The 71,688-nt window shown below is 48.8% G+C and overlaps 2 protein-coding genes and 4 pseudogenes across 3 annotated transcripts; 4 read left to right on the forward strand and 2 right to left on the reverse strand.

Annotated features, from left to right (window-relative positions):
* Positions 1-2,508: 2,508 nt before the first annotated feature.
* On the reverse strand, positions 2,509-13,152 carry LOC136536015 (uncharacterized; annotated as a pseudogene).
* Positions 13,153-21,255: 8,103 nt separating this feature from the next.
* LOC136515922 (uncharacterized) lies at positions 21,256-27,914 on the forward strand. 2 transcript variants are annotated; one of them, XM_066509375.1, is made up of 12 exons: positions 21,259-22,061; positions 22,163-22,217; positions 22,297-22,399; positions 22,511-22,646; positions 22,725-22,796; positions 22,876-22,935; positions 23,261-23,382; positions 23,829-24,444; positions 24,690-24,807; positions 24,906-24,952; positions 26,811-26,951; positions 27,069-27,914. In XM_066509375.1, the coding sequence occupies exons 1-12, from the start codon at positions 21,390-21,392 to the stop codon at positions 27,309-27,311; spliced, it is 2,385 nt and encodes a 794-aa protein (XP_066365472.1). In that variant the 5' UTR covers positions 21,259-21,389; the 3' UTR covers positions 27,312-27,914. The 2 variants fall into 2 exon arrangements, with proteins under 2 accessions (XP_066365480.1, XP_066365472.1); XM_066509383.1 differs by lacking the exons at positions 26,811-26,951; positions 27,069-27,914 and adding an exon at positions 25,426-26,797 and having other exon boundaries at positions 21,256-22,061.
* Positions 27,915-29,548: 1,634 nt separating this feature from the next.
* On the forward strand, positions 29,549-33,893 carry LOC136515938 (probable protein phosphatase 2C 80). Its single transcript, XM_066509388.1, has 5 exons — positions 29,549-29,762; positions 29,940-30,623; positions 32,355-32,679; positions 33,007-33,156; positions 33,285-33,893. The coding sequence occupies exons 2-5, from the start codon at positions 29,986-29,988 to the stop codon at positions 33,570-33,572; spliced, it is 1,401 nt and encodes a 466-aa protein (XP_066365485.1). The 5' UTR covers positions 29,549-29,762; positions 29,940-29,985; the 3' UTR covers positions 33,573-33,893.
* A 26,662-nt stretch (positions 33,894-60,555) lies between these two features.
* LOC136515947 (uncharacterized) lies at positions 60,556-62,706 on the forward strand (annotated as a pseudogene).
* Positions 62,707-62,741: 35 nt separating this feature from the next.
* On the reverse strand, positions 62,742-67,981 carry LOC136515955 (uncharacterized; annotated as a pseudogene).
* A 1,038-nt stretch (positions 67,982-69,019) lies between these two features.
* On the forward strand, positions 69,020-69,818 carry LOC136513146 (uncharacterized; annotated as a pseudogene).
* The last annotated feature ends 1,870 nt before the right edge of the window (positions 69,819-71,688 follow it).

The raw sequence follows: 71,688 nt of genomic DNA on the forward strand, positions 1-71,688 counted from the left end.
ATAATGCATTTTAGACCTAAGGTGTAAAATGAGCATTTACGTGGGGTAAATATAGTACACCGCAGTATGTTAAAACCTGAGGGCTTAAACATAAATCTGGAATACATCAATAATCTATTAGGATTATCATGTAATTCATAGGAGAAAGAAGGATTTTTATGTAAAATGCACATTGGAAGATTACCTTTGAGCAGACGGTTCCCCATCCATCATGTCCCCCTGCCCGGACGAGATGCCGCCGGGGAAGGGGACTCGGACTGGGTCGGCCGTCGCCGCGTGCCACGGTCATAGCGGAGCCGCCATTGCCGATTTGGGCGAACGGGTCACAACCATCGACGCCGCATGCCAGGGCCCTGCCAGGAACCTCAGCCGGGGTACACGACGCCGCCGGCGCCAGCCACGAGCTCGGAGTCGCGCTAGGGTTGCCGGCCGCGACGCGAGGTCGGTGACATCGGCCGCAGGACGGTCGCGAGTGCGGGGCTTGCGTGCGTGCATGGCCATGGGGGCTAGTACCGTGAGGATGAGGATGCCTGCAACGAGCACAAGGCCGCGCGGGCGGTTCTGTTCGTGCCGCTGCGGTGGTCGCCACAGCGCGAAGGCTGCCTGGCCTTGGAGTTGCCAACCGCAGGCGGCACTGCTAGCCAGACGCGGGCTCGCCATCCTGAAGCATGGACGCTACTGGGGCTGATCTGAAGACGCCAACCGCCGCCAGGCTTGCCATGGGCGTGCAGTTGTGTGCTTCGAAGAGGGACGCCGTCGCTCCAAGCCACGACAACCTCCGTGCAACGCGGATCGGTTCGCTTGCGAAGGGCGGCGCAGAAAAGCAACCGCAATGATGAGTGCCGAGAGGTAAACGATGATGGTTTTACCGTGATTCTTCTACCTCCGAAGATGTTCTTCATGCGAAGGAGACGTCTGGATCTTTTTTTTTCCAGAACGCTGATGATTGAGAACTGAGAACGCAGGCGATCTTGCAGCGAGGACCAGCGTGAACTTCTTCGTGCTTGTTCTCTATCTTCGGCGTTGAGTGGCACTGGAATGAAATTTCTCCAGGGATCTGCTTGTAGGCCCATCTCCGAAAGAACAACATCCTTCTCTGAGTAAATGCCAATTTGCGATCGTGATTCACTCGACGGAGAGCGAAAGTGCGTGATAACGTGTTAAAGCGTGAATGTAAATGAATAAGATTTGGGAGAACTATCTCTTTCATTGATCTCTGAAATATATTTATACAAGTGAAGGGGTGTCACGAAGGAACACGACTGTTCCCAAAGGACATGCACTTTGGAGTAAAACTAATTGTCTAATCATATCCACTAATCTTGTAATTGATGGATGAGATCACTTTGTGAACAGGTGTCTGTTGAGAGACACCGTTTCACAACAGTACTAAAGCATACCATATTATATATTCACTGTGTAGATCTACTCATGTGGAGTCCAACAAAATTGAATTTTTTATTTTATAATTTTTCTGTGATTTACTATGATTTTTTAAAGATCTAGACAAAATAAATAAATAAAACACAAAACTAACATAAACGGTTTAAAAATTAAGGGAGGTGTTTTGCCCAATTTTAAAGTTCAGGAAGGAAAAATAAACTTTTACGAAAATTGAGAGATGTAATACGGACTTTGGTGGCACATAAGTGAGCCTTGAAAGAGTTTGTTTCATATGGTCGCAAAGTAGTGGGCCCTAAAGCCCTTACTAGGGCCCAATTGTATTGGCCCCGTTCGACTTACCCTATAATCCGCACTATTCAGCCGGAACAGTGTTTTTCTCTCACAACGATTCAGCAACAACAGTGTTTTTCAGCCAAGTTTCAGCCGAACGAAGCCATTACCGTCAAACAAACTTAGGCTCCATGCACCAGTGTTCCTGATTCTCAAAAAAAAAGTGTTCCTGCTCTTTCTTTTGCGCGCTCGCACACACACATACATGTACATACATACAAAAAAAACTAAAAAAATGATGATGTAATTTGCCCAGCGGTGCACAAACCGTTTGGGATGATGTACCTCTTGAGCTTGACGCTCTAGTGTCCAGCAATTCAGCTATGACAGATGAGTAATGCAAAGTGATTTGCTTCAAAAAAAATGTTGCTGGTGTTTTTTTCCAGAGGAGCAATGTTCCAGATATAGAAGGGCAGGCCTGGTGCAAGTAGTAAAGTCTTACCGCCTGTGACCGAAAGGTTCCAGGTTCGAATCATGGTCCCCTCGCATTGCACAAACGAGGATAAGGCTTGTCATTGATACCCTTCCTCAAACCCCGCACAGAACAAGAGCTCTCTGCACTAAGTACGCCTTAGTGTTCCAGATATATTTGATACCCTGTTATTATACGACATGGTAACTTCGGGAGGCATCCATGTACAAAATGCATGCTTACAGGTAACGTTTGAGTCCCAACCATACATTTGGTTTTTGGTAAAAGCCAACATCTTCCTATCCTAAGAGTTAAGAGCCAATGCAGCAAGAATAAGCAAACATAACACTCAACTTTAAGCCTCAGGAAATTCAGCGTGCATTCTCAAGAGCATACGAGCACACATAGAACCAGATTTGGAATTCAAATCTGGTTTCAGCATTCTCAGTTCAGGAACATCCACGGTCCCCGGCCATGCAGAAGAACCCCTGGCGGTCATGGTGCAATCCAGAATCTCTTCCAAGGTCTTTATATTCAACAATTTGAAGCTCGAAATTAACTCAACGCCTTAACCCATAAGCTCCAACAGCACACCCTCACAACACTAACAGCACGAAGATGAATGGCAACTTAGGAGCCATTCTCATCTCCCTTTTTCATGAGCCTCACCTGAGGCCTTTTTCTAGACAGCTTTCGTCCTGCACTTCCAGGCCGGTGGTCAGAATTCAAAATCTACAACCATACAGGCACCAACTGTCTTGTGCCCTCCTAGAGTTTGTTAATTTTTTGCGCCCACCCTAGAAAACCTCCTTGATAATTTGAATGCCGAGAACTGATGCACAGCTTGACTCTCTGTGATTGTGTTACAGCTTTCCTGACTGCTTTGCTCTGAAGTCCTGCGCAGGATGTCAAAGAGGGAAACACTTGAATTCGTGTTACACTCTGTATTTGCCCTTGTCCCCACTGGTTTTGGCTGTGAACTGTCAAGCGCCTCAACGCCCAACGTCGCCGGACCGCGGCTACGTAACTCGTAGTCGCGCTCCAGGCCTTCACCATGAGAAGATCTCACCGGCGGCTTGAGAGAGGGTTTGGGAGAGAGGAGCAACTTTAGGGTAAATGATCTTGCTTAATTCTCTCCAAGTTTGTTACACAGCATATATGGCCAATGGCCCAACCAACTGTCCTATAATTAAGGCATGCAAAAGGAAACTAAATCCTATCTTTCTAAACTTAGCCACTGACGGTGGCACCAGCCTTGGCCGCGTGCTCCGCAGCCCTCCTGATGTCACGACGGCGCCTATAGGTGCGCCCGTACATGACATCTCTCCCCCCCTCGACGTTCAGCTCGTCCTCGAGCTGAAACTGGGGAAATTTGTCGCTGAAGTCGGCAACATCCTCCCAGGTCACACCAGCAGTGGACTGCCCTTTCCAGCGGATGAGCACCTGCCGAACACCCTTTGCCAGCCGGTACCGAACAGCCTGCTCCGGTTCTGGAGTCACCGCCCCATGATGAATGGGTGGGAGGGGAGGTGGCGTAGCCGGTGGTGCGCCGACGAACTTCTTGAGAAGGCCGACGTGGAAGACATCGTGCAGCTTGGCGCGCGGGGGCAGCACTAGACGAACAGCCACCTGGTTGATCCACTCGGTGACTTGGTAAGGCCCGACGAAGCGCGACTTCAGCTTGCCCTTGGGCGCCTGGGGAAGAGAGGAAGCTGCCCGTTGGCGAAGGCGCAGCAGGACCCAGTCACCCACGGCATAGGAGACCGGTCGATGCAGGCGGTCATAGAACTTCTTCTGGACAGCCTGGGCTTGTTCCAGGCGATAGCGGACATCCGCTAGGAGCTCCTCGCGTGCAGCCATTGTCTTGGCCACCGCCGCCACCCAGGTCTCTCCAGGCTCATAAGAGCGGATGGAGGGGGGTCTCTACCGTAGACCACCTTGAATGGAGTGTCCTTGAGCGACGATTGATACGCCGTGTTGTAGACGTACTCCGCCCATGGCAGCCATCGCATCCACTGCCGTGGCTGATCCCCAGTGAGACACCGGAGGTACATGACGATGACTTTGTTGGCCGCCTCCATTTGGCCATCGGACTGCGGGTGGAAGGCGGACGTCATGTGCAGCTTGGGCCCGGTGAGTCGCATCAGCTCCCGCCAGAACGTCGAGGTGAACACGGAGTCCCGGTCCAACACCATGGACTGAGGGATCCCGTGGAGGCGAACGATCTCGCTGAAGAACACCTGGGCGACGGACTCTGCACTGTAGGGGTGAGCCAGTGGAATAAAATGGTAGTATTTGCTAAACCGGTCGACCACTGTGAGGATCACCGATTTGCCCCCAACGCGAGGCAGCGCCTCGATGAAGTCCAAGCCGACGTCGGACCACACGGCCTGGGGAACGGGTAGGGGCAGCAGCAGGCCCGCCGGGTGTAGGTGTTCAGACTTGTTGCGCTAGCACGTGGCGCAGGCACGGACGAAGTCCTGGACCACACGGCGCATGGCGGGGAAGTAGAAGTCCCGGCGGAGGCGATGTAGAGTCCGCTGCACCCCTTCATGTCCGTCGTCGTGCGTAGCAGCCACCACTTCGAGCAGCAGGGGGGAGTCCGACGGGATGTAGAGTCGGTCAGCATACGCCACCATGCCGTCCAGCAGCGACCACGGCGCTCCCCTAGTGCCGGCTGCTAGTTCATCCCTGAGGGCGACCAGGGCTGGTTCTTGTCGTTGAGCATGACGAAGACGGTCGACGAAGTCAAAGCGAGGCGCGGACAGCGCCAATACCGAGCCCACCTCGGTGGTGTCGCGCCGGGACAGCACATCGGCGACGGTTTTCGTGGCACCCGGCTTGTATTCCACCGAGAAGTCGAAGCCGAGGAGCTTGCCCACCCAATGGTGCTGCGGGATCGTCGAGAGGCGCTGGTCGAGGAGGAACTTGAGGCTATAGTGGTCGGTGCGGATGAGGAACGTGCGGCCCCACAGGTACGGCCTCTAGTGGCGCACGGCATGCACCAGCCCAATGAGCTCCCTCTCATACGCTGCCAGAGCACGGTGGCGGGGGGCGATCGGCCTACTGAAATAGGCGATCGGATGGTGCTCCTATAGCAAGACCGCCCCGAAGCCATGCATGGACGCGTCACACTCAACGATGAAAGCCCTTGGTGAAGTCGGGCAGCGCCAACACCGGGGCCGACGTCACGGCTGCCTTGAGCGCCTGGAAAGCTGCCTGGGCCGCGTCGTTCCAGGAAAAACCCTCCTTCTTCAGCAACGAAGTTAGGGGTGCCGCAATCTTGCTGTAGTCGTGGATGAATTTGCGGTAGTATCCGGCGAGGCCCAAGAAGCCACGCACCGCGCGCGCCGAGCGAGGGGCCAGCCAGTCGTGAATGGCTTACACCTTGGCCAGGTCCATGGCCACGCCTTGGGCAGAGATGATGTGGCCCAGGTATGCCACGGAAGGTGACCCAAAGATGCACTTGGATCGCTTAACAAAGAGGACATGGCGGTGAAGTTCGGCGAGGACGGCGCGAATGTGCCTCAAGTGATCTGCCCACGTCTTGCTGTAAATCAATATGTCATCAAAAAAGATAAGGACGAACCGGCGAAGAAATGGACGGAGCACGTCGTTCATGAGCGCCTAGAATGTTGCCGGAGCGTTGCATAACCCGAACGGCATCACCAGGAACTCATAGAAGCCATCGTGGGTTTGGAACGCCATCTTGTGTACATCAGCCAGCTGCATCCAGACTTGGTGATAGCCGGAGCGGAGGTCTAGCTTGGTGAAGAACTGCGCACCATGCAGCACATCAAGGAGTTCATCGACGACGGGGATGGGGAAAGCATCCTTTACGGTGAGGGCATTAAGAGCGCGGTAGTCCACGCAAAACCGCCAAGCCCCATCCTGCTTCTTGACTAGCAATACCGGTGATGAGAATGCCGAATCGCTGCGGCGTACGATGCCTTGGTCCAGCATGGCGGCGCATTGCCGTTCCAGCTCATCCTTGTGCACCGCCGGGTAGCGGTAGGGCCGAACCGCCACAGGTGTAGAGTCAGGCTTGAGGACGATGGCGTGATCCCGTGCTCGATGCGGTGGCAGCCCCGCCGGCTCGGCAAACACCCCCTCGAAGGAGTGCAGCAGCTCCTCAAGGAGGGCGTTCAGTGTCGTGGTGGCGGCGAGTAGGGGTGGCCGACGGTCGGCGACGTCCGACCAGGAGACCTATCGGCCTTGGTGCAGGAAGGAGACGGTGCGGGCGACGAAGTCCCACACTACCCGGCCAAGGGTGACCATCCATTGAGTCCCCAAGATGAGGTCATACCCTGCGAGCGGCATGACGAAGAGGTCGATGAAGAACGTCTCGCCCTCGATGAGGACCGGGGCGCGGCGGATGACGCCCGGGCAAGTGACGCGCTCGCCGTTGGCCACGGTGGCCGTGAGGCACGGGCGCGGCTGGATCGGCAGGCCGGTGCGGCGGGCGGCATCGTCGGCGATGAAATTATGTGTGGAGCCGGTGTCCAGGAGCGCGACGAGGGTGGTGGCGCCCAGGGAGACCCGCACCTACATGGAATCATAGAAGGGCATACCGGCCACTGCCCTGAGTGAGAAGACAGGGGCGCCGTCCTGCTGATCGTCCCCCGTTGGTTCCTCGTCGGCGGCCGTGATCTCGACGTCGTTGAGGTAGAAGATGCGGCGGCAGACACGATTGTGGCCGCGGGAGTACGGCTCATTGCAGTTGAAATAGAGGCCGAGACGGCGCTGTTCCGCCTGTTCCTCCGGAGACAACCGCTTCAAAGGCGGGCCATCCTGTCGCGGCTGAGGCGCGACTGCTGGTGGTGCAGGAAGGGCGAGCAGCGGCGGCTTAGGCGCCGGCGCTGGCAGCAGGGTGCGAGGGGCTCCCCGGGTGGCCGGTGGGGGTAGCCGCGATAACTCCATCTGCTCGACCTGACGGGCGAGACTCATGGCCCCGGCGAGCGTCTCCGGATTGTGGATGCGGACGGCATGGCTCAACAGGGGAAGAAGGCCGTCGGTGTAGAGTTGGACGCGCTGGCCCTCCTCGAGCCGACCCACGCACGGCAGCAGAGTCTGGAACCTATTGGAGTATTCCTCCATGGTCCCGTTGCGGCGACACTCCGACAACTCGAATAGGGGCGCCGAGCAGAGAGGTGGACCGAAACGAAGGTTGAGGAGGTCCTTGAATCGTCCCCATGGCGGCGTACCCTCATCGTCCTGCAACTGGATGTACCACAGCTGCGCGACGTCCTCCAGATTGTAGGAGGCCATCCACATGCGCTCCTCCGGCATGGTGCGCTGTTGGCGAAAATAGGATTCGCATTTGTTGATGAAGAGCATCGGATCGGTCTTGCCATCGAAGCGAGGGAAGTCGAGCTTCTGGAATCGTGGGGGCCAATCCAGATCACGAGGAGGCTCCTCGTGGCCACCGCCGCTGTTGTCCGACGACGATGCTGACTTGTCCTTCATGGTGGCCATGTCAGCCTTCACGAAAGACAATTCAGTCTGGAACGAATTCATCATCTCCATGAGGTCCTTGATGGTGGGTTCAGCCATGGTGGTGGAGTGGCCGGTGGAAGGAGTGGACGTGGAAGTGGTGGTGGAGGGCTGGAGCGGGTGGGAGAGGATGTACGTGATGCTGATACCAGGTTGCCAAGCGCCTCAACGCCCAACATCGCCGGACCGCGGCGACGTAACTCGTAGTCGCGCTCCAGGCCTTCACCGTGAGAAGATCTCACCGGCGACTTGAGAGAGGGTTTGGGAGAGAGGAGCAACTTTAGGGTAAATGATCTTGCTTAATTCTCTCCAAGTTTGTTACACAGCATATATGGCCAATGGCCCAACCAACTGTCCTATAATTAAGGCATGCAAAAGGAAACTAAATCCTATCTTTCTAAACTTAGCCACTGACGGTGGCACCAGCCTTGGCCGCGCGCTCCGTGGCCCTCCTGATGTCACGACGGCGCCTATAGGTGCGCCCGTACATGACAGAACTGAACTTGGCCTTCTTAGGTTGAGAAGAGTTGGTTTGGTCCTGCAGGATGGAAAGAAAAATAGCTAAGCACATTCTGGAAAATAAGAAATGAATGCCATGATAGAGCAGATTCAAACTCATGTATAAAGCAGAGTCAAGTTTCAAAAGAAAGCTTACCATATCTGAATTACTCTCTGAAGTAGAAATGCAACTCCTACTGCTGCTATTGCTGTCATCACGACCAAATACATAGGATCTATAGACTGATCTGTGAGAAGATGCCAGTGAACCACTGGCAGTTTGTCCAAGAAACGATGACTGCAAGGAGTACAGATGATGCCATTTTATGGTCACACATGCCAAAGCAAAACCATCCAAAATCTCTGATAATAATAGATGCAATGAATGAAGCTCATAAAATTATCAGCAGTGCAATAGTATGGAAACATTGTGGGTAGAAGTATAGTATATAGTTAATAGAGAACCAAAAGTTGAAATCACAAAGAACCAAAAGGCATGCTTATCAGAAGGTGATACAATAGTCTCATCCATCCTCCAGTTTGTGGTTGTAAGATTTCAAAGTCACTCTTGGAATTAGCTTCGGTGAACTGTAATGTTTCACCATAATAATCCAAACCCAACACCAAATGGTTGGTTGGTGGTTGTTTATAACCCATACAACAATACAAAAGTGAGTGCACAAGTATGAATGGTATGGTACAACTTGGAGACCATGAAAGCACTTATATTAATTCATGCTTCTGTAGGTTTGGTGGAAGTGGAGGTGCTTTCATCCCAGTGTCCTCTGATGGTTTTAATGGTGAACAGACAGTTATATTGGAGAACTTTGGATTAAATATGAGAAAGTGGTGGTGTTATGTAAATTAGTTTATTCAGCACCATGTATTGATAGCAAGAGCAATGAACAATGCTGCAATTGACCTGTGACCTATGAATATGATGCTTAGGGATCACATAAAGACGTATGGTGGTTCTAAAATAAACTACAACGTACATGCCAACAGTAGTTTTGTCGTTGCGAGGAGATAACATGATAGTCCCTTTTATGTGTCCATGGTTTATCAGGTACAGGAGAATGTTTTCACAGTCTAATACAGGGCCACAGGGTTAAAATGGAACAATCTAGTGAACTATCAGAGAGAGTAGTCATACATCATGCTATATTATACTTGAAGGTGTGTTTGGGACTGGTTTCTTATATACTTTTAGTGTTTGAGTCTTTGAGAAACAAACAAAACAAAAGATGCACTTAATAGCTCAAATGTGTCTCGTTACAACGAGCAAACAGTACAAGTACAGAGCAGAGGGATGTCATAATCATTAGATTTTTATTAGGCAGGAGAGTATTGTTGCAGGAATAGCATGACATTGTGTTTCCTTTACTTCTGAGCTGTGCTGGCATTTTTTTTGTATATTAACAATGTCATTTAATATATACTACAGATTGTGTTTCACAAAATGTACTGCTTGTTTACTTTGACATTTTTTAGATTGACTAATATATGTAGCCCAACATTTTTCTGCACCCAGGAACTTGTGGGCAACTCTTCCACGTAGTCTCTGGTGACATGCATACCAATTTACCCATACTTGGCTCATACTTATGGACTGGACTATGGTTGTTGTCTCTTTGTTGGTGCAGTAACAATGCATTTCGTTCATTCATCACTTTACCTCTTGTCCTAATAATTGAGAAGTTCATTAATTTATAGCTATCAAAAGATGTACAATCCTTGTCTGTGGAGTTAAAGAAGATACAGAAGTTGTTATGTACAATGTCTTCATTGAATTTCGTCATGTCAAGGGCTTGCATTTTAATATAGAACATCGCACTGGATATGCTAAGGTAGATTTGATAACTTTATTCTGATACTAAAGACAAATGACACTTGTTCTATTTGTTAAATGTTACACCAGCTTCTAGCACTATATTATTAATGTTAATTCCTAGCAATTTTCCATGATGCTAGACATGACATCAGAAACAAAGAATTGGTATTAAACATGATCTAGTATGTAAACATGATACAATGCTCTAGCAGTTACTGAATTCAATGTTATGGTGGAAAAGATCATGGCACGTTAGAAAAGTTCAACTACTAAATGATAATTTGTAACAAGTATAGCCACTGACAGTTTATCAATAATCACTAACCTTTGAAGCACTGCTGTTCCTTCCAGCCATAAGCATTTCATGATTTGCTAAAAGAAGTTAGGAACAATTGTTGGTAAATCAACTATGAGGATCGTTCAAAAGAACAGCAATGCAAAGACAGAGCTTGGAAGGAGGGCACCCTTACATGTTGATTGCTTTCCTCTCCGCTTAGGCTGAGGAGCAATATTGAGCTTCTTTATTAGACTAAATACTTCCCTTGAGCTGTCATCTTCTAATGGGGATATGAATGTATTACTATCAACCTATGTAAGAAAAGGTTGTCTCATTCAGTTATTCTCAAATTAGTTTACTGAAGTACATAAAATGAACAAAAGTTAGGCACCATTACCATGGTAAGGAAATAGCAACATTGGATAAAATAGGTAAATCCTTATACCATATCAAGCATCTATCAGGAATTGAACATGAGTATAACCATAACTATGAAACCATCAATAGTACCACAGATGAGTCACATTCAAATATATATTTACGGAGTAGTACTTACTTCTCGCTTTGAAATGCGTTGACGAGCCAAATGCTCCTCTATTTCCTCATCATCCGAGTGCTCGTAAGTATCATTATCATCTTCGAACATCTTTGCAATCATCTGTTTTGCCTTCTCTGAATTTTGTCGCACAACATTTGTTGGAGTTAAATCTTCATTCTGTGATCCTTCCTCACAGTCTTCTACATCTTCGTCTTTGTCTTCGTCTCCATCTTCATATGCTGATGCTTTTTGCTCCTGATGACCAAACTTAAGCCTTTGCATAGCATTATTTGTTTCAGCAGCATCCTGTTGCTCAAGCCACTTTTGGTGGAGTTCATTACGCTTCTCATGATCTACTTCTTTTTCTTCATAGCCAGCTGCTATTAGATCATTGAATACCTCGTTTTCATCACTTCCATCATCTTCTTCATTGTCCTTAAATCTCATCATGTCATTGTCACTATCATCCTCTTTCTCAGCTTCATCATCTAGAAAATCCTTTATGATGGCATCACCTGGGCATGAGTCTCCTCCAATGGCTCGTTGGAGGTGTTCATAGGTATGTACATCATTATTCTAAGTGCTTGGGTCCGTGTTCTCTTTATCATTATTTTCTTCTTCGTCTTCTGATGAACTGAGGCATAAAATGCATGACACCATGAATATTGTATGTGCATACCATACATTAATCAGAAATGAGCTAACAAAAGATAATAATAGTACATAACTATCCTCTGGATAAGTGTGCAAGTTTGTTGAAGAATTCAAAACATAGTAAGAAGTCACTGCATGTTTTATGTATGGAGCTAACAGGGCTTCAGAACTGGTTTGTGGAGGCAAAATTAATAATATTAATATAATGGTTTCATTTATCCACTTGAATTCGATGCCCCTAACAGGGATACTGGCCCTGTTTTAGATCAATGAAAGGCGGGGGCTTTTCATCCCTCTGCTAATCATAAAAAAGTTAATGGCTAGGGGGGGATTCTGGTGCTGAAACCAAGACATATATGCAATAACTATAATGGTTGTTGTGGAAAATTGAGAATGGATGATAGAAGAAGAGTATACACACTTACGTTTCATCTGTACTCTCGGTAGGGCTTGAAGAATGGGGCAGTTGAGTTTGATCTACCGAATCGTTATGGTTATCACTTGGCTGGGTGTTCTCATGATTCTCTTGCAATCGATCAGAAATTTCCTGGTAGAATCAAATCAAATAATAAATTGTTATTTGTTAAACAAACTGTTGAATATAGATAAGTATTTCGAGCTTAATATAGTAGTTGCAGATGTAGTGTGTTTAAAAATCATTATTCTATTCAATAAGACTTCTCAATCACATAATTTATATCATCTCAGATCCCTGATTACAAATTACTGGATAGTGGTTTTGGCCATGCATGAGATAGCTTGGAGTAGTGAAATAAAGTAGAAGGCTAATGCTATAGATGAATCATCCTCCTATTATGCTCTGACAATTTATTTGCTGCAGATGGCAGCAGAATTGGATAAGGGGACAATACCTCATATGAAGCTTTGGTATTACAATTATGGATATCCTTCTCCTTCCAACTCAAGCCATCCTGCAAGCCAGACCACTTTATCACAACAATTTCTATAAGTTTATATTTTTACAATATTAAGTACTTTAAATTAATTATATAGCTCCTAAGAATATTATCTAACTATGTGAACAAATTATACTAGTAGGTAGATCATGATTTTAGGAGCCTAACAAAATTGGTTCCACCATTTTTGGATCCCTATACTATTTTATATTGATTTTACAAGTTAAACTAGAAACTTATATTAGAAAAGCATTTCAAAAATGGAAAGGACCTGCAGCCACCAAAACGGCCGACGCGGATGCATGGCCCAGCTGCATAGCGCGCGCCCCAGGCGCCGGTAGCGGCCCAGCCAGGCGGCACGAGGCCGGCCCAAGCAGGCGAACACGGCCCAACGCGGCACGGCGGTGGCCCAGCAGGCCAGCCCACGCGTGGCCTGCCCAAAGAGGGCGCGCAACTATGCAAAAAGAACCCTGAGCTTACCTGAAATTAGCTAAGCCCTTTCTTGAAAAGTTATGAGTCTAGCACTTTTATGAAATGAACATGATAAAGACTTGTATTTGCTCTTCCTCACCTTCTTCTCCTCAAAATAGAGCGCAGCAGGGGAAAAACCGACCGGTGGCCGATGGCTGCTGCGTGCTCCCCTCCGTGGACACCGAGAAGCCAGCGTACATGGCCTCCTAGGTACGACGAGAGGTCCACGGCGACGGAGAGGACCAGCCGCTATGGCTTGGCGTGCGTGGCGTAGCTCAGGAACACCTCCAAGCGGTGGTCCACGCTGCGGTAGTCGATCCACGTCATGGTGAGGTTGCCGCTCTCGAGGTCTATCCTAGTGCGGTGAGGTCGCCCGTGGTGACGGACAGCGGCAAACCGAGGTCCAGGCCGACGTGGTTGTCGCTGGGGTTCGGTGAACTCTAGGTTTGCCATAGTGTCGAACTTGACGGCGACGATGGCGGTGGACACGGACCCGTTCTAAGCTACGGTGGAGTTTGAGGATTTGAAGAGGCCGAGGTATCCGTCGGTGGCACCGAGTGTGGTGCGGCTGGCGTAGACGAAGAATGCGATGCCGTCGTGAGATAAGCAGAGGAGGAGCGATGCTGCGGCACGACACCAGCACGGCATGGCCCTAGCGAGCATTGAGGGGAGGGCGAGCCAGAGGTGGAGCGGTCTAGCGCGGGCCATGGGAACTCACGCACGCCATGCACACGACAGCCGGCGGCGATGGGCGCTGCCACCATGGGTGCATGGCTCGGTGGCAAGACAAGCAGACAAGGCAGGGAAGAGCGGGAGAGCGAGCTAGGAGGGCGAGCAGGAGTTGGGACGCCTCCCTTCAGCAGTAGAGAAGAAAAGGAGGAAGAGAAGCAGCGCGAGACTTGGCCAGCTAGGAGCGCCATGGCGGCAGCGGGCCACGATGTACGCGACAAGATGAGATGCGTTGCTTTGCTCTATGGTAAAGACTCTACGCTGCTTGTCTAGTAGAAGGAAAAAGGGAGCCGAGATAAGCAGAGGCAGACAGAGGCAGCAGAGTGATGTGACGACACTAGCAGTTGGATAGAGGCAGTGCAGAGCAGGCGCGACAGGGAAAACGAGAAGCCGTGCGATACGCCACCAACCTCATAAACGCGGTGTGGGGGTAGGGCAGCCTGGCATAGCATGGTCGCCAGGGGCAACACGACGCGATGCAATAAATCGAATGACTGATTCAGAGCAGGGGGTATGCACTATCGTCGTCACACTAGCGCATAGACAAGATGACTCGAACCTAGCGGGACGCGAAGGCAGCGAGCAAGCAGCAGCGTGAAAGCTCTAGTTTGGTTTTGATTAATTGATGAAACCTTAAGTGCTAACCTAGTTTATCAACATGATCATGAGATAGGTAGCACTATTCCAAGTGATGAAGCAATGACGAAGATCATGACAATGGTGATGGCATGGTTATGATCAAAGGCTTGAACTTGGAAAAGAAGAAAGAGAAAAACAAAAGGCTCAAGGCAAAGGTATAAAATGAAGGAGCCATTTTGTTTTAGTGATCAAGACACTTAGTGAGTATGATCACATTTAGGATAGATAGCCATACTATTAAGAGGAGTGAAACTCGTATCGAAATGCGGTTATCAAAGTGTCACTAGATGCTCTAACTCATTGCATATGCATTTAGGATCTAGTGGAATGCTAACACCCTTAAAAATGTTTATGAAAATATGCTAACACATGTGCACAAGGTGATACACTTGGTGGTTGGTACATTTGAGCAAAGGTGAAGAAGTTAGAGGTGAAATGGAGTTGGTCACAAAGATGCTGGCGTCGGTCAACTGACCGAACACTAGGTCGCTCAGTGACCGGACGCTGAAGGGCTACGTCTGGTCGTATTGTTGGTCAGCACAGTAAGAAGTCACAAGTGTGACCGGACGTTGGCAGGGTCCGGTCGAGCATGACCGGACGCATCTGGTCGGTAAAAGTCGGTTTTGAAACCTTACTATAAACGACCGGACACTGGTGTTCAGCGTCCGGTCAACTCAAGCGCAGTGTCCGGTCAAGACTGATGATCATTGTAGTCAGGACACGTGGCTGACTACGAGCGACCGGACGCTGGGGGATCAGCGTCCGGTCAACTGACCAGAGCGTCCGGTCAGCCCGCATTATGCCCAATGAAGGGGTATAACGGCTCTATTTCGTAGGGACGTCTATTTAAGCCCCATGGCCGGTTGAAGCTCACAGACTTGCACATTTTCATTGACATAGCAATCTTGTGAGCTTAGTTAAAGCACTCCCACTCATCTCCATCATTGATCCATCATCTTTGTGAGATTAGGAGAGAATCCAAGTGCATTGCTTGAGTGATTACATCTAGAGGCACTTGGTATTCGTGTTGCGCTGTGAATTTTGTTTGTTACTCTTGGTGGTTGCCACCACCTAGACGGCTTGGTGCAGCGGTGGAGGATCGGCATGAGTTGGTGATTGTTCGTGGCCATCTCTAGTGATTGTGAGGGGAGTTGTACCTTCCCTGGCGGAGTGCCGAAAGGTAACTCTAGTAAATTGCTCATGTCACTGAGTTACCTCACTTATGGGGAGGTTCTTGTGGTGTCCAGTCATGTGGACGAGGTTTGTAAAACACCTCTTAGCCGCCGAACCACCAAGTGTTGGTCGACACAACGGGGACGTAGCGTGTTGACAAGCACATGAACCTCTAAAGAAAATCGGTTGTCTCTTGTCATTTGCATTCTCCCGGTGATTGGCTTTATCTTCATCTTGTGATTGGTTTATTCCTCTATACGGCGGTATAATCATCCTACTCACTCATTTATATTCTTGCAAATTAGTTGTGGCAAGCTCTTTAGTGTAATTAGAATTGAGCTTGCTTTGTTGTTTCAAGTTCATCTAGTGGAGCTCGTTAGAGTAGAAAGTTTGAGAGCTCTTAGTGAGTAGTAACATTGTAAGTTGTGTGCCTAGTAATCATAGCAACTAGAATTGTTGGATAGGTGGCTTGCAACCCTCATAGAGGTAGAGCAAGTTTGCATTTCGCTATTTGTTATACTAATCAAATTGCTCTAGTTGATTTGTAGAATTTTAAATAGGCTATTCACCCCCTCTAGCCATATTATGACCTTTCACAGCGACCGGCAAGCAAGCTCACTCCAATCACATAACGCGCGCGTCGTACCGACGAGGTAGGCGAGCTAAATGGCCAGTGGTACTTTTGTTATTATTTTTAAACTAACAAACATCACATTGACACTCGAACAAGTACGCCAACATATTCATGATGTTCATATCCTACTGATGATATGATTTTTCTACCCATATTATATATCATTTTATCTCTCAAATATTCCTTTTCCAAGCCGACTATATATATTTTCAAACACGATTAAAGCATTAAAGTTTGTTACTCGATATTTTAAATGCAACAAAAATCATGCTCTGAATTTTACTTTAAGTACTATATATACCCGTCGTATCGTATTTTTGTTTATAAACTTTGTTTTTCATGCTTAATCAAATAAACAAGCCATTCACCCTTTTAATTGTTATCAGATATTTTAAGCGCTAGTCCATACGTCATACTGACTCATAGAAACAAAACATCTAGAAACTAATTAACCCGTTGTTTAATATAATTCGTCAAAATGACACTTTTAAACATAAGTTAAATTTTAAAATATGAGAAAATCATTTCGAAAATTTTCTTAGGCCTAAATCTCGGCGCTAAACAAGATCGTAACACCAGGGGTGTTACAGACCGCTCCCCACCGTCTTCACTACCAAGCTTCTGGCCAAAGCGCTGCGGGCCTTGTTTCTTTCGGTACACGGTGGCGGCTACACCACAAACGTGGTTGGTGTGATCTCGCAACACTACAGGCCTCTCAATGTACAACAATGGTGCGCGCAAGCACCGAGTGGTAAGAGATATGCAAACCTCACTAAACACTAGGCATAAACGTAGAGCAAGTGCATAAGCGGTGGTCTAATCAACCTAAGCACTTCGCAAAGCATCTACGCTAATCACCTAATGAATCACTAAGCACTATGCAAGTGGAGATCACTAAAATAGTGTATCAACACCCTTGGTATGTTTACACAACTTCACTCTAATCAAATGGCCGGTTAGGGGGTCTATTTATAAGCCCCACTAAGAAAGTAGCCGTTGGAGACGATACCCACTTTTCTGCTACTGACCGGACGCTGATCACATCCTGACTGGATGCGTCCGGCCGTCTCGATCGTTGGAGCGCACACGTTGATCAGACTCGGCTCAGAGTCCAGTCATCATCGACCGGACGCGTTCGGTCACGCTGGCGTTGCTCTAGAACATCTCTAGACTCGATTGAACACTGCACTTCGTGCGTTCGGTCGTCTAGTCTGCTGTGTCCGGTCACGTTGAAAACACTGCCGCGATGATGAATAGTGGCACCGGTGCGTCTGGTCACTGCTTCGCTCAGCATCCGATCATTGCTGCTCAGCGTCCGATCAAAGCTGCCGACGCCAGCTGTTGCCTGGCACTTGATCAGAGCATTCAGTCACTCATAGGGCCGCGTCCGATCACCTCTGTCGGGCTCGTTTCTTCACGATCTTGTGTTCGGCTTGGTTCCAATCTTCGTGCTTGGACTTTGCTTGACCTTATATGTCTTCTATGCATCTTCACATGTCTTTCTTGAGGTGTAGATCATCGGATCATCACGTCGCCTTCATCCAAGTCATGTTTTGCATCCTATTGAACTATAAAACAATTACTTAAAAATTCATTAGTCCAATTTAGATGTGTTGGTCATCAAACACCAAAATCCAAAGTAAATGGGCCTAAGGTCTATTTTCCTTATAGTTCTCTCGCTCGAGCTCCGTGCATTCCTACTCGAGCTGGAGTCGTGCTTCTTCGAGCTCTTGGTGCCACGCCCACAGCTGCTCTACCTGTAGGTGAGGTGGGGCCCCTGCATCCCCCTCGACCTCATCGTCGAGGTTGTCTGTCGGGGTAGCCCCTTCCTCATGGATGCTTTCGATGTATCCCTCTGGGGTACCTGCCATAAAACATTCTCGCGAGGGATAATGGCTTCCCCTACTGGAGTCAAAGTTGGAGGGTGACTCTAATTCTCCCATGAGAAGGTCATGGAAAGATTCCACAACGTATTTGGTCATTCCCATGAACTCATTATTCGTAAGGGATGGGGGCGTGCGCTGTGCCACAAGGTGGCCAGCAGTCTCTACGGTGTTGCGCAAACCGAATAAGAGCGCTATCGGGGCACTCTGGATGAGGTATTCTAGGGAGAGTGGCTCTCCTTTGGCAAGTTGCGTCATGACATTGGTGAACGAGAAGGTGAGGCGATGTAGGTCCTTCCGGGACGGTTGGGGTCCCAGGAAGGCACCGAGCTAGCGCTCTAGCCTCCCATAATCGAAGCCAAGGAGCTGGTCGCTCCCAGGGGTGTCGGCTTCCGGTGCGTGCAGCTACAGCTCCTCAAGCGCCTCGGCGATCGTGTTAAGGCCAGTGGAGTAGAGAGGTTGGACGATAGTGGGAACCTGCGCCAACTCTCCCTCCGTCATAACGATGAAGTTCAGGTTCTCAAAGCGTACGTGCGCACCCGGGACCCAGCTGACGCCATGACTAGCCATCCGAGGCCTGATGTGGATGTCGAGACATGCAAAAGCACCTACCTGGTACGCCAACTGTCGGTATTTTTGGACCACCGACGAGTAATTTTTTATTTGCGCATCTGGCTCAAATGGTGTGCTCGGAGGATACAAGGGTTTATACTGGTTCGGGCGGAACGTCCCTACGTTCAGTTCACTACTACTTGTGTTACCGGCACTTGGTTTGCAATAGTGGTTACAAACAAGTGAGAGAGGGAGAGGATCCCAAGTCTCTGGTGGAAGGAGTGAACGGGTGCTGAGAGCTCGCTTGCCACTCAGCCGTGTGCTTGTGTCGTGCTCTCGTGTCTCGATCTCCCCCTTCATGGGGCGCCCTGCTTCCCCTTTTATGGGCAAAAGTAAAGCGCGAGTTACAGAGGAGGAAAATGAGAAGAACCAGAGAGAGAAGAAGGCTTCCAGGGTTGTTAGGTCCTTCTTCTCCTTCATACGGGTGCCGCCGATCCTGTAGATGTCAATCAGGGATGGCTCCATGTCATGATCCTGTTCATCACTGGCGCCATGCGCAGGCGTCATCTGTCGATCATGGCGTTCCACTCCGTCCCTGCGGACATCGTGGTGAACTGACGTGCCTGTCAGCGTCCATACGAGGATCAGGCAGAACAGCACCGACACGCTCGACACTGTTCTTGATGTGAATCCCTAGGCATGGCCCGTCATGGCCATGGGTTATAATGAGGCGTGTCAGCCTCTTCCCTAGCGTCAGAGTTTTGACCCAGGCCTATACGCTTGGACCTGAAGTAGTTGGCGGTAGTATGGGTCCTTGTTGAACGAGACGAAACCCGCGTCCTCGAGGTCATGCGAGACGAAGCCCGCGACCTTGGGGTCGGACAAGATGGAGCCCGTGGCCTTGGGCGAGATGGAACCCGTGTCCTTGGGGTCGGGCGAGATGGAGCCCGCACCCAAGGGGTCGGGCGAGACGGAGCCCGCGGCCTTAGGGTCGGGCGAGACCTTTTAATACATCTCGAGCCATCCGGGGAAGTCAGCGTGAGCGCTAACTTTCTTGCTTTGGGTATCCCTAATATCGATACCCGACACTGACCATATGTTATAATAATACGTTCAAGCATTGCAGACAATCTAGTGTGACACAATTTCTAATTTCTGAACATATGCAAGGATTGTACAATCAACAATCAACACAAAAAATTAACACAAGCAAATCAATACATGCTCGTCCTTCTTTGCTGGTGCTGCCCGCTTCCTTCCAGTGCCCACCATGGTGCTTGGGCGGCTCGCTACAACGCCCTGGCCTCCATTGCCCTGTCCGCCAATGGGTTGCACGCCACTGCAGGGGCCTGTGGGCACGCCGTAGGACACCGGCGGCAGGGCCGCACCATAGGAGACCAGAGGCAGGGGCGCGCCGTAGGACGCCGGACCTTGGGGTGCGCCGAAGGGGGGACGGAGCCGAGGGCGCGCCGTAGGGGGCTATCGCTACCATGGCTGGTGGAGGACGAGAGAACCCGACTCTGGGCGTCGGTGTAGGACGTGCGGCGTTGGGGAACATGTGCTGCCCAAACACGACCTCATCCGGAATATGGCCATCATCTTGTGGCTCCAAGGCATCCATGGCGCCGGCGCTGGAGCTCTGGAAGAGGAGCAGCAGGGGAGGGATGAAGGGGCGACGGCGATGGATCTGGAAGAGGAGTGGCAGGGGAGGGAAGGGGCGGCAACTTTGGAAGAAAGACCGACGCTGCGCACGTGTACGGGAGTCCGAGGAGTCGAATCGGTAGATGGGAATGTGAGTAATGGATGGCAATGTGGGGAATTATCCCCAACTCCATGTGGGGGATACAAAACTCTAAAAACTATAGTACCCCTTGAGGTACTTCAGAAAAAAAAGGTGGAGTTGGCCATCAACTCCACGTTTTTCTTGGAGCGGGGTTCCTGAAGCTGGAGGTGTTTAGCACCGCGGAGCTGAAAAAACAGGAGCAGAGCAGTCCCAAACACCCCCTTAGTGTAGCCTAAATGCCGAACTAGTCGATAGCTTCTCAGTTTTTATATCTCTCTCAAAAACATGTGATTAAATTTTAGTCGTCCAAACTTTAATCATCTAGATTTTCACCTAATTATTTTTTGAATCAAAATTTCGTCTAACTTTTAGTTGGACTAGCAATCAGTTTATGTTAGTTTCCAAAAAAAAACAATTAGTTTATGTTAGTCTATTGCCATCTAAACATATCATATACACGTATCTAGTAAGATTAATTAGTAGCATGGTGCTATACGTGATCACTGGACGAGAAATAGTCCATCCCGGGCCGGTCATATGGAAACAGTGTTTTTATCATGTTTATTTATCTTACGAGCCGTATTATTTCAGCGAACAAATATTGTTTTTCTCTCTTAATAAATCAGCGAATAGTACTTTCAGCCGTGACTTTTCAGCAAAACGAACACGGCCAAAATTCTAATCCGCGTCTGCTCAGCATATGACACGTCGACACCCAACGCATCAGACGGCAGAGGACCAGGAAGCCGCCGGCCGGATCGCGCGAAAACAGAAATGGTAACGCAGCGCACGGCGCGTGCACGGTGCGCCGTGGTCCGTGTCCGTGGAGGAGCACCCATTTCCATTTCGGTTTCACATTATCACTCCTCGTCTTGTCGAATCTCGGCGGTCAGACTCTTTCTAAAAATAAAAAAAAACTCGGCGGTCAGACTCAGCACGGACGGTGGCGGGGAAACCAACCAGGAAAGCCGAAAAACTCGCGCGTAACTCGAACCTGCTCCCGCGCCTTCGCTCGGGTCCCTCCCCAGTCCCATCTCAAAATCAAGTCTACTGTTCCAGCATCCAATCCAGTTCCAGGCCCCCTCTCCTTTCCCCTTCCCGTTCCCGTTCGCCTCGCCGCTCCCCCGACCCCGACTCGCCGATCCCGGGAGGAGAGGACGCGGGCGGCGCCATGGACACCCAGCCCTTCGACGAGGCGGAGCTCCTGGTGCTCCCAGCGTCCCCCGTCGCGTCCCCGCCTCGCTGCCTTAAGCGCCTCAAGAAATTCTCCTCCCAAACCACCGTCGCCACTACAACTGCCACTACCACCAGCCTTCCTGCCGGCTCCCCGCCTCCGCCTCTGTCGCCGCCGCCGCAGGCGGAGGCGACACCGGGCCAGGAAACCCTAGCGCCGAGCCCGTCCCCTCCCCGCGACCCGCCCCCGCGCCCGCCGACGCCGCCAGATGCGGACGCCCCGACCCCGCTACCGCATTCCTCTCCCGCCCCCGTGTCCTCGCCGCTGCCGCCGACCGACACCCCCGACGACGACAGCGACGAGTACGAGGACGACGGGCTCGACCCGCTGTTCTCGGAGACCGTCGTCGCCGGGGTGTGGGACCCGCTGGGCGCGCCGGCCGAAGGGGACGGTGAGGACGACGACGACTTGGGGCTGGGAGGCGGCGGCCTCATCGAGGAGCTGCGGAGGGAGCAGATGTCGGCGAAGAAGCGGCTCGACATGGACGAAGCTGACGGGGAGGTGGCTTCCGGGGCGGCGGCGGAAGGCAAGGGTAAGAGGAGCAAGAGGAAGAGGAAGGAGGCGCCGCCGCCCAAGGAGTCGGTCCGGGAGAAGAAGCGGTCTGAGAAGGTAACCGGCCGTTCTCTCCTGCGTTCTGGATCATGCCGTTGGTTAGTTGAATTGCTGGTAGGTTTTTGCTGATGTGTGGTGCTGTGGGTTCGTGTGTGTAGGAGAGGAGGGCGCAGCTTGATTCGATCCATGCTGAGTCACAGAGGCTGCTGCGAGGTATACATACACGTTAACTGCACATGGGGGTAGGATTTAGATGTTGAAATATCTTTGTTTTCATTTTTGTTCATTGTAGAGACGAGGAGGGCCTCGTTCAAGCCAATTGTGCAGCCAGTTCACAAGCCCATCTCATCTGTCCTGGAGAAGATCCGCCTGCGTAAGATGGAGGTTCTGAAGAAGTAAGTACTACATTGTTTCTTTTAGGTTTCCATAATTCAATCCTAATCCCCTTCCCCACACACAACTGAGAATCTTAAACAATGTTTGCTTTTCTTTACACTGGATTTCAGATCACATACATCTATTGAAGACAGTGATGACAGTGATGACAATGATGCTGCTCCAGAGCCAGTGATCGATTCTGCTGTGCATTTGGATGTGCCTCAGTCTAAAGAAGTGACACTTGATGATAGATATTTGAGGATTGTGAGTCTTCATTAAGGATGTTTGACTTGATTATGTTATGTAGTGCCCATGGAGTTTAAAGTGGTGCTGTAATTGCAGGATGGCGCTGAAAAGGAGCTTGGAACAAACAGCCATGGCCTTGATCAGTGTGATAGTGTTCAAGAGGATGAGGTGGGCATTGCTTTCTCTTGATTAGTGTACAATGTGGTGCCCATACAATACATTACTGATAAAGTGGTCTGGCTTGCAGGATGGTTTGAGTTGCAAGGAGAAGGATATCCATAATTGTGGTACCAAAGCTTCAGATGAGGTATTGTCCCCTTATCCAATTCTGCTGCCATCTGCAGCAAATAAATTGTCAGAGCATAATAGGAGGATGATTCATCTATAGCATTAGCCTTCTACTTTATTTCACTACTCCAAGCTATCTCATGCATGGCCAAAACCACTATCCAGTAATTTGTAATCAGGGATCTGAGATGATATAAATTATATGATTGAGAAGTCTTATTGAATAGAATAATGATTTTTAAACACACTACATCTGCAACTACTATATTAAGCTCGAAATACTTATCTATATTCAACAGTTTGTTTAACAAATAACAATTTATTGTTTGATTTGATTCTACCAGGAAATTTCTGATCGATTGCAAGAGAATCATGAGAACACCCAGCCAAGTGATAACCATAACGATTCGGTAGATCAAACTCAACTGCCCCATTCTTCAAGCCCTACCGAGAGTACAGATGAAACGTAAGTGTGTATACTCTTCTTCTATCATCCATTCTCAATTTTCCACAACAACCATTATAGTTATTGCATATATGTCTTGGTTTCAGCACCAGAATCCCCCCCTAGCCATTGACTTTTTTATGATTAGCAGAGGGATGAAAAGCCCCCCCCCTTTCATTGATCTGAAACAGGGCCAGTATCCCTGTTAGGGGCATCGAATTCGAGTGGATAAATCAAACCATTATATTAATATTATTAATTTTGCCTCCACAAACCAGTTCTGAAGCCCTGTTAGCTCCATACATAAAACATGCAGTGACTTCTTACTATGTTTTGAATTCTTCAACAAACTTGCACACTTATCCAGAGGATAGTTATGTACTATTATTATTTTTTGTTAGCTCATTTCTGCCTAATGTATGGTATGCACATACAATATTCATTGTGTCATGCATTTTATGCCTCAGTTCATCAGAAGATGAAGAAGAAGATAATGATAAAGAGAACATGGACCCAAGCACTCAGAATAATGATGTACATACTCGTGAACACCTCCAACGAGCCATTGGAGGAGACTCATGCACAGGTGATGCCATCATAAAGGATTTTCTAGATGATGAAGCTGAGGAAGAGGATGATAGTGACAATGACATGATGAGATTTAAGGACAATGAAGAAGATGATGGAAGTGATGAAAACGAGGTATTCAATGATCTAATAGCAGCTGGCTATGAAGAAAAAGAAGTAGATCATGAGAAGCGTAATGAACTCCACCAAAAGTGGCTTGAGCAACAGGATGCTGCTGAAACAAATAATGTTATGCAAAGGCTTAAGTTTGGTCATCAGGAGCAAAAAGCATCAGCATATGAAGATGGAGACGAAGACAAAGACGAAGATGTAGAAGACTGTGAGGAAGGATCACAGAATGAAGATTTAACTCCAACAAATGTTGTGCGACAAAATTCAGAGAAGGCAAAACAGATGATTGCAAAGATGTTCGAAGATGATAATGATACTTACGAGCACTCGGATGATGAGGAAATAGAGGAGCATTTGGCTCGTCAACGCATTTCAAAGCGAGAAGTAAGTACTACTCCGTAAATATATATTTGAATGTGACTCATCTGTGGTACTATTGATGGTTTCATAGTTATGGTTATACTCATGTTCAATTCCTGATAGATGCTTGATATGGTATAAGGATTTACCTATTTTATCCAATGTTGCTATTTCCTTACCATGGTAATGGTGCCTAACTTTTGTTCATTTTATGTACTTCAGTAAACTAATTTGAGAATAACTGAATGAGACAACCTTTTCTTACATAGGTTGATAGTAATACATTCATATCCCCATTAGAAGATGACAGCTCAAGGGAAGTATTTAGTCTAATAAAGAAGCTCAATATTGCTCCTCAGCCTAAGCGGAGAGGAAAGCAATCAACATGTAAGGGTGCCCTCCTTCCAAGCTCTGTCTTTGCATTGCTGTTCTTTTGAACGATCCTCATAGTTGATTTACCAACAATTGTTCCTAACTTCTTTTAGCAAATCATGAAATGCTTATGGCTGGAAGGAACAGCAGTGCTTCAAAGGTTAGTGATTATTGATAAACTGTCAGTGGCTATACTTGTTACAAATTATCATTTAGTAGTTGAACTTTTCTAACGTGCCATGATCTTTTCCACCATAACATTGAATTCAGTAACTGCTAGAGCATTGTATCATGTTTACATACTAGATCATGTTTAACACCAATTCTTTGTTTCTGATGTCATGTCTAGCATCATGGAAAATTGCTAGGAATTAACATTAATAATATAGTGCTAGAAGCTGGTGTAACATTTAACAAATAGAACAAGTGTCATTTGTCTTTAGTATCAGAATAAAGTTATCAAATCTACCTTAGCATATCCAGTGCGATGTTCTATATTAAAATGCAAGCCCTTGACATGACGAAATTCAATGAAGACATTGTACATAACAACTTCTGTATCTTCTTTAACTCCACAGACAAGGATTGTACATCTTTTGATAGCTATAAATTAATGAACTTCTCAATTATTAGGACAAGAGGTAAAGTGATGAATGAACGAAATGCATTGTTACTGCACCAACAAAGAGACAACAACCATAGTCCAGTCCATAAGTATGAGCCAAGTATGGGTAAATTGGTATGCATGTCACCAGAGACTACGTGGAAGAGTTGCCCACAAGTTCCTGGGTGCAGAAAAATGTTGGGCTACATATATTAGTCAATCTAAAAAATGTCAAAGTAAACAAGCAGTACATTTTGTGAAACACAATCTGTAGTATATATTAAATGACATTGTTAATATACAAAAAAAATGCCAGCACAGCTCAGAAGTAAAGGAAACACAATGTCATGCTATTCCTGCAACAATACTCTCCTGCCTAATAAAAATCTAATGATTATGACATCCCTCTGCTCTGTACTTGTACTGTTTGCTCGTTGTAACGAGACACATTTGAGCTATTAAGTGCATCTTTTGTTTTGTTTGTTTCTCAAAGACTCAAACACTAAAAGTATATAAGAAACCAGTCCCAAACACACCTTCAAGTATAATATAGCATGATGTATGACTACTCTCTCTGATAGTTCACTAGATTGTTCCATTTTAACCCTGTGGCCCTGTATTAGACTGTGAAAACATTCTCCTATACCTGATAAACCATGGACACATAAAAGGGACTATCATGTTATCTCCTCGCAACGACAAAACTACTGTTGGCATGTACGTTGTAGTTTATTTCAGAACCACCATACGTCTTTATGTGATCCCTAAGCATCATATTCATAGGTCACAGGTCAATTGCAGCATTGTTCATTGCTCTTGCTATCAATACATGGTGCTGAATAAACTAATTTACATAACACCACCACTTTCTCATATTTAATCCAAAGTTCTCCAATATAACTGTCTGTTCACCATTAAAACCATCAGAGGACACTGGGATGAAAGCACCTCCACTTCCACCAAACCTACAGAAGCATGAATTAATATAAGTGCTTTCATGGTCTCCAAGTTGTACCATACCATTCATACTTGTGCACTCACTTTTGTATTGTTGTATGGGTTATAAACAACCACCAACCAACCATTTGGTGTTGGGTTTGGATTATTATGGTGAAACATTACAGTTCACCGAAGCTAATTCCAAGAGTGACTTTGAAATCTTACAACCACAAACTGGAGGACGGATGAGACTATTGTATCACCTTCTGATAAGCACACCTTTTGGTTCTTTGTGATTGCAACTTTTGGTTCTCTATTAACTATATACTGTACGTCTGCCCACAATGTTTCCATACTATTGGACTGCTGATAATTTTATGAGCTTCATTCATTGCATCTATTATTATCAGAGATTTTGGATGGTTTTGCTTTGGCATGTGTGACCATAAAATGGCATCATCTGTATTCCTTGCAGTCATCGTTTCTTGGACGAACTGCCAGTGGTTCACTGGCATCTTCTCACAGATCAGTCTATAGATCCTATGTATTTGGTCGTGATGACAGCAATAGCAGCAGTAGGAGTTGCATTTCTACTTCAGAGAGTAATTCAGATATGGTAAGCTTTCTTTTGAAACTTGACTCTGCTTTATACATGAGTTTGAATCTGCTCTATCATGGCATTCATTTCTTATTTTCCAGAATGTGCTTAGCTATTTTTCTTTCCATCCTGCAGGACCAAACCAACTCTTCTCAACCCAAGAAGGCCAAGTTCAGTTCTCAGCCAAAACCAGTGGGGACAAGGGCAAATACAGAGTGTAACACGAATTCAGGTGTTTCCCTCTTTGACATCCTGCGCAGGACTTCAGAGCAAAGCAGTCAGGAAAGCTGTAACACAATCACAGAGAGTCAAGCTGTGCATCAGTTCTCGGCATTCAAATTATCAAGGAGGTTTTCTAGGGTGGGCGCAAAAAATTAACAAACTCCAGGAGGGCACAAGACAGTTGGTGCCTGTATGGTTGTAGATTTTGAATTCTGACCACCGGCCTGGAAGTGCAGGACGAAAGCTGTCTAGAAAAAGGCCTCAGGTGAGGCTCATGAAAAAGGGAGATGAGAATGGCTCCTAAGTTGCCATTCATCTTCGTGCTGTTAGTGTTGTGAGGGTGTGCTGTTGGAGCTTATGGGTTAAGGCGTTGAGTTAATTTCGAGCTTCAAATTGTTGAATATAAAGACCTTGAAGAGATTCTGGATTGCACCATGACCGCCAGGGGTTCTTCTGCATGGCCGGGGACCGTGGATGTTCCTGAACTGAGAATGCTGAAACCAGATTTGAATTCCAAATCTGGTTCTATGTGTGCTCGTATGCTCTTGAGAATGCACGCTGAATTTCCTGAGGCTTAAAGTTGAGTGTTATGTTTGCTTATTCTTGCTGCATTGGCTCTTAACTCTTAGGATAGGAAGATGTTGGCTTTTACCAAAAACCAAATGTATGGTTGGGACTCAAACGTTACCTGTAAGCATGCATTTTGTACATGGATGCCTCCCGAAGTTACCATGTCGAATAATAACAGGGTATCAAATATATATGGCACGCTAAGGCGTACCTAGTGCAGAGAGCTCTTGTTCTGTACGGAGTTTGGGGAAGGGTATCAGTGGCAAGCATTATCCTCGTCTGTGCAATGCGAGGGGACCGTGATTCGAACCTGGGATCTTTCGGTCACATGCGGTAAGACTTTACTACTTGCACCAGGCCTGCCTTTCTATATCTGAAACATTGCTCCTCTGGAAAAAAACACCAGCGACATTTGTTTTTGAAGCAAATCACTTTGCATTACTCATCTGTCAAGCTCAAGAGGTACATCATCCCAAACGGTTTGTGCACCGCTGCGCAAATTACATCATCACTTTTTTAGTTTTTTTTTGTATGTATGCACATATATGTGTGTGCGAGCGCGCAAAAGAAAGAGCAGGAACACTTTTTTTTTTGAGAATCAGGAACACTGGTGCGTGGTGCCTGAGTTTGTTTGACGGTAATGGCTTGGTTCGGTTTGCTGAAAAACACCGTTTTGGTTGAATTGTTGTGAGAGAAAAACACGGTTTTGGCTGAATAATGCGGATTATAAGGTAAGCCGAACGAGACTAATATAATTGGGCCCTAGTCCGGGCTTTAGGGCCTACTACTGTGCGACCATACGAAAGAAACTCTTTCAGGGCTCACTTATGTGCCACCAAAGTTCGTATTACATTTCTCAATTTTCGTGAAAGTCTGTTTTTCCTTCCTGAACTTTAAAATCGGACAAAACATCTCCCTCAACTTTTAAAACCGTTTATCTTACCTCCCTGGCCCGATTATAATCAGTTTTGAAGGCGGTTTTGTGTTTTCCTTTTTTATTTATTTTGTCTGGATCTTTGAAAAATCATAGTAAATCACAGAAAAATCATAAAATAAAAATCCAATTTTGTTGGACTCCACATGAGTAGATCTACACAGTGAACATATAATATGGTATGCTTTAGTACAAAGTTTTTGTTTATGGCTTTAGATCTATGTTTTTCTGTAATTATTTAAAATAATTCATAGCTGCAGTTTCTATGGTCCAATTGTGATGAAATTTTTATGATGGGTTAATTATTGTATGAATAAACTGTAGTAAAAATTTAATACTTATTGGATCATGTATAACTTAGTTATAGATTTATTTATATTTAACAAGCACAAACCTAACTAAGTTATACATGATCTAATGAGTATGAAATTTTTACTACAGTTTAAGCATACAATAATTAGCCCATCATAAAATTTTCACTATAATTGGACCATAGAAAGTGCAGCTATGAATTATTTCAATTAATTATAGAAAATCATAGATCTAAAGCTACAACAAAAATTTTGTACTAAAAGCATACCATATTATATGTTTACTGTGTAGATATACTCATGTGGAGTCCAACAAAATTAGATTTTCTATTTTATGATTTTTCTATGATTTACTATGATTTTTCAAATATTCAACCAAAATAAATAAAAAAAGAAAAGACAAAACCGCCTTCAAAACCGTTTATAACCGGGGCAGGGAGGTAAGATGAACGATTTTAAAAGTTGATGAGGTGTTTTGTCCGATTTTAGAGTTTAGGAAGAAAAAACGAACTTCCGCAAAAATTGAGGAGGTAATGTCGATTTTTTTTTCTACGTGGAAGAAAAAACTCTCTAGGGCCCAGATAATAGTAATCACATTTGTCCTCGTCGTCGTCCTATCTTCTCTTGAGTCTTCCCCTCCACTCCCCCCAACAAGCAACCCTAATCCGTGGCGCGGACCCGCCGCAAGCTCCATCGCGCGAATAGGTTGGGGATTCAATCGAGGCTACGCGGGAATTGGTCGCGCTCAAGATCTCAGCCTCCCGCACCTGAAATCTTGCTATTGCTGTCGTGGTAAGAAGATTGAGCCCTGTCCCTGCAAGAGTCCATTTCAGTTTTTGTAGCCGAATCGATGGCGCAGGCGGCAGGCTCCGACTTGCCGCCGTTTCTTCTCTCGTCGAGCTCTTGATTTGATTTTGGAATGGCCGGAGTTGTAATCTCGTCTCATGGAATTTCCCCCCCTGGTGGCAGGTTCAGGTGATGAGATCTTGGGGAGCGCGCGTCGCTCGGTCCTAAGATGCTGGCGGGCTACGGCGGTGGTGGCCGCGGCGTCCATCTCTCCTCCCACAAGGACCTCCTCCTGGGCCGCGGCGGCCGGAGCTTCCTCTTCGGCAACACGTGGTTTCTCCTCTCCACATACCCGGCGCGCCTCCTGCACACCACGGACCGCCGCGCGCCCGCTGCGTTCTTCGCCGCGATCAACCGGGCCCCCTGTGTGCGCTCGCACTGCGTTGGGCAGGGCCTGCTGCAGAGGGGCGGCATTGTCATGGCTGCCTGCGGCTATGCTCTTCGGCGAGCTGAGCTGGGTGCCGCCAAGCACCAGCAGCCGGATAAGGATCCATCAGCAGGGGCACGCGCCTCGCGTATTGCAGCCATGGGATCACTGGGCAGTGCTGCGCGACCAGACGTCTCTTTTAGGTACAGAGGGGTGGAGTCTTGTAAGAAGATTGGTGTAAGCTTGAAGTGCCGTGAGCCATGGGGGAATAGGGCATTCTGGACAAACGCCGCTGGGCCAGGTTGGAAGTTGAGCTTTGCAGTTGAGCCATGGACTAAGGACTTTAGCACGTCGTGTGCTGCACCATATTCTGCTGGAGCCACAGAGCATCAATTGTCGCTCGATGAGAAGATGGATAACTCCACCGTTGCATCTGATGGGTATGTACCATATTACTATTGCCTCTAATTTCTGTTTATAGTGCTAGTTTACTCTAGAATGTGTCCACATTGTGCATCAATACCACCATTGTTCACAAATGTTTTACTTCTGCATGGTTAATTGGTTACAATTGCCTATACCCCAAAAATGTTTTACTTCTGCATGGTTAATTGGTTACAGTTGCCTATACCCAAACAGAAGCATGCACATGAACATGCCAAGCAAGACAACTTGAGTGGAACTTAATAGGGTGTTTGGTTTGAGGGATGGGCTAGTCCATTTACTCACTCGTCATTTTTGTTTGGTTTGTGGAATGGAATGGGTTGATGCATCATCACCTCATTCCTCACAAGCTAACAATTAGTACTAGTTTGAGGAATGGCGTCATTCCACCAAATTTGAGGAATGGACTCATGATGCACCATCTCATCTTGAATGGTTTGATTCCTCAAACCAAACACCGTATAAGTAATTGAGGTCCATTAGCAACACCACCACCACCACCACCACCACCACCAACAAAGCCTTTCAGTCCCAAGCAAGTTGGGGTAGGCTAGAGTTGAAACCCTGCATGAGCCCCTAATCACGCTAATTGAGGTCCATTGCAATTTAAAAAACTTGTTATACTGAACCTCCTCGTTTTGTCTTAAAAGAGGGGGGATACCGAACCCCTTAGGGCTTGTTTGGCTACACGCATCTATCTTAATCCTTGTGTGTGTTGGAGTGGATTGGGGTGGAAATTAGTTTAATTTTTACCCCAGCCCTCCTCAACACACATGGATTGAGTTTGATACAAGTGCTGCCAAACAAGACCAACAAGACCTTAGGGAGGTATCCACATGACTTTTGAGCGCCTGGGTTTGAGACGAGGTAGGTGCCCTCTCAACTGGAGGCTCTACCAACCAAGCTATTGCTTTTCTCAGTGAGCACTGAATAACAGATGTACATGGTCTCCTTAATCTTTCATTTGATGCTGTTCAGCTCTGCAAGTGCTGGCAACTACTACTTGGGTCCCAAAAACCTTGACGTTTTAGTGTTGTCCTAGGTCAAACTATCTGAACTTCGAACAAATTTATAGAGAAGATTGTTACTCCCTCCAGTCCAGTTTACGGTCTCCCCAATTGCTCTTTGAGCATTCATTTATTTTATATCATATTGTTTATAAACTTATGATTATTGGATGGATAGTACATTGGATTTCAAATCAAGTAGTATTAAGCTTGTATTACAATAATTAAAACTTGCTAGCCAAATTATTGGTCAAAGCTTATAAAGTTTGACTCTTGAAATAAGCACAATTCCTTATAAACTGGACCGGGGGGAGTTAACATTTATGACACCAAATAGGTACACTATGAAAATATGTTCCACGATAAGTCTAATTATTCTTGTTTGGCTATATAAATATTTGTATTTTACTAGAATGTAAGTTTTTTGGGACGGTGGTAGTATGTCAGATGCTATGAAGTGGACTATGGTACATTGCCACAAGTTTCACAAAATTAAACATAGGACAAAATTACACTGGTTCTGCATTCATTTCCCACACATAAGTTTGTTTGCTTGGAACACAAATATGGTTTATTACAGTATGCTTTTGCATATGCATGTAAATTTTTTTTCTAGGTTACTTTATGATGAGTTGTGCCCATTCTATCTGTTATGTCTAGTATTATCAACTAATATTGGCTTGCATCTGCTGGTGTTCGTTTGTTTCATTTTCTTTACAGGAAGTCACCAGTTTCTGAAAAATTGAAGTTGCTATCTGGTTCATGTTACTTGCCTCACCCTGCTAAGGAGGCAACTGGTGGTGAGGATGCACATTTCATTAGCATTGATGAGCATGTGATTGGCGTAGCAGATGGTGTTGGTGGTTGGGCAGATCTCGGTGTCGATGCTGGATTATATGCTAAGGAGCTAATGAGAAATTCATTGAGTGCTATAAAAGATGAGCCAGAAGGGACAATTGATCCAACCAGAGTTTTGGAAAAGGCTTATGTGAGCACCAAAGCAAGGGGATCATCTACCGCGTGTATCATCACTCTTAAAGATCAGGTGAAGGACCCATCCTTGTTTGATGTTTAGTGTCGTCCTGTTTTATTGGCTTATTTGATGTATCATAGTGAACAGTAAAACACACCATAAAGACACGATTGAAGATTGGTTGCTACAATACACAAATGATTCTTCAAATCATTTATTGAATACATGCATTGCAAACTGAGTTATCGAGATTAGTAAATTCTTTACCCATCTGTTTCATGATGTCAGTTCCAGATTCCTACTTTGGAAAAGTTTGTGTATTTGGTCCCTTCTGCTTTTGCAATTGATATGCTAGTTCACTGGTGACTTCCACTAATATCACAACGTTTAAACTTGCAGGGTATCCATGCTGTAAATCTTGGGGATAGTGGCTTCGTAGTAGTCCGAGATGGCCGCACTGTTCTCAGGTCACCCTCACAGCAGCATGATTTCAATTTTACTTATCAGCTTGAGAGTGGAGGTGGCAGTGATCTTCCTAGTTCCGCACAAGTGAGTAAATCACGGCCCTTTTGCTTTGAATATTTTGTATAGAATTTCTGATAACACAGATGAATTCAGATGCCTATCTTCAAACTAATATGATATAATAGTTGTGCTTCATATTTGATTTATTTTAGGTATTTCACTTTCCGGTTGCCCCGGGTGATGTTATTGTTGCTGGCACGGATGGACTTTTTGACAATTTATACAGCAATGAGATAAGTGGTGTTATTGTTGAAGCTCTCAGGGTTGGACTTGAGCCTCAGATTGCAGCACAAAAAATTGCTGCCCTAGCTCGACAAAGAGCTACAGACAAAAATAGGCAGTCACCATTCGCATCAGCTGCTCAAGAAGCTGGGTACCGGTACTACGGTGGGAAGCTTGATGACATAACAGTTGTGGTGTCGTATGTGAAAAGTGCCTGAGCCCTATGATTCGAGTCTTTCTTTTATTAGAATGTACATAAATCTTTGTCCTGAACTTAATGGCGCATGTATGCCGGGGCATAGAAGCGTATTCTCAAGGTGTGAAATCCCCTGATCCTAGAAGCACTTGTGCTGCGTTTGGTATGGTTGTGCTTTAGCCCTGGAAATATGTCAGCAAACCATGACACCATTTTACTTGTTTGCCACTGTGAGAAATCCCTTTTTTATAACTCTGAAACCAGGGCGTCGTTTCCCTGGAACCAAATTTTGTTGTAAACGGTGTCGATTGTCGAATGATAGTTATAGACATATTGGACTAAATGGTGAATCGGTGATGCTGTTTGAAGGGCTTCTCTTGGTCTCAGGGTCTTTTTTTCTCCAGCTGTGAGCTTTGGAAATTGTTGAGTTGTGTGCTGTAAAAAAAACCCTGTTGTCTGGTTGAGATAACTATAAAACCTATCCCACTTCTATATACTTAAAATAGTTGTGAAACATTACTCTATTTTCATCCATTTAGAATAGCAGGAAACCAAAATCAGGCTTCAAAGTGTTGTGAAAATTATACTATGCGAAAGTAGCTTTGTTGGTGTTCTGTTTTTTGGCAGCAGATATGCAAAAGCAGCTTGGTTGGCCGAATCCTCGAGCAATTTGGTGGTGGTGCTTTGCTTCATGATCTGGAGAGTTGGCGGCGGCCTATTACTTTAGTCTGAGGCATCTGAGGCCTATGTTTGTATTAGCCTGCAATGTGGAAGCCTTTTATGCTCTTTGGCAGCAGAAACACTTTTCAGAAGAACACAACCGTAGTTGTGCGAAAGTGGAAAAAAAACATCAAAATACCTCTCTTAATAGTCTAGGTTGTCCGGAACAGAAAATCTGAGGGAACATAATGTGCTTTAAAGTGTATATTCTGACTCTGTTTGGCAGGACTTATTGCTGCTGCGGCTGATTTGTTTTGAGAGAAAAACATTGTTCCATGACTGAAAAGTAGAGTTGATTCTGGCTTATAAGCTCAAGCGAACAGAGCCTCTAACTGTGAAGTTTTCTTTGTGCCGTTGTTTTGTGTATTACACCGGCAACAAACGAGGTAAGTGCAAGCCTCTCTTCCCTCTCTCCTACGTTGCAAATGTATGTTCCACATGTTTTAGACGTTCCAGAAATATGTTGCAATTGTTTCATGGATGTTAAAAATAGATCGGGAGATGTTGCACATGTTGCATATGTTATAAGTGTTTCATAGGCATGTTGTAAGCGTTTATTCGAAATGTTTCATCTATTTCAGACGCATGTTGTAAGTGTGTTTATCGGGATGTTTGCATATGTTTCAGTGGTTATACACACTATTTAAAATGTTTCGTCTGTTTCAGACGTATGTTGCAAATGTTATCTGGATGTTGCATAATGCAAATACGCATATGGTGCAAGCGTATATTGCAAATGTTTCGCTTGTTTTCAAATGTATGTTGCAGAAGTGCTTCATGTCGCAACATTATCACCAGTCGGTTCCCGCGAACGCAGGCCCTCATGCACGCGTGAAGCGAAGTAGGCGTGTGTGATCCCCACCTACATGCGCAGGAGCAGGCACAGGACGCACAGCGGCATGCGGGGCCAGGTATGCAGGTACAGTCGTGCAGTTGCATGTGGGGTAGACGCAAGCGGGGTGGGCGAAGTAGGAGCGAGAGGCGCGGCTATCCAGAGCAACGTGGGTAAGTGTGCGGGCATGCGTCCGATGGAATCCATGCCTAATCGGACGTCCATGCGCTAGCACGTCCGACAATCAACGATAATTAAGATCACAATCACTCAACCAACTGGTGGATCAATATATCACCGGAAAGGATCTGTTTGGCTTTGCCCTGATCTATGTGCTGCTAGTCCTCATACAGTCATACCCGAACAATTCCTACCTGAATGATTAATACTCTAACTGTCACAAGAGAATGTAAATATAAGATTCATACTCGAATCCATGTCCCTCCTCCTCAAAAACAAGTCAAATTAGCTTACCCAACTAGTTGTACTATAAATATATATTTATTACGTAATTAAATGACACTTATTTTATATCATAAACGTCAGGAGTTTTTTTATATAACTTTGAACAAATCTCAAATTGTTTGACTCCCGGACGGATGGATTATATACATATATATAGGCAAGGTCAATTTACACCGTTTCTTCTTTTTTTTTAAAAAAAAAGAATGGCGACTTCTTAGGCTGAGGCAAGGCTGGGCCACATGCATATGTTTCAACTATATGGCCAAGTATTCGGCTTACTAAAATTAACAAGTTGAGGTCAAGCTTTGTTGAGCTTATTTGTCAGGACCAATACTAGGGTACCTAAAGAGGATGAGCTAATGGTCATCAACATTGATTCATCCAAATAGTCAAGAGCGTGACTATGGCTCCAACCGACTCCTCGGCGCGCAAGCTCTGCCTCGCCCGACACCAAGGCCGCGGGCTCCGCCTTGCCTGACACCGTGGCCGGGGGCTCCGCCTCGCCCGATCTCTGAGGGCTGGCTCCGCCTCGCATGACCTCTGAGGGCTGGCTCCGCCTCGCCCGACCCCAAGGCCACGGGCTCCGCCTCGCCCGACACCGTGCCCGTGGGCTCTGCCTCGTCCGACCTCTGAGGGCTAGCTCCGCCTCACCCGACCTCTAAGGGCTGGCTCCGCCTCTCCCGACCTCTGAGGGCTGGCTCTGCCTCGCTCGACCTCTGGCCACAGGCTCTGCCTCACCCGACCCTGAGGCTGTGGGCTCCGCCTCGCCCTACCCCGAGGCTGCGGACTTTGCCTCGCCTGACCCTTGGGTTTGCGCTCCGTCTTGCCTGGCCTCTAGCCATGGGCTCCGCCTCGCCCGACCCCGAGGTTGTGGAGTCCGCATTGCCTGACCTCTGAGGGCTGTCTCCGCCTCGCCCGACCTCTAAGGTCACGGGCTGCGCCTTGCTCGACCCATGGGTTTGTGCTCCGCCTCGCTCGGCCTCTGGCCGCGGGCTGCACGTCACCCGACCCTGAGGCCACGGGCTCCGCCTCGCCCGACCCCAAGGTCACGGACTCCATCTCGCCCGACGGAGACCCATGTCGCCGCTAACCACTCTAGGTCCAAGTGTATGGGCCTGGGTCAAAGCTCTGATACCAGGGAAGAGACCGACACGCCCCGATATAAACCGTGGCCACGATGGGCCATACCCGAGGGTTCACATCAGGAATAGCATCGGGCGTACCAGAGTTATTCTACCTAACCCTCATACGAACACTGACAGGAGCGTCAGTTCACCACGATGTCCGCCAGGACGGAGTGGAGCGCCATGACCGGCAGATGACGCCTACGCATGGCGCCAGTGATGGATAGGGCCGCGACGTGGAGCCATCCCTGTTGACATCTACAGGGTCAGCGGGACCTACATGAAGGATAAGGACCCGGAGATCCTGAAGGACATTCTCTCTCTCGCTCGCTCTCCTCCTTTCCTTCGCTATAACTCATGCTTTCTCTTGGCCTATAAAAGGGAAAGCAGGGTGCCCCATGAGAGGCATCTCACCATCAAACAATCGAACTATCGATCGATTGAGGCGAGACCCGATCGAACCACCACAAACCCATCGAACCTAGAACCGACCAGAACACAACACAAGCACACGACTGAGCAGCAACCGATCTCTCGGCACCCGTTCATTCCTTCCATTAGAGACTTCGAACATGTCCCTCTCTCGCCCGTTTGTAACCCCTACTACAAACTTTCAGTGCTAGTAACACAAGCAGCAGCGACAAACTGGATGTAGGGACATTCTGCCTGAACTAGTATTATCGGGTTCATAAACCCGGGGTCTCTCATTGTCCGGCTTCCCAATAAAGGCTCGGCCCAGCAGATGACGTTGCGAACGACGCGCAACTCGTGGGCCGGCCCAAATACCTAAACGACAGGCTAGAAGGGTGATCCAATCTTCGACTAGAAGGCCTCGCTAAGGCGGAACAAACACTCGCTTCCGACTCTGGCACGCCTCTCTGACCGAAAGGCCTGGCCAAAGAGGAACATCACTCGCTTTTGGCTCTAGCCCGCCTCTCCGACCAGAAGGCCTGGCCAAATACCACTTCCAACTCCGACCCGTGTCTTTGACCGGGGATGCGCGGAACCCCTGCTCATAGCTCTTCTCCAACTGGCACAATCAGAGCCAACTGGGACCAACCGATCGGGGACGCCCGCTCGGTAAGGACTAGGAAACAGACGAAGAAAGTAAGACAGGGCACTCAAGTCATCCGTAATACCAAGGACTGTACCCTGTACACCTACAGGACAATACCCTATGACCTTCCTGGCATGACAAACCTAAGCAGTGTTGTAGGCGCTGACATTTTCCCTATAGTGTTGTGTGCGCCATCAACTCCCATACCAGAAAACATGGTAAGGCTCCCCCACATGCCTCTGGGCATCAACAGTGATGTGGACGCCAGCATTTACCGTACTAGGCGAACATGGTAAAACCCCCTACATGCCTCTAGGCATCAATAGTATGGCAGCGCCGATGTCTGCCACACCAGAAGAAGAAGACGCAACCTCCCACGCGCATCTGACATTAAACAGTATTGTGAACGCCTACCATTATCTGGTACCCGCTGGTGTGAGCAACAAGACTTAGTAGCATACGTACTCTCTTTCTCACACTTGTAAGGTCGTCCCCTTTATCTATAAAAGGGGATGCGCCCCTTCCCAATAGATAGATCTCTCAGTTCACTTACATCGATTCATCCGTTGTAGCTTTAGACACTCTAAAGCTACATAGAGTGCACGCTTGAACACTTAGCACATAGCGGAGCTCCCGTCACTCTCGGCCCTTCAGACCATAGTCCGACCGGACCTCTTGTACCCCCCATCTTTCTCCCTTTCGTTTGTAACCCCACAGCAAACTTCGAGCACCTGAGCTCAGGAATAAAGTCACCAACCGACTCAAACTAGACGTAGGGCACGTTGCCTGAACCAGTATAAACCCTATGTCATTGAGTGCTAGGCCACTTTTGATCATAATGTACAACAAAACTACAAATATTTACGTGTTGGTCACTTTTTGCACCGACAGTTGGCGCCGTCCGTGGGGAAGATGCTGTACGTTCACACTTTTTGGTCATCGGATGGCTCACTTTTCCGCCACCTTCGCCATGGCGGGCTCAAGCGATACGACTCGCTTTGGCTCGCTGGAGTTTCCCACACTCCCACCTGTTGGGATGCGGGTTCCACCCATCTTTGAGCAGTCCCAGGCCTTCCTCTTTGAAAGCCTAGACTTCATCGTCGACCGGCTCGGCATACTACACCTCCGTGAGGAGGCACTTGTTCCGGCGCCCGTCGGAGGGGCGCCCTCCATCGGCTCTAGAACACTTGATGACTTCAACGATGAGGCATCTATGCTTCAATCCGAGCAAACTCTCTGCTCAAACCCCATCGTGAGTAATGTACATACTGACATTTACTCGCTATTTACTATCTCCCGCTGATTATCTGGAGGGACCATGTTGTCTGCACTGCAACCACCGTACCACGTGCACACCTCGTGCGCGTGACCCGGTGAGCGATGCTCGGGGTCACGCCTTCTAGGTCCAGCGCAACATCATGGACGGGGGGAACGACCCCCCATAGTTCGCTCGGGCCAACCAGAACATCATCGTCGCGGCAATGCTTCTGCGTGGCCTTCTCGAGCCGAATGACCCCCAGGAACAGGTGATCCACCAGAACCTCCGGGTGCTGGTGGAAACCGCCGCCATTCAATAGGCGAAGAGCTCCGCATCATGACGTTGACTCGAGGCCTCTCTCCCCAGCAGGGGAGTGGGGACGCACCAGACGAATCACTCCACTCGCTCACCGCTACAGCCACCGAGCGTGGCATAGGAGGCCGCATCTGCGCCTCGGCCTGACTTGGCGCCCGCTCTGCACCGACCACTTGTACGCGAGCGGCTCGGGCTGAACCGAGATGCTCGTAGCATCATCAGCAACCGACGTCGATCCCAGCATGATGATGACGTCCATCGAGCGGCGGTAATGGCAGGCGACACAGACCTCGGCCGGACCATCACGAGGAGTGCTGAGACGCACCTCAGGCGTGGTCGTCGACCGAACGACCAGAGTCCCAGGGCGGATGGCCCAGGACCATGGGCCTTTGGCCGATGCATCTAGAGAGCACCATTCCCGCAGCGCTTCAATGGAGGCTGAGACAAAGGCAAGGCCAAGCACGAGGATCAGGACAAGGGCCCCTCCACGCAGAGGGGCAAAAAGAACAAGAAAGAGCGTCTTCGACCGACCAACTTCGCGTTGGTCGCCGTGGCTGATCACACGGGCAAGCAGCCCCAGTAGGGCCTTCCAGACCACTTCAATGAGCTCATGGAGAGCCCGTGCACCAACCACGCCTACCCCATCAAACACCTCTACAAGGACTGCGAGCTCCTCAAGCGCCTTCTGTGACAGGACGGTGGGACAAAGGAAGGAAAAGGCAAAGAAGCAGCGGCCAAGAAAGGGGCGTAGCGGGCTGGGACTCAGACGGCTGAAGGTCGCTATACGACGACCGAGGTGATCCGACCGGACACCTACTGACTGAAGGACGACAATGGCAACTGTGGGGGTATTAACCCCTATACCCTTACGGCTAGGCCTAGGCCAGCCCAAACCAGAGGGCCTGGCCTGTTAGAAGACGACGCGCGGCCTAGCCAATCTGTTCAGAGTCCCGTGCAAGGAATCAAGGCAGATTTAGAGATCAAGCAAGATCCTGGTCGGTTAGAATAGGAATCCCTATCCGGCCACTTATGGCAATTGTAACTGGTTAGGATTAGTTTCCAGATCTATAACCCTACCCCCTGGATTATATAAGGCAGGCAGAGGACTCCTCTAAAAAACATCTCTCATTGACATACAGTAATACAATCAGACGCAGGACGTAGGTATTATGCCTTTACGGTGGCCGAACCTAGATAAAACCTCGTGTATGTCTTGTGTCACCATCTTGTTTGTAGCTTGCACATCTGTCTGCCGATAATCTACTACCTTGGGCATATTCCTAGGTAGACTGTCGACCATATTTCGTCGACAGTGGCACGCTAGGTAGGGGGTATGCGTACTGCTCTCCAGGCGAACAAGATGGTCATCATCCCCGGTTCCATGGCTATGCCGAACGACCTCACGTTCACCATCGGCCAGATCACCTAGACCACTGGCTCTGACGACTTCATCGCCATGACCCCAGAAGAGGTGTGGGTTCAATCTGTGCTGACCACTGCTTCACCTACATTGGCTACGGCTCCGACCACGGTGGATCTGGCTCCGACCATGGTGGATCTGGCTCCGACCACGCCAGCATCGTCTTCAGCCACGCCGACAACCCGTCGTCCGCTTCCTCGCTACAAAAGGAGGCAGATCGACAACACCGACTTGCTCGACTCCATCGATCGAGTCGGCACCAAACTTGCCGAAACCTTGGCTCTGGTAAGTTTGATTTAAAGTCAACCTAATGAGCAGGTAACTATGACCCACAACAGATCTACTCGACCAGCTTAGGCCAATCGTCCTGCACGACTCGGTACGGATCTCGTGGTCACATCTACTCCCGAAGGGCGCTCCGTTCGTTGCCGGCCAGCCCCTGTGATGGGTCTCCGGCTCTCCGAGTATAAAGCCTGGATGGAGAACCACCAGGCCCAGCCCTACGGCCTGCGCAACTTTGTCAACATGGTCCGAATTGAGGATTATCAAGAAGGATCGGTCCACACAGTTCAAGAGGGTGGCTCAAGCCCCTCGTTCGGCATCGCATCTAATCCCTCCATTCACACCGAGCTCCAGCATCATGATGATGAAGGCGTTGAATACGATCTGGATATCCCAGACCATGCCTCAGGATTCCTGCGATTCCCATCCTTCCCACCAAGGCGAGGAGACTTGATCAATTTTGTCAGTAATGACGAACCACCGACAGTCGGCGAAACAGAACAAGAAAGGCTAGCACGCGAAGCACGCAATATTGACCGGTTTGATCGCCGACAAATTGAAGCCGAGGCAGAAGAGGAGGCCCGACACATAAGGGTCCAGCCATGCGACCTTAACAATGCCTTTGATAGGGTGGGGGACAAGCAGGTCTTCAGAACTCCAAGCGCCAACGTAGCTGTTGCTATGGCGACAATGCAACGACTACCCAACACCCTAGAAACACAGGCAGTTCATGATGATATACAAGCTTACCTGATGGCTGCTATGGCCCAAACCGTAGAGATTGTAAATCAAGCCCGGGCTCCATCCGTCTCAGTCGAATCAAGTCACAGCCGCCAGTACTCAAGTCGTTCACAGCCACCCAACCAACGTGGCTCATGCAACAACGACCCATCAGACAACCGTCAAGGCAGAAATGGTGGCCATGATGGTGGTCGGGACGACAACCGCCGTCAGGATGACAACCGCCGTGACTTCTGGGACGACAACCGCTGGGACGACCACGATAATCGCCGTGATAACCACGGTCGCAGGGTTAATTAGGGTGGCTACCGAGATCGCCGTGATGGCAATAACGATCTCCGCCATTACCTCGGAGAACGCGGTCTACGTGATCGCATCAACCAAAGAGCCAACGATCGTGCATCCCATGAAAGTTATCGTTGTATGGAATATGATACTGCCCATGGCCCTCCGGGGTTGAAGCAGTTTACTCCGCACCTTCGCCAAGTCATATGGCCCAAGAACTTCAAGCTCAAAAAACTTCAGAAGTACGATGGCAAGGAGAACCCCAAATTATGGGTCATGCTCTACGAAACCGCATGTAGATCAGCCATGGCTGATGAGCACGTCATGTCTAACTACTTCCCAGTCGTTGTTGGCCATGTAGGTCACCAATGGCTGGTCAGCTTGCCGGCGAACTACTTTAATTCTTGGCAAGAGCTCAAGCAAGCTTTCATCGACAACTTCATTGCTACTTATGAGCAACCCAGCAACAAATATGATCTGCAGCGGATTCAAGACCAGAAAGATGAGCCACTATGCGAGTACGTCTGGCATTTCTCGAAGATGCGCATCAAGGTCCCGTCAATCTCCGACAACGAGGCAATCAAGGCTTTCATCACTGGTCTCCGCTTCCACGATGCCCTACGGGACAAGCTCCTCCGCAAGAGACCTGAATCAGTCACAGCGCTCCTAGCCACTATCAAGAAATATGCGGATGCCGACGATGCTAAAAAGATAATCATCGAAGAAGCAGACAGGGTTCCACGCTCCGACCACCCCCACACCACGACGACTACCACGACAACCGTGGTTGGAACGATAATTTTGATCGCCGCAACCAGCGCAACGACCCCCGCAACCACCGCGACCAGCATAATCAGCGGCGTAATCACCATGACGATTACAGGGGTAAGCGTGCTTAGGAAGACGATGGCGAGGTCAACACCGTTAAGAAAGGTGGCGGACATCGCAACTATGAAGAAGACTACGCCAAAGCATTGAAAGGACCCTGCCAGCTCCACCCCAAGTCAAACCATACCATGGAGAATTACCGCATTCTCAAGTCTATCTACACGCGTCAACAGGCTCCGGATACGTTCGACAAGCCTAACGACGTAGGGGAACAGCGCAACGAGGACAACGATGATGAAGACGCAGATCCCCGTCACAAGTACGTCAAGCCAACCGATCACATCCACACCATCATTGGAGGCAAAGTGTTCATCGAGACCAAACGAGAATGCAAGCTGCTCGCCCGTGCCTGCTTGAACGTGGCCAACACCGACAACCTCATCACCGATCCATGGCTCCCTCCTTGGTCTCATCGCGAGATCTCCTTCAGTAGAAAGGACCAATGGGCTGCAATACCTAAGCTAGGATGTTTTCCCCTAGTCCTCGATCCTTGTATCAACAAGGTTCAGTTCGATAGAGTGCTAATTGACGGCGGCAGTTCTATCGATATACTGTTCAAGAACAATCTGCCAGCCCTAAGGATAACCCAGGCGGATCTCAAACCATACGAGGCACAATTTTGGGGTGTCCTCCCCAGACAGAGCTCTACACCTCTCGGGCAGATCACGCTACCTGTGCAATTTGGCACCCCGGACCACTTCCGCACCGACTACGTCAACTTCGTGGTCGCTGACTTCAACGGCACCTACCATGCTATCCTTGGTCGACCATCGCTCACCAAATTCATGGACATACCTCACATAGGTATTTGGTGCTCAAGATGCCTACCGAGAAAGGGGTTCTAACTCTCAGGGGCAACGTTTACGCAGCTTATACCTATGAGGATGACAGCTTCAAAATAGCAGAGGCTCACGACCTCTCTATTCGCATGGCTAAGACCATGCTCAATGCCAAGAAGACCTCAGCCGACCACCTAGAGATCCCAAAGCTCGAGGCTCCACGCAAGAACATCAAGTCCAAAGAGCACAAGGCAATCTAGCTGGTCGACGGTGATCCCAGCAAAACGGCCCTTATCGGGGCCAACCTGGATCCTAAATAGGAAGACGCGCTCATTAGGTTCTTGAGGAGCAACGTGAGTGTGTTCGTATGGAAACCTGCTGACATGCCCGGTGTACCTTGGAACTTGATCGAGCACTCCTTAAATGTCGGCGGCAAGACCAAACCTATCAAGCAGAAGCTACGACGGTTCACTCACGACAAAAAGGAGGCGATTAGGGTAGAAGTTACATGGCTTTTGGCAGTCAGATTTATCAAAGAAGTGTATCATTTGGAGTAGTTAGCCAACCCGGTTCTTGTACGTAAAAAGAATAATGAATGGAGAATGTGCGTTGATTACACTGATCTCAACAAATACTGCCCTAAAGACCCCTTCGGCTTACCTCGCATAGACGAGGTCGTAGATTCAACTGCCGGTTGTGAGCTGCTTTCCTTTCTCGATTGCTACTCTAGTTATCACCAGATCGCTCTCAAAAAAGATGACCAGATCAAGACATCCTTCATCACGTCTTTTGGCACCTACTGCTACACGACCATGTCGTTCGGGCTCAAGAACGCCAGGGCTACCTACCAACGCGCCATACAGGCATGCCTCAAAGACGAGATAAAAGACGACCTCGTTGAGGCTTATGTTGATGATGTAGTTGTCAAAACCAAGGAAGCACATACCCTTGTTGACAACCTGGAATGCACCTTTGCGGCCCTTAATATATTCCAATGGAAATTAAACCCAAAGAAGTGCATCTTTGGTGTTCCTTCTGGTATACTGCTTGGCAACGTCGTCAGTCACGACGGCATACTCCCTAACCCAGAGAAAGTCAAAGCTGTCTTGGACATGAAGCCACCCAAAAAGGTGAAGGATGTTCAGAAGGTTACCGGATGCATGGCTGCCCTTAGTCGTTTTATATCAAGATTAGGTGAAAAAGGATTACCATTTTTTAAGCTGCTCAAAGCATCCGAGAAGTTTGAGTGGTCGGAGGAAGCAGACGCTGCCTTCACACAGCTGAAACAATTCCTTAAATCACCTCCGGTCCTCACTGCTCCCAGAGAAGACAAAACCCTCCTACTTTACATTGCGGCAACTAATCGAGTGATCTCCACTGCCATGGTGGTCGAGCGCGACGAGCCTGGCCATGTCTACAAGGTACAATGACCAATCTATTTCATCAGTGAGGTACTCAATGAATCCAAGACCAGGTACCCACAGATTCAGAAATTGATCTATGCCATACTGATAACATCCCAAAAGTTAAAACATTACTTCGACGGATATCGTGTGGTGGTCATGACCGAATACCCTCTGGGAGACATCATTCGCAACAAGGATGTGAACGGGCGCATCGTCAAATGGGCAATGGAGCTATGCCCTTTCTCCTTAGAATTTATAAGCCGTACTACAATCAAGTCTCAGGCACTTGTCAATTTCATCGTCGAGTGGACAGACTTAAGCACACCTGCCTCTTAGGGGTCCGATGAGTATTGGAAGATGTACTTTGACGGCTCTCTCAACATTGATGGTGCAGGAGCAGGAGTCCTTTTCGTGTCACCATCCAAGGAGCAGCTCCGATACGTCCTTAGGATTTATTTCCCGGCGTCTAATAACGCCGCCGAGTACGAAGCATGCCTGCATGGTCTGCGCATTGTGGTCGAGCTCGGTGTCAAACGTCTCTATGTCTATGGGGACTCAGCTCTGGTCATCAACCAACTCAACAAGGACTGAGATACGACCAACGAAAAGATGGATGCATACTGCAAATCGATCAGAAAGCTGGAAGGCAAGTTCTATGGCATCGAGTACACACATGTGGTCTGGGACAAAAATCAAGCAGCAGATGCGCTGTCAAAGTTAGGATCATCCCGAGCAAAAGTCCCACATGGCATATTTTTTCAAGACCTGCTCACGCCTTCCATCGAAGAGGAAGATCCCACGGTTGACAAGCCTCCAGACTAGCTTTTGGTGGCTATGGTTCCGGCGTCAAACACCATCAAACCACCTCTGACCATTAAGGAGCCTAACTGGAGAGTACCTTTCATCAAGTACCTGACAGATGGTAGCGGTTACACTGATCGGATAGAAAACGAACGCCTGATGCGTCGTAGTAAGCAGTATCTGCTCGTCGATGGCAAATTGTGGCGCAAGAACGCAAAGGGGGAAATCTTGATGAAGTGTATAACTCAGGAGGATGGCGAACATCTCCTGGACCAAATCCACTCTAGCTCCTACGGCAACCATGCAGCCTCGAGAATGCTGGTTGGCAAGGCTTTCCGAGCAGGGTTCTATTGGCCGTCAGCCATAGCCGATGCAGAGAAGCTAGTCCGCCATTGTGAGGGTTGTCAGTTCTTCACCAAGAGAATCCACGTACCAGCACACGAGATTCAGACAATACTAGCCTCTTGGCCCTTCGCATGCTGGGGACTGCATATGATTGGGCCCTTCAAACTGGCTCCTAGGAAATTTACGTGTCTTTGTGCTGATCGATAAATTTTCTAAGTGGATAGAGTACATGCCTCTGGTATAGGCATCTTCTGAAAAGGCTGTCACGTTCATCGACTAGGTCATCCACCGCTTCGGCATACCCAACAACATCATTACTGATCTGGGTACTCAGTTCACCGGGAACGCTTTTTGGGACTTCTGCGACGAAAGGAGCATAGTAGTAAAATATGTCTCGGTGGCGCACCCTAGAGCTAATGGACAGGTCGAATGGGCAAATGGTATGATCTTGGACGCACTTAAGAAGAGGATGTATAGAGAAAATGACAAAGCTCTAGGAAGATGGCTCAAAGAGTTACCAGCCGTGGTCTGGGGCCTCAGAACCCAGCTCAGTCGCAATACCGACGTATCACCATACTTTATGGTTTACGGTGCTGAGGTAGTGCTCCCAGCAGATATAGCTTTCAAATCAGCACGGGTAGAGAACTTCAACGAAGACAAGGCCAATGAAGTGCAGGAGCTAGAAGTGAATAGCGTAGAAGAGAAGCGGCTCGATTCTTGCGTACGTACAGCCAAATACCTTGCTGTTTTGCATAGGTACTACAACAAGAACGTTAAGGAGTGGTTTTTCGTGGTTGGGGACCTGGTCCTGAAGTGGAAGACGAATCAGGCTGGTGTCCACACACTCACAACTCCATGGGAAGGACCCTTCATGATCAAGGAGGTTACACGACCAACGTCTTACAGGTTAGCCCACCTAGATGGTACAGACGTACCCAATTCATGGCACATCGACAAGCTTAGGCATTTCTATGCTTAACTACTATGATATGTACTCCTCTTGTACTTTCAATTTAATTAAATAAAGCTATTATGATTTTTCCGACCACTCTAATGTGTCACTTCGAAGTCTATTGTTATTCTAACTCAACCAGTCAAAACCGACCACCATTCCTTCTCGGGTTTTCAGAGCAGGCCCTGTCTCCGGTTCCTCCAAACACATGCACGGGATCTGCTATCTACGCTACGGGTGACCGGCAGGTCCCCTCTGGTTTGACTTGTGTGCATCTACGTGTGCATAGGCTATGCACCTCACACTCTGACCACAGGACAAACCAGGTCCATACAAACCTTTCAGGATGACGTGTCGACTAAACTGGTACAACTAAACAGAACGCTAACATGTTCTCACTTAGTTACACCAACACGAGATCCAAGCTTAAATACGTTTTCTATAAAACAAACAAGCTTATACAGATATATAGTTACGTTATTACAAGCTTGCCTGAAAAGATCCAAGTTTACAATAACACAACTACATCTTCTTCTACAGCTATAGCCTATACTATTGGCTGGTCGGGTCACGCGGCACCTGCTGCTCGCTGGGCCTGACATCGTGCTCGAGTCTTGGGGACTCTTGTACTGGTTGAGCTAAAGAAGATGGCCCCTCCGATGCCTGGCTGGTCGAGACCACAGGCTTCGACGGTTGGCTTAAAAATGACGGCGCTTCTAGCTGACTTGTTGCTGCCGTACCCTGTACAGGTGCTGTCCCGTCTCCACATAGGTTAATGTCGCCAATTATTTTTGCTGACAAGTCTAGCTGGGTCATCCGAAGCTCCTCGGCCTTGTCTGGATCTACCTCCTTCGGGTATCCAGCTTCTAGGCGCTTGAGGTCGATCAAGGGGTAGTGAGCACGTACCATGCTTAGCACATGTGTGCCTGTGTACTCACCTGCCTCCTTCACGAACTCCTGGAACCACCCCCATGCCTTTCGGCATCTATCGACTAGTCCAAGCTGTGGCGTCCTTGGCACGTCCTCTGTAAGCGCTGGATCGATGAGGTTAAGGACCGGCAAAATGCCCGTTGCCACCTCCTGGCACTGGTTTTTCCATGTGTCTCGATCCTTGGTGATCTCTTGGCTCTGCACCTTCCAGCTGTCACGGTCTTTTATCATGACCTCTAGATGTTTCTTGGCATTGACTTTCAAAACTGGAAACCGCACAAGCTATTAAAACGTCATACCACGACAAGATAAGGCGGGCAACAAAAGTGAGCAAAGGGGTTTGGAAAACTTACTTTTCAGTTCCTCTTTCATCTTGGTCGTGTGGTCCCAGAGCTGCGACTGGGCGTGTGCCAGTTTTTTGTTGTCCTCCTTCAGGCGATCACACTCCACGACCGCATGACTGTTCTCCTCTCGGAGATGGACCACTTTGGCTTCTAAGCCAGCACTACAGTTGTTACTACCAACAAACGCAACAACACTTGTCATGCACTCGTTGTGATAAAGTGACTACTTACTTGTTCTTTCCTACTCTTTGTTACTGAGCTGGATGACCAGATTCTGGTTCTGGGACTCTTGCTCCGTCCTCTTATGGTTGGCGGCTTCAAGTTGGTGGCGCAAGCATTCCACTTCCGCCGTCAGCTCTTTATTGTTTGCAGTGATCCCCTTGATCTAGTCGAAGCATTTCTTACGGTACCTTGCGGTCTTCATTAAGTCCTGTGTGCAAAAAGATAAGTAAGAAAGTTTGACTATACAGCAAAATTAGGTGGTGAAGCAAAGCATACCTGGACCTCCATCACCAGTCGTTTCGCCGCTCGTTCAACTTTCTTGGTCTCTTCGACCTCTGGGATTTCCTCATGAACAACCCACTAGTCGTTCCGCCAACGCGACATATACACATGTTGTCGCTTGTCTTGTGGATGGCCTAGGACCTCCTCTACTTCGTCCTCTTCGGGCTCTTCTTCGGGTATCGGTGCTGGTCTGGAGTTAGCAGCTTCTGCGATCACTATGGCCTTTCCACGGGCTGCAGCATCGATAAACGTGCTCTATGCTCTCACCTCTGACTGCTGCTCCTTGGTCTGTTCCGTTACCCTTGGTGCTGAGGTGTTGCCCTTAGCAGGGTTAGTACTCGGAGCACTTGTGCTTGGCTCGGCTCTTCCCTCGACCCCCTGCTCGGGGACTGTTGTCTGATTACTTGTTTGCTGAGGCCCCGACAGACCTTCTGTCATGGGTTCCTCGATGGCCGGCTGCTGGGCAGTCTTCTCTAGAATTGCTGGCGGAGCCATGCCGCTCCCGGCTAGTTGGTCCGGATTTTTGATGGACGCCGAACTAGTACATCCGAGATAAGTTCAGAAGACAACCATATTCAATACAAATTGCTAGCTTATATCAAGGTTACAAATACTTACATGTTGGAAGCGTGGAATGATGTGGTGAAGGCGCGTCTCTTCGGCCGTGCTTGCTCCACGTGCTGTGCGGGTGGCACCTGGTCTCCCTCTACATCCAGCATCACCGCTGGGCCTTGGTGCTCGACCCCTCTGCCGCTTGTCTTTCGCGCTGCAGGGGTCAGTGATGTAGGCCCCACCGGCATGGAGGAGCCACCTTGCTCCATTGACTCCAGTTGCCTCCTCCTCTTTCGAGGGATGAGTCGAAAGATGTCTACATCCTCTCCCTCCTCTGTGTCATCGTCCGACAAAGTAAAGATTGCCTAACGATGCTTACTGGCCGCTGGCCGCTTACCAGCAGCTTTGGCCGCTGCCTCCTCTCCAACTCCAAGCACAGCCTAGTCGATGTCCTCGACCCCGACGCTGGTCTAGGTGGTCGGGTCAGCAACTTGCGACCAATCTACACCAGGCGGTGGCGACACAAACACTGTCACTCTATCTCGACCATTAATCTAGGAAACAAATAGGAGATAACACAGTAAGTTTCTACTACAATATGAGACTATGGGTAGAAGGCAAGATGAGTTACCTTTGGGGGAGGTCGGGCGAGCTTGAAAGCGTGCTCGATGTCGCTCAATCTAACATAATTTGGATCAGCTAAGTTAAATAGCTCTCCAATTCTGGCTCTGACTTCGATCTTGTCAAGCGCCTCCTGCCTCGTCCTCGTTGGGTCTGCGCTACCTTGGTACTCGTAGCCGGGATGTACCCTCCTCTGGTAGGGCAGGATCCTTCGGCTGATGAAGCTCCAGACCACGCTTGGACCGTCCAGTTTCTTCCACGGGATCATCCCAAATATTTCTGGAATCTATTCTAGGTGCTCAGGCTTCTCCGACCAGCTTGTCCTCTTCTCCGGAATGAACCCCACGTCGCACAGTGTGTCATGTTCGACTCTTTGTAGATGTAGAACCACTTCTTGTACCAGTCATCAAGCGACGTGTTCCATGGGCAGTGCAGGTACTGGGGCTTCATTCCATCACGGAGGTTGAGGTACACACCTCCGGCTATCTTCGAGCCTCCGCTTCCTTTCTTCCGCAGACAGAAAAGATGGCGAAAAAATCGAAATGGGGCTGGAAGCTGCCATATGCTTCGCAAAGATGAATGAAGGTGGTGACAAGGAGGATCGAGTTGGGATGCAGATTGCAAATCCCAATCTCATAATACAGACAGAGGCCCTGAAGGAAAGGATATACCGGAACCCCAAATCCCCACTTAAAGAAGTCTTCAAACACCACGATCTCACCTGGTTGTGGATCGGGGTACCCTTCGCCCCCCGGCGCATGCCATCCTACGAGCTCCTTGTTGTGGAGTACTCCCATGGCGACGAGGTCTTCAATGGTCTGCTCGTTGCTTCTCGATTTCCACCACTCCTTCGCCATGACTCCTGCTTTCTTCTGTGCGTCACTTTTTGCCATGAATCTGGCATTGCTGATGAACGAGGAAACTATGGAGGATTGATTGGTGGTGATTTCGGAGGTATTAGGGTTGGCAAGAGGAAGAAGAAGGCTGTGGCTGCGAATGGTAATGGGGTTCGGTAAAAAGTAACTTCCAATTCTATACTATATTTAACCAAGAGACCTCACCGTTTCGTCTGCCCGAGATTCTTGGGAGACGTGCGCACGCGCCGCAGACGGTTGTTTTCACAGCCTCAAGATCTACGCCAATATATGTGCCTCTTCGTTATCAGTGTATGCGCCTCTTTGTTACTAGTGTGAGAGGGCCCACGTTGACGCACCTACTTACCGGTGCCACGCAAATGTTTGTTTGAAAAGACAAGAAGGCAGTATGACGTGCTATACCCGTCTACTTTTTTTACCAAACATGTCAGATTGGACTTGACAGGGCAAGTAATTACATAAATACAAAAGATAATAGCACAAGTGGCATATGGTTTTTCGTCGCACTTCTTGTGGTTGGGGACTGTCCAAACAACATCGTGCTCGAGGACTATCCAGACCACCATCGTGCTCAGGGACTGTCCAGACCACCATCGTGCTCAGGGACTATCCAGACCACTATCGTGCTCGGGGATTGTTCGGACCACTATCGTGCTCGGGGACTACCCGACCACTCTCCGAACATTGCTTAGAGACCGCTCTCCTCGGCTACATGTGATTTATACTCACATACAGTTGAGATGCATTTATTTAGACCTTGCTACAAGGCTCATACCTCGCCTTTCAGCAAGCTCGGGGACTATATCGGTACGATGCACCTGCCGGTGCATCTCGTATCGCCTGTACGACGATTGGATTCTCAATTTAATTGAGAATTCTTTTTAGACCCTGGCACCACGTGCCTACGTCACCTACTACCAAACTCGGGGACTAAGTGGGCACACTTCACCTAGCGGTGAATGTGTTTATTTTATCGACCCCTACGCTCTGACTGTTGGCTAGAACTACTATTGTCCAAGGGTCACTTACATTTCTTTTCAGAAATACAAGTGGGCACACTTGATAAGGAAAGAAATCTTTTTCTTTTTTTTCTTTGGAGCACCATGCATTCTTCGGACAACCGAAATCTTCGGCTATAATCATGGTCTACTACTCTCTGTTCTGACCAGAGTACTGACACATTCGATTGGTCAATGTTTCAACCAGTTGGAGATGACATGAAGATGGATTGCATTAGCCGAAAGAGATCGAACGACGTGTCGCAGCATAATACATGGCGCTTGGGGACTAGCTGTAGGGGTATTAACCCCTATACCCTTACGGCTAGGCCTGGGCTAGCCCAGACCAAAGGGCCTGGCCCGTTAGAAGACGACACATGGCCCAGCCAATCTGTTCGGAGTCCCGCGCAAGGAATCAAGGCAGATTTGGAGATCAAGCAAGATCCTAGTCGGTTAGAATAGGAATCCTTATCCGGCCACCTATGGCAATTGTAACTAGTTAGGATTAGTTTCCAGATCTGTAACCCTACCCCCTAGATTATATAAGGCAGGCAGGGGACCCCTCTAAAAACATCTCTCATTGACATACAGCAATACAATCAGACGCAGGACGTAGGTATTACGCCTTTACGGCGGCCGATCCTGGATAAAACCTCATGTTTGTCTTGCGTCACCATCTTGTTTGTAGCTTGTGCGTCTGTCTGCCGACAATCTACTACCTTGGGCATACCCCTAGGTAGACTACCGACCATATTTCATCGACAGCAACGTTCTCACCAACCCTTGGAACAGCGAACAGCTATGTCATTTCTTCCCCTCAAATTCAGTCTTACCATTTTTTACTTAACGTTTGCTCCTATAAAGCACCCTGACCCGAACACTTTCTCCCCGGGTCGCTCGAGGGCTCCACGGGGGGTGCAATGTCACCCCTCTTTTTACTATCATATGATAAATACATTTTTTCCTGAGCAAAAGGTAGTTCGTTCCTTCAATTACTTTATGTAACTTTGCTTTAAATATTCTGACCAATCGCACCCGCCTCTATCTACGGTTACAAGCAGCTGAGCCTCGCGGGCCACGCCCGGGCTCTTAAGGTTGCAGCCTATGGTGTGAACAGGCAGGTACGAAAAAGAAAGAATAAAAAATAAAGTTATGCTAAGGTAAAAATAAGGAACGGACGAGACAAGCTTTCCCGAACGAAGTAGTTCCATCACAAAAACAAAGTTACTGTATTCATGAATACACAAAAACACTTTACACAGGTGGCTCCCCCACAACATTATCTTCTACATTTGCTAAAGTATTTCTACTCTAAAACTTCTACTATGGCTCCTCGGTGGCATCGACTACCGGCTCGATCGGTGAGGGAAGGGGCTGCTCATCCTCCGACTGGGCAACATTCGGCTCGGTTGGAGGTGGGGCGACGTCCACTTCTGACCAGGCTCCATGCCATCCGCAGGCTGGGCGACGTCCTCTTGACGCACGCTGGCGGCCATGTCCGCACGGCGAGCATCCATCACCCACTATGCGGAGACATGCTCGGCCACCAACTTTGCATGTGGCAGTAAGCTCTCCCCAAGCGACTAGATGTCCTTCGTGCTCTAGCCGTCGGCATACCCGCTACAGATGGTGTCGAAGTCCAAGTCCAGGTGGTACATCACCACCGAGGTCAACACCCTCAACGTCCCGTAGAACAGCCCATCGATGATGAGGGCCCGAACCTCATTCGGAACCTTCGCCAGCCGGATGGCGGGCACGCTAGTACTTGGCGCCGACACGAAGACCTCCAAGATGACGAGCTGGGCAACATTTGCGTATCTGGTCAAGTTCCCCCTCGAGAGCACATCGCTCTTCAAGGGACTTGGCGAGTGCCTCCGCATTTCAGCCAATTATCGCCTTGCCGTCTCCAGGTCCCGCTCCAATGACTCCACCTTTCCACCCAGCTCTGGAAGAAGGACGACAAGCTCAGAAGCAAGCTAAAGGAAGAAACCAACACGCCAAAAAGCAGAAAAGGTACATACCGAGGCAGGCGTTGTCGAGGATGGAGAGTCCCTCCTTCTACCGAGTCACTTGCTCGCACAGTCGGGCATTTGCCTCCTTCGTTCCCATCACCCGGCCCCGAAGCACGAGCACTTCCTGGTCTATCTCCGACCGAGCCTTTCGCTCTGACTCCAGGGCATTATGCTCTGTCATTAGGGTCTCCAGGGATCTTTGGAGCATCGCCTCGGTGTCCGCCAGGGACTTCTGCAATGCCACCTCAGTCTCCACCTAGCGGGCCTTCGCCGCCTCAAGCCCACGCTCGGCAGCGGTCGCCCACTCCATCGCTAGCAGCTCCACCGCCCGTGCCTCGTTCACCTCTGTCGTCCGGTCTTGGGACTCATGGTGGGCGAACTCCAGCTCGCCCTCAAACTCAGACATCTGGGCGTGCTCCTCCCAGAGGAAAAGGGACTTGCGACATGACATCCCCTCCAAGCCCTACAAAGCAAGGAGCTAACACACTGAAGCAACCAGTAAGGAACCAAGGAATCAAGGACAAATCACAGAAGACTTACCTCTACGAGGTGGGGCAGGTAAACCGTAACCATCCGATGGAAGGACTTGACCCGCTCTAAGACCTCCTCAAGCCTCGCCCTAGTTTGGGTAAGATCGGACTCGATCGACACTCCGCTTTCCGTCAGAAAGTGCCAGAGCGCCACCTCCTCATCGTCACGGAGGACGAACCGATCCTTCCTTGGGTCACCGGGGTAGGGCCACACAAGATTACGGCTCACCCCAAACCTGCTGGAAGGCCCAGCCAACGATACGACCACCGTCAGCTCCTACAACGGCGCCGGTGGTTCCACCTCGTCACCTGCTTCGTAGTCAGATGGTTTCTCCACCACTTCAACTTCACGGGCCACTGACAGATGTTCTGGTTCTAGTCCGGCCGCATCTCTTGGCACCTTTGGCTCCGACCAGGAGGGTGAGCTGTGCGGCCCTTTGCCCGGTGAGGCAGGAAGCCCGGTCTCCCACTCCTCTTTCGCCGTAGCCGATGGAGGGGCCGCAGGGTTACCTCTGACATGGCCTCCGCTGTCACCACCAGGATCACCGCCAATGCCGCCGCCGCCGTACTGGCGACCGACCCGAGGGGCACCGCCCTCAGAAGGGAAGGACCCACCGCTACCACCCTGCTCTCCCCGCCACTCACCACGGTGCACTGCAAGGTGGGCCTCCAATCCTCCCGCATGGGAGTTGGGGCGATGCTCAGCCCCATCAGCATCCGGTCAGTGTCAAAAAAGTACAGGTCAGTCATACTCCAAAAAACTCAATAGCAAGATAAAAAAACAAAGGAAGACATACCGGGATGTAAGTGGTACGACTCTAAAGCAACGACCCGACGTCAACGGGCCCACCGGGCGAGGACCGCTCCTGGGTCACAACCCACGCCCCCTCACTTCAACTGGGGGGACTTGACCCAACCGGCTCCTGCTCAGCCCGCGAGTCACCATGACCTTTGGCTCAGAGCACGCCGATTGGAGCAGCAGGCAGGGCATCCCCCCGTTGTGGGTCATGCGCTAGCGCCGGCGCTGGCTCCGACAACGTGTGGGTATGAGCCCGCTCCCCTGATCGCCTGGCCTGTCCTGTCGCACCCACGGCAAACGGGGATGAGGCCGGTGATGCCTCAAAAGGGCGTCGTGACCGCGTCCATGCTTCCTCGGCGTAGGAACATCACCATGCCTCTCTGCCTCTTGCTCGTTGCCAGCGGACGTGGCCGTAGGATCGCAACGCTCCATCGAGGTCACAACGACCTTCCGGTTTTCCTCCTCCTCGGAGAAGATCATGTCATCCGCGACCTCTGTGGAGTCCTCCAACTCAAGCTCTGACTCGACGTCGCTCCTATTTTTCTCGGCCCGCACACACTAGGCGATCTCCATCTTCGTCTCATGCTTCCACCGAGCTTCCTTGGCTTTCTTCCTCTTCCTCTCAACTGTCGCCTCCTTCTAGGGGGCTTGCCGCGCCACGCCCTTCGGCCCTTTTGAAAGGTGCGGTCGGGACTTGTAAACTCCAAGTCCCTACGAAACAGGCACCTCAAAATCAAAAAACATGGGAGCAGAGGGGAAAAGAACACGGAGTGAGGAGAGGGGAGCATACCAGTTTGGACACCGTCACAGCATTGAGGGCACCAGGCTTTCCATCGAGGGTTTCTTTAGGCCTCAGCTGTAGCACCCGGTCAACGCGACTCCAGACCTCGTCGTTTAGTAGCTCCTCCGATGACGCATGATCGGGGTTCGTCGGGCCATTGTACTTCTACATCGGTCGTGTCCTCTCCACCAGCGGAGCGACCCAACGACGAAAAAGGGTATAGAACACCCGTACCCCGTCAAGGCCGTGACGCACAAGCTTCTAGAGCTCCACCTCGATGATCTCCACCTTCTTCTGCCTGCCGGTGGGGCCCCATGACTAGCTCTCCTACTCTGGCCTCCTACTGGTGAAAGGCGGAAACGGCGCCTCCACCGGGTTCCTGATGTAGAACCACTCCCCATGCCACCCCGATTGGAGTCACAGGGGGTGTATAAGGGGTACGAGCCCGACGCGCTCGGTTTCTTCTACAGCACGAAGCCCCCCACCAGCGCAATCATGAGCGGCTTCCCCTCTGACAAAGCTCGCCTAGAAAACATCCGCTGGAAGAGGTCCGCGTGCGGATCCATCCCAAGGAAGGCCTCGCACACAATGACGAAGCCAGCGATATACAACACCCTAGTTGGATTGAGGTGCTACAACTCCAGGCCCCACTCATTGAGGAGCTCGCGCAACCCGTGCTCATGGAAGCCGAGGAAGGAAACAACCTCGCCGACCCGAGGTTGTGGGAAATCCTCCCTCTCAGGAGCCCTCTAGTGCGCCACCTCCTTCGGCAGCAGAAACCCCTTCTCGGCGAAGGTAACCAGCACTAACTCCCTCACGACGGACGACCTCCAGCTCGACATTTCACTCCAGGTTCGAAATGGATCTATGAGTTTTTCTCCTCTCCCTCGCTCTCTCCTTTTCTCTCCTAGGAACCGTCGCGGCACTCAGATGCTCTTGGCGAGAAGGAAGAAAGAGAAGAGATGATAGATGAGGAATAGGCAAAGGAACGGGACAAAAGCCCTCTCCCTTCTCCTACTTAAAGAAAGAGGCACAATAGTTGGGAAAGGCACATCGATCGAGGAATGGCGAAATGACGAGGGTGAAAACCCCTCTTCCTTCCCCCATTCAATATGGATGGGATACGATGGGATGCGCCCTGACCGATGGGACATACCCTGCCTGACGGAATGACGCCTGGTCAAACGGGATGTGGCCTGGGTATGGCCCACCACTACCGCATGTCGAGCACAAGAAACAAGGCACCACTACGCATAGGCGGCCCTCCGCCTTCCTAGGCGGGACTTGAAAAGGCCCAAACGATGGGATCTCCGCCAGGAGAGACCAACGGGCTTCCTGAGTCGATCAAACGGCTTAGGCGAACACCGAGAGATAGGTAAGGAGCAGAGGGACGCCCCATGTGGGTCATGTCGACTCTGTCACGAACGACGAGCGTGGATCCTGATCGGACATTTCCGATTGGAGCTCTTCAAACCCCGTCACTCGAGTCATCAAGGTAACATTACCAACCCCCACTATTTCTTTATATAATCATTCATTCATCTATAACACGCATTCATTCACTCCATACATCTGAGGCATCGCATATGCAGTTAAATGCATCGCAGCGCTCTGTGTTGCGTCATGAAGCGGCAGTTGCCTCATTCAACATGAGCAATAACCGACCGGAGTTCGAAGGCTGGCCCACGAAGGGCTCGAGGCCACCTCGTGTCAAACAGAGCCAGGGGAGAAAACGCAGATGAGCCCCGAGCGGCCCTCACCTAGTCTGCCCCAAAGCAGACAGGGTCATCTCAATCTTCTCGTTCGATCCTAACCTCTACCAAACCTATAGAATCTCCATCGAGGGAAGGCCAGCGGGCCACCTAGGTTGGTCTCCAGAACGACCCAGGCATCTATCAGGTTGCAGGTTAAAGAGCAGTGGAATATCACATGAGGGCTATGCCGACCCCATCACTAACGATAGACCTAGATTTCACTCGATCATACCCGTTAGCGAGCTCACCGAGCGCGTCACTCGAGTCATCGAGGCAAGCGACATTAGCTCAGCCCCTCTGGTTGCGAGAAACCACGGATGGGATAACGCACAAAACTCAACCGACCCCTACTAAGCCCAATGGGGCTCAGGGGCTCAAGACGCCTCCCTAAAACTGCCTCGGCTACGCACGATGGGTCCGTGAGTCCACCTCGCCCAATCCCTCAGCTGCGCTCGATATCAGGATCCACGAGCTCCGTCTCGCCCAATCCCTAAAACTACCTCGGTTGCGCACGACGGGTTCGTGGGTCCGTGAGTCCGCCTCGCCCGATCCCTCGGCTGCACCCGACGCCAGGATCCGCGAGTTCCATCTCGCCCGATCCCTAAAATTGCCTCGGCTGCACACGATGGGTCCACGAGTCTGCCTCGCCCGATCCCTCAGCTACGGCCGACGTCAGGATCCACGAGCTTTGTCTCGCCCGATCCCTAAACTGACCGCCGACAAACCCCCCAGGCGATTCTGCCCGAATCGCCTGGGGGCTACACCAACGGGTCACTATCGAAACGAAACTTCCCCAGCTGACAAACACAAAAAAAACCCCAGACGATTCTACCTGAATCGCCTGGGGGCTCGGGGGCTACACCCACGGGTGCGCTCACGCGCACCCACAGTCAAGAAAAAAAAAACCCAAACGATTCTACCCGAATCACCTGGGGGCTCGGGGGCTATACCCACGGGTGCGCTCACGCGCACCCACAGTCAAGACAAAAAAACCCCAAACGATTCTACCCGAATCGCCCGGGGGCTCCTATCGGCTTAATAAACCCGGGGTCCTTCATGGACCGGCTTCTCAACAAAGGCTCGGCCCAACAGATGACGTTGCGAACGACGCGCAACTCGTGGGCCGGCCCAAATACCTAAACGATAGGCTAGAAGGGCGATCTAATCTCCGACCGGAAGGCCTCGCTAAGGCGGAACAAACACTCGCTTCCGACTCCGACCCGCCTCTTCGACCGGAAGGCCTAGCCAAAGAGGAACAACGCTCGCTTCTGGCTCTGACCCGCCTCTCCGACTGGAAGGCCTGGCCAAATACCGCTTCTGACTTTGACCCACGTCTCTGAACTGGGATGCGCCGAACCCCTGCTCACAGCTCTTCGCCAACTGGCACAATCAGAGCCGACTAGGACCAACCGACCGGGGACGCCTGCTCGGTAAGGACCAGGATACGGACAAAGAAAGTAAGGCAGGGCACTCAAGTCAACCGCAATACCAAGGATCATACCCTGTACACCTACAGGACGATACCCTGCGACCTTCCTGACATGACAGAACCCAAGCAGTGTTGTAGGCGTTGATATTTTCCCTATAGTGTTATGGGCGCCATCAACTCCCATACCAGACAAACACGGTAAAGCTCCCCTCACATGCCTCTAGACATCAACAGTGTTATGGGCGCCATCATTTACAGTACCAGGCGAACATGGTAAAACCCCCTATATGCCTCTCGGCAACAACAGTATAGCAAGCACCGACGTCTGCCATACCAGAAGAAGACGACACAACCTCCCACGCGCATCTGACATTAAACAGTATTGTGGGCACCTACCATTATCTGGTATCCGTCGATGTGGGCAACAAGACTTAATAGCATACGTACTCTCTCTCTCTCTCTCACTTGTAAGGTCACCCCCTTCATCTATAAAAGGGGACGCGCCCCTTCTCAACAGATAAATCTCTCAATTCACTTACATCGATTCATCCGTTGTAGCTTTAGACACTCTAAAGCTACATAGAGCACACGCTCGAACACTTAGCACATAGCGGAGCTCCCGTCACTCTCGGCCCTTTAGACCAGAGTCCGACCGGACCTCTTGTACCCACATCTTTCTCCCTTCCGTTTGTAACCCCACAACAAACTTCGAGCAGCTGGGCTCAGGAATAAAGTCACCGATCGACTCAAACTAGAGGTAGGGCACGTTGCCTGAACCAGTATAAACCCTGTGTCATTGAGTGCTAGGCCACCTCCGATCACAACGTACATCAAAACTATAAATATTTACGTGTTGGTCACTTTCTGCACCGACAAGTATAAACCTCGTGTCCTCTAAGTACACCATCCGAACCAGACGCGCAATATTAGAAATTTACTTGTTGGTGGTGACTTGAAACACCGATATTATTATTAGTAAAATGAACACTCCTTGTGCAAAATAAAATAAGTAAGACTCTAAGTATTGTCTAATTATATTAATAAAAAAATGTCCCACTTTTCGAAAAGTCTTAATGGACAATCAACAGTAATTAAGATCACAATCACTCAACCAGCTGGTGGTGGAGGATCGATATATCACCAGTCAGATTTTTATAATCCAGCTTTTCCAAGCTAGCTTCCACAATTTGGAAGACTTTCCAAACAAGGAGTAGAGGTTGCCGAACCTTCCTAAACCAAACCCAAACCCTAGCATGCCGAATCTGCCAGTTGTCATGGCGCCGAAACGGCGCTGGGCTGGTATGCCGCCAGATCTCCTCTGCCGCATCGGAGACCGGCTCGACCTCAAGTGGTATGCCAGCGCGCGGGGCGCCTGCACGCCGTGGCGCCGCGCACTCATGTCACCATTGCCCGCGCTCCTCATGGTCGCCGATGGCGACCGCTGGCGCCCCTACGCTGCCTCCCTCCCCACGCGGAGGTCCTTCGAGCTCACCACCATCGTGTCGGGAAGCCGCTGCGTCGGATCGAGCAAACAGCTGGCTCGCGCTCTCCGTCGTCGGCTCCATCGACGAGACCGTGTTCGTGCTCCTGAACCCCATCGCCGCCGTGGAGATCATCCTCCCACCACTGATCTACGAACACGAGGATGAGAGCCGCCGCGACTGGGTTTCCAAGTTAGTCTTCACCCCATGCCCCGCCAAGGACGACTTCGCCGCAGCCGCGATCTACGACATCGACATGATTGCGTACGTCACCACCGGTGCCAAGAGGTGGGCCGTCATGGACCCCGTCCGCCTCACCAGCGAGGTCGGGGACCAGCTCACCGACGTCGTCTACACTGACAAAGGTAAGGTCTATTGCCTCTCCAAGTCCGAGGACGTGCATGTGCTCCGTCTCCCTAAGTGCTGGCGCCGTAAGCCTGCCAACGCCGATGAGGCAGGGCCCTCGGAGCCAGAGTTCTCCGTTCTCCAGTCGCCACCTCCTCCGCCGCCGCCTGCTGAACACACAATTATTGTCCCCCACCGTTTTGGCAATATCAGGAGCCATTGGGGATAATGCCACTCCCCCCATATGAATATGAGGAAGTTCCACCTGAATCGCAAGGACCACACCTGAATGCGCCAGCCACTGTTGAGCCCCTGCTGCCATTGTTCAACCCTGCCACTGTCTTTGCTCCACCCTTATTACACCGTGTCGGCGTTCACCAGCACCAAGAACTTGGTGTTCTGCAAGGGCAATCTGTACCAAGTTTGGAGGAACACAAGCTGCACCGTGACTCTGCAGCTGCCTGCAGGGGGTCAGCGCCGTGTCGCGGAAAATGAGATACTGGTGCTGAGGTACTATCCTCGACGGCGACGCTGGCCTTGCTGGGATGCGGTGAAGGACCTAGGAGGTTACTCACTCTTTGTGGAAAGTAACAATGCAGTGTCGATGTATGCAGAGGGTGTGCCGGGACTGAGGGGCAACTGACCCTCAGTCGGCCGTGGTAGGGATCAGGGCATGGTCTTTGACATGGAATCTGGGAGGTCCATGCCGTGCGGGGCTCCTCAGGCTGGCTTTTTACCTGGTGGTCATCCGTATAGCACAATCTACTGGTACTTCATGAACGATGTAATGAGCAGCAGCAGCAGTGGATGAAGAAAAGTTTATCAGACCTGAGCAAGCAGATCTTGCACAAGATGTGGAAGAATGATCGCATGGCCGAACTTCTAGGTGGCATATTGAGGACCAACAAGCACCTTGGTGTAAATTGAGTTTATCGTTTGTGGTCTTGAGAGTCAGAGCTTGATCTCAAGGCAAAGCAAAATCTTGCAGAGAAGGCTGAGGAACTGCCTCATGTGTAGCCTGTCTCCTAAATAATGCTCAGTTTGTTTACTTGCCTGGAGCCTCTATAATATTTGTATGTTTTGTCAATGTAACCGGATAATTGTTGTCTTTCTATACTTAATTTTCATGTTGTTGTGTTGAAATAATTCAATGGATTATGTATTGTGTTGAAACAATTCAGTGAATTATGTAATATTTTGGGTGCTGGTAATGTTCTGAATTTTACTACCAAAAAAGTATTATAAACTAGTAATGTGCACACGCGCTGGACGCACACGTGGGCATGCATACGGGAGGAATTAGAAAAAGATTTGAGAGAGGCCTTCATCAGTTGCCTATAAATAGGGCCAAAGCCCAAAGCGGAGCCCAGAACTGAACAAGAGAGAAGTTTATTGTACTCTGCATTCCCACTGTACACCATACAAGAGAAAGAAATAAGAAGCTCCACATTCCTCTCTATTTCTCTGCTATGAGTGTACATACACCGATCAATTTATCAAACGCTTTGCGCCATTATCCTTGCATCATTGGAAGCTTGAGCTCTCCAATGATAGATGATGTGAGGGGAATACATTCAGAAGGGTTAAAAGAATTGCCGTAGTAAATTCCCAATATTTTCAGACAACAGGGACCATATATATGTATACTCCATCCGTAAAAGAAAAACAATAACACTTTACCAAGTTAAAGTATCTTAAGTTTGATTAACTATGAATAAAAAAATATCAATATTTATTATATGAAATAAGGATTATTAGATTAATCATGAGATACATTTTTATAGTATATATATTGGTGGCATAAACATTAATATGTTTAAATGTATATTTGATCAAACTTTAGATACTTTAAGAAAGAATGCACCTAGCATTGTATGGTATATTACAATTACAAAGATGACTACAACATACACATGAATGTTGCCAACTACTGGATTCGTGCAGCCACTACGCAGATTGGCTGCCTAGGCTACAGCTACAAAGATGACTACATCAACATAGTTATATGGAAATCAAATCCAATTGGTTCCAACAATGTATAGTGTTATACTATAAGGTTAAGTAGCACAAACTTACTGGCCAAAATCTTTGCAGCTTGGCGCTGTGCTTTTCTCCTTGTCCTACCAATTCCTTCACCGACCTTTTCCCCAACAATCCAAACCTGAACAAGATGCAATTAAAAAAACAAGGAGAAATATCATAAGCACAAAAACATTATTACAAGTCCAACTGAAAATCAGATACCAATGCAGATTTTGGCTATTGTCAGATTTGTAATTTCCTATGAGAATTATGTTGAGATAAATTATCAGAATAGGACACTTATCGACAATAGCTATTCATTCTGGACTTCCTTGTTTGATCATATTGCTAATATAAAGAAATTAGTCTACCTAGATAGAGAATTGTGGTTCTGCAGTATCACATAAAGTTGACCTGTACTCCACCTAAACACGAAAGGAAATGTCATTGATTACAAGAACAAATCTTCTAGTCCATTAGTGTTGAATACTACTGAAGAGGCTAGGGCTGCAGGCTCATAGATTCTGTGAAAATAAACGCCATGTGTTCCTTCTTTGTATAGATTCTCTGTTCTGCTGCTCCTCTCGGGCTTGCAACTGCTATTGTTTTGTTTTTGGCTTTAGCTAATCCCTTTCTGTACAGTCTTTTCAATCCTTTTTTCCTTAATAAAATCCTACCGTGGGGGTCTCCCCTGCTGTATCTTACGTTAAAAAAAAAGTATTGAATACTACAAGTACCTTAGATCCACACTTCAGCGCAATCCCCTCTAATTTGCCAGCAGAGGTCCCTGCATATTGTGGCAAGTGTCTTAATGATTCCATATGGTTGTTTCTCTGGCTTGAGGGAACAAGCCGAGCTGCTAGCTCCTCACCTTCATGGCATAAACACAGTTAAGCATAATCCGTCCTATAAACATCATATGTATACCAAGCTGCGCTTAGTGAAAGCGAAATCTTGGTCTATCAAATTGCAAGCTTTCATAATCGTGCCACCTTTAGTGAAAGCACATGTGAAATAATTATTAGTTATTCACCATCAATGCATTAACTCATAACAAACTCATGTGCATACAACTGCAGGATCATTAAAACAATTGGTAAAAATAAGCGCCTCAAGCTACAAATAACAGAGTGAGGACCTTGTTTACCAATGTGAACAGAGACCCTCAATGTGAAAAGGACAAGGGGGGGGGGGGGGGGGGGGGGGGGGGGGTTCTTTTCTGTTTTAGTTCTCATGTGAACATATGAATTGCATGTTGCATTGTCACAGTTAATGGTAGACAGATAGATAGGCCCAAAGATTCATCTAATCAAACTAACTAAAAAGCAACTACTACTGAGCAACTTATACCTAACTTCTCTTCATCTAACTTGGAATAAAGCAAAGCATATTTGGCTTATCATTAAGAATAGCCAGAGCACCTGTGGTGGGGCTGCAACTGCATGTGTGGCAACACATGACAAGGGAGTGCATGGAAAATGGCCCCAAAGACGAACATTAAAACTCAAAAGGGGTGAATAAATTGTTCAGGCATACCAGAAAAGGATCTGTATTTTGGAGTTGCATGGTTCTAAAGCATGTGGTGAGCCTCGGTATGTGGTACCTGAACCAACCATATGCTTGTCACCAAGTGTTCAGATGGTCACTTAGCAACTGAAATACAATTAAAATTTTATTAAAACCACGTACCAGAGAGGGAAACCTCTGGTTCTGATAGCTAAATTTATCAGAGGACATAGGATTATCCCCGCCATGAAAGAATGAAGGATGAGGTGGTTGCTTTTTCTCATAAAGCATAGAATCAGATTCTACAGTGAAACCTGCTGAACCTCTATTAAGATTACTTGGGTTCATCCCATCCTCTGCTGGAAACCAATTCCCATGAGGTTGCACTGGAGGAGCTGGAACTTGCACTGGCGGTATTGCTGGGAGTGGAGGTGTAGGATCTCTTGTTTCTTGACCATGCTGTAATATGAGAAGCCTTCGCCTTGTGTCAGGAACTCAGGATCCAACTCAGACTCAGGAACTCCACCTTCTTCTCTAGCTGGAGAACCTTGCAGCGGATCTGAAAAAACTGGGCCTTGTTTAGTTGCTCCCAACTCCCAACTTTGGCACTATGCAAAAAGAAGATTCCCCGTCACATCAAACTTATGGTACATGCATGGAGTACTAAATGTAGACGAAATAAAAAACTAATTGCACAGTTAGGTTGTACTTTGCGAGACAAACGTTTTGAGCCTAATTAGTCAACGATCGGACAATTATTACCAAATACAAATGAAATGCCACAGCGCGCTACAGTGCCGCACAGTGAATCCGGCGGCGCCGAATTCGGCCAACTAAACATGGCCCTGGTTGAACAACTGGCTGGCTGAATGGAGGCGACATCGTGCCAAGGGGTGGGGCTAATGGTGCAACTGAAGATGAAAAAATATTCTGAGCAGTAAACTTTTCTGGTGTTTCGAAAAGCCAAAACGTCCTATAATTTGAAATGGAGGTAGTAGTAAACTTTTGTAAATGGCGTGAAACCCATCATATGAGCTGCTAAACCTTATAAATAGTACTATGCGTGCTACTATCATGCAAAGGCATACAAGTAGAAACATTTCGTGAGAAACTCCTACTTAAAATCACAAAACTAAGCAAAATGGTAATAAACAAGTTTGAGACTTGGATTTAAGAACTGTCTCCCTTATTTGATAGGCTTACTTCCAGAAGAGGCACGTTCTCTATATATCACAGGCAGCCAAAAGGGCTATATTACTACTCTCTCATATGCCGTCTCCCATAGAACTTGCAATTTATTTTCAGGTTTTAGTATCTTGTTCCGGTACAAATACACTACAGCAAAGACTTATCCACATAAGAAAACCAAGTTAAGGATAATCTTCAGCCATATTCTAGGCAGAAGATGAAACCAACAAAATGTGCATCAAGTATCCAGAATAAGCCAAACACAGCTTCCTCCCTAATAGTCGTAACTTAACCTTGGACTATGACCAATCAGTGATCACTAGTGGTTATATTGCAGAAATCAGAATTGAGAAAACCTGCACAGTGGATAGCCGCTAATGAGCATAAGTTGCAGTTCCAGCATCCACCTAAACCACAGAATGAGATGTTTAAATTACACTCTAGAGGGCACAGTACTAGCTCTAGCTGCAGCATAGGCATCTGCAAGGCCAGGAGCAGAGTCCTTGTGACAGTCGATGAACTTTGATTCGAAAGCCTCTTCTCTATAATGAACTAACTGGAAAAGGTTCATATTGCTATTCAGCAATCCCTTTTCCTGCAGCACTTTCATGACATGATGCCGAGGCACTAGCCGCTTCTCCAAGCTGAATGCGAGCAGGATAGGCCTTTGCACAATATATTGTGGCTCCATCGCGGCCTCATTCATCAGGAACTCAATCTTGCGAAGAAGAGTCGCATCAGATAATCCTAGTATTTGTGGCATCTTGGAGACTGCAATGGAAACCTCAGACTCAGAACAACCAAGAGTCCTCTTGAAGAACTCAAGCTTGGCAGCAACCTTCTCTTTGGAATTAGAGGCAACGGCAGACACCGCTTGCCTGAACAACGGCGACGCGGCAGGCACCCCAAGTTCTTCTGCCCACAGCAAAAATTCCTTCACGCGTTCCGGGTCGAAGGTAAGCTTCCATGGGTTGTGTAAACACACTTTAGCAACATCTGGAACACCGCGCTGACGAAACAGAGCTATGTTGGGCTTGATTATCTTCTCGAGGCTCAACGGAAGAGGCTGCAGTTCCTCTTTGCGACCACCAAGACCCAATCAAACGAGCCGAAGATGGGGATGAAGAACTCGAGCCTGGGAATGACGTCGCAGTCGCGGAGAGCGCGTGAGCTGACCACGAGGAAGCGAGCGATCTGGGGAGTAGACAGACCAACCCGGTCGCGGAGAGCAACGAGGCGGGGGGCGATGTTCTTCACGGAAGCGCGGAGGAGCAGCGGGTCTGCGGAGACGACGGCGGCAATGTCGGCGCGGCAGAGGCTGGCGCCGGAGAGCAGGGCGAGGATAGCATCGGGGTTGGAGGCGGAGTTGAGGCGACAGTAGGAGAGCTCCCCCAATGGTCTCCTGGATCCAACGGATAATAACTCGCCGGACGCCTTCTTGAACACCTCGCGGGCTTGGGCTGGGGCGAGGCCGCAGGAAGCGACGAGGTAGTCCTCGAGGGAGAAGGGCGCGGGTAAGGTGGTGGAGGTGGAGGTGGAGAGGAGGAGGTGCACACGCGGGGGTGGATCGAGGAGGGTAGCGAGGAGGTGGCGCGGAGCAGAGGGAGGAGGCGCAACATGGCGGCGGCTAAGAGGAGGGGAGGTGATTAGGCCGTCGGCCACGAAAGCAAGCAGGAGGGCTCGCCGCGTGAGGGGAAGGGGAATCAAAGATGGATGGATGGGTGTGCCTGCTGCTTAGCTTCTGCGCGGCGAGCCAGGCGGCGAACCACGGGAGAGGCTGCTGCCGCCTTGACCCCGCAGCTCGGGGCCCGGCGTGTATCGCCCGCACGGCCGCTGCCTCGCTCCCGCCTGCCCTGCGGCCGGCGTGGTTGCTGGTCGTCTGCACCGCCGCTCCTTGATTCGTCGGCAGTCGAGACGAGAGGTGAGGGCGTCACACAGGAAGGAAGAGGGAGTGGCGGAGCCCTCTGGAGCTGGGCTGGAAGGCCAGTTTGGAATGCTGGGCTGCCAACGGGCACATGACTTGGGCCGTTATGGACCGGGCCATCAAGATTTAAGCAGAGTTCTCCACGGTGCACGCGGCTTGTGATGCTAGCAAGCTGGCCAGCAGTCCCAAGCGGACTCTAAGCCTGCAATTTACAACGGTTTTTTTTTTGGGCACAGAGCAAGGTTTCGAGACAGGCCCAAGAGAACACCACTATGCGCCTTCCTTTTATTTGCCTTTGTTCCTGTGAGTAGAATAGAAGTAACAACATTAGAGCAACTCCAGCAGGGCCCCTACTTAAGCCCCCATAGCTAAATATGGGGTCTCAGATCAAAAATCTAACTCCAGCAGGCCCCAACTATGGACCCGAAATTTGTTGGCCCAACGAATTCCACCCTCCAGACCGCATCGCTGTTGGGTCTCGACACAGCCCCGAAACGGCAGTTTCTGTTCGTTTTCCCCCGCGCGCGTCGTTCCCCAGTCTCCCGCTCGCACGCGACTCACTTTTCCCCACGGCGCGCCGCTAGGGTTCGTCGCTTGCCGCAATCCTCCGCAACTCCCCGGCGGCGCAGACTCGCCCGGCCTCCACGGCTCCCCGGCGGCAGGGACTCACCTGGGCCCCGCGACTCCCCGGTGGCGCGGACTCACCCGGCCTTCGCGACTCCCCGGTGGAGCGGACTTGCCCGGCCCCCGCGACTTCCCGGCGGCGCGGACTCGCCTGGCCCCACGATTTCCCACCCGCGTGGACTCCCCAGCGACTGCGATTCCTGTCCCAGTCCGCGCCCACTCGTCGTGGACGCGACGCGAGCTGATCGGAACACCTCCGCTATCTGCTCCACGGCACCGTCGTCAGTCATCTGTTTTAATCTGTCATATGTTTGGCCTGCTCCACGGCACCGTCGTCGTCAGAGTTATTTGCCTGCGGCTTGTCCTGTGTTTGGATTTAACGAATATTGTATCATGTGATTCGATTTCATCGATTGATCGGTTCTCTGAAGTGTGTGTGTGGCCGAGATATACATCTGAGAGGTACTTTTGCCTTGCTAGTAGTATGCATGTCAATCAAGGATACGTGCGTGTGGCTTCTTGAGCATTGATTCTTGTCTGATGACTATGTTTTGCCGAAATTGTAAATTAATATGTGACAATGATACTGCAGATGGTGTTCACCGATGATGAAGATGATTTTTTTGAGCAATGGTGGGAGGAAGAAGAATCGGACGATGATGATTTGGTTGCGCTGATGCTATTGCTTGCTGAGACTAAGAAAAGGAGTCATAATAAGAAGCGTCGCCGTGGTTCAATGCCTGGTCGTCAAGTGGTGCCAAGAGACATTCATGCTGGTAACTCGCGCATTGTTTCAGATTATTTTGCAAATCCTCCAATTTACAATGACAGATTCTTTCGGAGAAGATTCAGAATGTCTAAACCATTGTTTTTGAGAATCGTTCAAGGAGTTGAGGCACATGATGACTATTTCAGGCAAAGGCCAAATGCAGTGGGGTTGCTTGGAGCAACTGCCCTTCAGAAAGTGGTTGGAGCTTTTAGGATGCTAGCTTATGATGTTCATGCAGATTCCATGGATGAGGTTGTGAGACTTGCTGAGAGTACTATGATTGAGGTGTTCAAGCACTTTGTTCGAGCAGTGGTTGATGTTTTTTGAGCAATACTTGAGGCCACCCACTGTTGAGGATACTGCAAGGTTGCTAGAGATGAACAACAAAAGGGGTTGGCCAGGTATGCTTGGATGCATTGACTGTATGCATTGGAGGTGGAAGAATTGTCCAACTGCATGGAAAGGTGTGTACACAGGACATGTGGATGGTCCAACTATGATCCTTGAAGCGGTTGCATCGGAGGATTTGTGGATTTGGCATTCATTTTTTGGTTTACCAGGATCACTTAATGATATCAATGTACTTCGAAGGTCTCCCCTTTTTCAGCGACTAACTTCAGGAACTTCACCTCCAATTGAGTACACTGTGAATGGCAATAAGTACACCATGTGTTATTATTTGGCAGATGGGATCTATCCTTCTTGGGCTACATTTGTGAAGAGCTACAGAAATCCACAGGATAACAAGAAGTCTCACTTCACACAAGCTCAAGAAGCGGCTAGGAAGGATGTTGAGAGAGCATTTGGTGTTCTACAGTCACGCTTTGCCATGATCAGGGGTCCAGCAAGATTTTGGGGCAAGAAGATGCTATGGTACATTTTGACAGCATGTGTGATCTTGTATAATATGATAATTGAGAATGAGAGAGATGGCGATGATGTTGGGGGATATGACTATGATCAGGATGGGGGTGAGGAGTTGAGGAAGGAGGAATACCAACGCCGCAATCCAAATGTGATGTCCGAGTTTCTCAGGATACACAAGGAGATTGAAGATAAAGGACATGAGAAACTCCGAAACGATCTCGTGGAGCATTTGTAGGCGCGACATGGAGCAAGTTAATTATTTTAGGGGCTACTGCTGGAGTTTAGCCTAGAAAACAGGGACCCCAAAAGTAGGGGAAGCACCCAAATGAAAAGTAGGGACCTGTTTTTGGGCTACTGGAGATGCTCTTAGGGAAGAGATAACGTATGATTTCATAATTTGGTCTAGCATAGTCCATGTTTCGAACTTGCACCGAACCTCTAGTCAATTGCTAGGCCTCAGGCCGACCGATTCAGAGCTTGATCTCCCTCGTTGGCAAGGCAGCTTTGATGGTGTGACAAGTGACAAGTTCTTCAGGCCAAGTAAGAGATGTCCAGTCAGCATTTTTTTAAACGAAATCCAGTCAGCATTATGATTCGAGTTGTTACTTGTAACATGTCGCGTCTACAAGGAGCTGTTTGCTTGCATCCTCCCAGGCAGACATCTGTGCTTAAAATCCAACGCCTGGGAGAGCTCTGACATGTGACATGGTCATTCTCAGGCCCACGATCCAGCTCTTCTCGTTTCCTGGGGCTCATTAAAGAAGTCATTGTGAATTGTGGTGCTGGTAAAAGACCAGGTATACTAACAGAAATGCCAAACTCGCGCAGTGGAAGTGTTCATGGGTATTTGTGGCAGAAACAATGCCCTTCTTTCTAAATGGTTCAGAACCATCATGGGAATCTTCACTTTGCCGAAATAATACACAGCCTATTTCCAGCTAAACAAGCTCAGATTTGGCTGCTGGTGCACAAGCTCAGATTTGTGCTAGTGTTTTAGGATCCTGAAATATGGCAAGACATATGAACTAAGTAACTGAGATCAACTAGCAGAATAGAAGACGAAAATTGAGCAAGGATTCCTTTTCTTAATAACAGACAGAGAGTGACATGCACAGGAAAATAAACTACATAATAGCCGTTAAGATCCATCAATAGGGATGAGCTATTTTAACATGTAAAGTGGAATCTGAATTAGTTTACTTGATCTTCTTTGAATGAATCTCAAGAGCAGAAGTTGATTCATAGCAAGAAACAGAGAAACGGTTAATGCCAAAAGGAAGGGGCAACAAAGGCCGCTCTGCACCTCTTACTGGTAGGAGCAGGTTGCAGTAGCGAGCTTGGCAGGAATGGCCAGACAACAATGTACGGCACATCCTAATGGCCCTGTTCGCTTCTCTTATAATCCGTACTTTTCAGCTTGTTTTTTTAACTGGAACAGTATTTTTCTCTCACAACAAATCAGCCGGAACAGTGTTTCGGTTTGTTTTTTCAGCGAAGCGAACGGGGCCAATGTGTCCAATCATTCCATGTAATGATTCCCAGTAATCCCACAAGACTATTTGACACTAAAAGAAATAAGATAACCCATCCCTGAATTAAATCAATGTATGTTC

Source organism: Miscanthus floridulus, chromosome 2 (assembly GCF_019320115.1).
Source record: "Miscanthus floridulus cultivar M001 chromosome 2, ASM1932011v1, whole genome shotgun sequence".
NCBI classification, from domain to species: Eukaryota; Viridiplantae; Streptophyta; class Magnoliopsida; order Poales; family Poaceae; genus Miscanthus; species Miscanthus floridulus.

Coding starts and splice junctions, on each gene's coding strand:
- LOC136515922 (XM_066509375.1), top strand. CDS start 21,390: ATGGACACCCAGCCCTTCGACGAGGCGGAGCTCCTGGTGCTCCCAGCG. Junction 22,218..22,296: donor GTCACAGAGGCTGCTGCGAG/GTATACATACAC, acceptor TGTTCATTGTAG/AGACGAGGAGGGCCTCGTTC. Junction 22,400..22,510: donor AAGATGGAGGTTCTGAAGAA/GTAAGTACTACA, acceptor ACTGGATTTCAG/ATCACATACATCTATTGAAG.
- LOC136515938 (XM_066509388.1), top strand. CDS start 29,986: ATGCTGGCGGGCTACGGCGGTGGTGGCCGCGGCGTCCATCTCTCCTCC. Junction 30,624..32,354: donor TCCACCGTTGCATCTGATGG/GTATGTACCATA, acceptor TTTTCTTTACAG/GAAGTCACCAGTTTCTGAAA. Junction 33,157..33,284: donor ATCTTCCTAGTTCCGCACAA/GTGAGTAAATCA, acceptor GATTTATTTTAG/GTATTTCACTTTCCGGTTGC.